The sequence below is a fragment of the Desmodus rotundus genome, chromosome 6, assembly GCF_022682495.2.
Source record: "Desmodus rotundus isolate HL8 chromosome 6, HLdesRot8A.1, whole genome shotgun sequence".
NCBI classification, from domain to species: Eukaryota; Metazoa; Chordata; class Mammalia; order Chiroptera; family Phyllostomidae; genus Desmodus; species Desmodus rotundus.
The window spans coordinates 133660254-133732342 of record NC_071392.1 but is presented as its reverse complement, the minus strand read 5'-3'; the positions used below and the strand labels follow the sequence as shown (position 1 = coordinate 133732342).

The following is a 72089-nucleotide window of genomic DNA, read 5'->3' as shown; positions in this document are numbered from 1 at the left end:
GGAATGTCTCTTGTGTGGATTATGTGAGACCTCCTATTATAGTTGAGTCTTCACTGCTGTTATCCCATTTGTACATGGGATTGACCCTGAGACTGGCTGACTGTGAGGATCAACCTTGACCATAGTGTACAAGCTGCTGTGCATGTGCTAATCACACAAAGCATAATTTGCCTCAGCAGGGTCTGGTGCCTGCCAAGACCTCCTTTTGGATATTGCACTTGTGGAGCTAATTGGATTCTGCTCTGATATTTTCTGAAGCTGGCCACTGGGTGTGTTGGTTCTGGGGCCTCTTGGGAGGGACTCTGTTGCAGGTCAATGTCAGATGTTATGACTGGTCCTGAGCAACCTGTTTGCAGCTACTGAGCAATCCACAGTTTGTGACTGCCTGTGCTGGGCCTGAGTGTATGTGGGAAAGGCTAGGTTGCACATCAAAGCCAGCTTCCACCAGCACCAAGCTTGGGGGTAGGCCAGCAAAAGGCCAAGCCACCCTGAGATCTTCCTCCATCTGCCTCCACCTGCCAACTGCCTATGAGGCTCAGTCACTGAAAGATCCTCTGGCAGTACCAGGGTTGCATGAAGTAGGTTCTCAGTGAGTCACCAGGTAGGAGTGAATGGTGTTCACCAGACTGATACAGGTTCAATCTCAGTTTTTGTGCTGGGATGTTTCCAATTAGCACAAGTCCCAGTGTACATCAAGGCTAGCTGCCACCCACTGGGTGTCTGTAGACCTGATAGTGTGGACTTGCGTGGAGTTATCAGGGGAGGCCAGCAGAATTCATGAGGCCCAAATTGACTAAGTGAGTGGAGGACTCTGCACTGCTCAGTTGTGCTAGGGAAATATTGTGCCAGTTTTAGAGCCACACAATTAGCTGCAGCTCTTCGGAATGTGGGGCTAGTTGATATCCCATGACAGGTGGTTCTGGTCAGTCTCTTAGGAAGGTAGGGATATGGCCCACAATCCAGGACCACACAACTCATTCTCTGAGAACTCCTGAGCCTGATGGACCTCTATATCCTAAGCCCAGGCAGCTGACTCCTCTACAGGTTGTGTGTTCTGAAAAGTGGGGTGAGAGTCAAGAGGGTAGGGCATTGCGTTCTCAAAGGCTGATGTCATATGGAGGATGTACTTGACACAAGGAAGATAGCATTTGTGGGTGGTGTGGAAGAGGGACTCAGCAAAGTGACCCTGTCAGCTATCTTTTCTGTTCTCTTCCCAGAGCCACACAACCCACACAATTCCAGTCCTCTCCCAGCAACTATTCTACCTCTCTCCCTATGCCACAGCCTAAGGTTAGTGAGTGTGAAGGAGATTTTCTGTGTTGTCTTTTTTGGGTTTTGTCTGGGTTTCTGTCAGACTTTTGTATTTCCCTGGTAGACAGACTTCCCAGTGATTTACACAGCTAGGGAGCTCTGCATGGTGTTGAGATCCTATGCTCAATGGGGACTTTTGCATATCCCTCTGGATTCTCAGCCACCACACATGGGTGTGCGGCCAGACCTTTTTGCATCTCAGCCCTTCCTACCAGGCTCTTTGTAGTTTCTTCTGTAAATCCATGGTTAAAAGACTTCTGCTTAGGCAGTCTTCAGTTGGTTAGTCAGGTTGATTTTTCTATATTTTAGTTGAAATTCCAGTTTGGTCCTGGGAAGAAGTGAATGTAACTTCCACCTACTCCAGGGCCATCTCGGATTTCCTGCATTTTTCTATATAATATTTTTAAATTTTTTTCCTTTTTAAATATATTTTATTGATTATGCTATTACAGTTGTCCCATTTTTTTCTCCCCTTTATTTCCCTCCATCCTGAACACCCCTCCCACCAGCATTCCCCTCCCTTAGTTCATGTCTATGGGTCTTACATATAAGTTCTTTGGCTTCTACATTTCCTATACTATTCTTAACCTCCCCCTGTCTATTTTGTACCTACCATTTATGCTTCTTATTCCCTGTACCTTTCACCCATTTACCCCTCTCCCATTCCCCACTGATAACCCTCCATGTGATCTCCATTTCTGTGATTGTGTTCCTGTTCTACTTGTTTGTTTAGTTTGTTTTTGTTTTTTAGGTTCAGTCATCGAGAGTTGTGAGTTTGTTGTAATTTTATTGTTCATAGTTTTGATCATCTTCTTTTTCTTAGGTAAGTCCCTTTAACATTTCACATAATAAGGGCTTGGTGATGATGAATTCCTTTAACTTGTCCTTATCTGGGAAGGACTTTATTTGCACTTCCATTCTAAATGATAGCTTTGCTGGATACAGTAATCTTGGATGTAGGTCCTTGCCTTTCATGACTTGGAATACTTTTTTCCAGCCCCTTCTTGCCTGCAAGGTTTCTTTTGAGAAATCAGCTGATAGTCTTATAGGAACTCCTTTGTAGGTAACTGTCTCCTTTTGCTGCTTTTAAGATTCTCTCCTTATCTTTAAACTTGGGTAATCTAATTTTGATGTGCCTTAGTGTGTCCTTCTTTGGGTCCAACTTCTTCGGGACCCTCTAAGCTTCCTGGACTTCCTGGAAGTCTATTTCCTTTGCCAGATTGGGGAAGTTCTTTTTCATTATTTTTTCAAACAAGTTTTCAATTTGTTGCTCTCCCTCTTTTCCTTCTGGCTCCCTGATAATTCAGATGTTGGAACGTTTAAAATTGTCCCAGAGGTTTCTAAGCCTCTCCTCATTTTTTTGAATTCTTGTTTCTTCATTATGTTCTGGTTAAATGTTTCTTTCTTCCTTCTGCTCCAAACTGTTGATTTGAGTCCCAGTTTCCTTTCGATAACTGTTGATTCCCTGTGTATTTTCCTTTTCATAGCCTTCACTTATTCATCTATCCTGTGGCAGTATTCAACCATTTCTGTGAGCATCCTGATTACCAGTGTTTTGAAGTGTGCATCTGATAGGCTGGCTATCTCTTTGTCACCTAGTTGTATTTTTTCCAGAGCTTTGATCTGTTCTTTCATTTGGGCCATTTTTTTTTTTTGTCTTGGCAGACCTGTTATGAAGTGAGGGATGGACCCTTAGGTATTCACCAGGGCAGGGCAACCCACATTACTGCCATGTGGTGCTGTGTGGGAGGGAGGGGTCTAAGCAGGAACAATGCCACTTGCTCAGCTCTCCTCCCGGCTTTCAGTCACTTTCTCTGCTATCCACAAGAAAATTGGGCCCTGCTGGTGTTGATTCACAGGTGGGTGGGTTTGTGTATATTCTAGGACCATGTGGGTCTCTCCAATGAACTCTCCTGTGAGGCTGGGATTTTCTCCTGCAACTGCAACCCTCACAGGATTTTTTCAGTCAGAGATTTTGAGGCTTTATTTCCCCATGCTGGAACCCTGGGTTGCGCAGTCTGTCTCACTTCCCCCATTGTTCCTCCCAGTTTATCTGTACACAAATGTGGGACAACCCACTCTGCCAGCCCCCACCTTGCCAGGTCTGCCTGCTGCTGCTTTGTCCCACATCCTCTTCACCCTGGCTGCCTGTCTCCCCACCTCCTACTGGTCTGGATGAATGTTTCTTCTTTAACTCCTTGCTTGTGGGAATTCCCTACAGTTCGATTTTCTGGCAGTTCTTTTTGCTTTCTGTTTTTAAATTTGTTCTTGTCTTTCTTTTGGTTGTGTGCAGAGGCACAGTGTATCTACCTATGCCTCCATCTTGTCAGGAAGTCTGTTCTATATGATGTTTTTTTAATGAACAGTTTTCTTAATGAAAATATTTTTTGAATTTTGATCATTAAAAACATGAAAGCAAAGACAAAATTGTTAATGGAACATTTAGAAAATTAAGTTGAGGAAATAGACTAGAAACTAGATCAAGAAAACTCAAAATAATAGAAAAAAGTTAGAGGACAAGTTCAGATTCAATACTCATATAACACAATTCTGTAATCAAAGGGAAAAATATTAATGTAATTTAAGAAAATCAGTTTCAGAACTGAGGAAGGAATTATCAAATTGAACATTTAATTATAAGTCCAATGTTATTTTATCACAGTGAAAATATGAGGGACAAACTGAAGCTACTAGAGAATTAAAAATAGGTCTCATAGAAATGACTGGGAATCAAAATAGCTTTAGAAGCAAATATCAGAAGCAAAATGACAATGGAATAATGCTTTTAAAATTTTAAAGGAAAGGGATTTCCAACCTCAAATTCTTTATAACAGTGAAACTACCAAGTATGAAGGTAGACTAATGACACAGATAAAGAAAATTTGCCTTCCATATAGCCTTTCTCATAAAGCTACTGGAAGACATCCTCAACTAAAATTAGGAAGTAAACCAAGAAAGAGAACAACATGGCATACTGAAAACAAGGGAGCCCATAATAAGAGAGATGAAGGAAATCTTCAGAAACATGCAAAGATCCCAGAATGATAATCATGCACCAAACACAGAGGAAAACTAGAATAGATAGATCAGAATGACTCAAGAGTCAACTTGGCAACAGCAACATTATCAAGATATTCACTGCCACTGTATTTATTTTTTTAATGTGAAGACAGAGCATCTAGGTGGGCCTGGCCACATTCATATATGCCCTTTGTTCATAATGACCATGTGCTGAAGAAACTTCTGCTCTTTATGCTCTGCATCCTGGATTGGCTGAGGACACTCATTTCACCTTTCAAAAGTCTTCTGCTAGATAGAACCTACTTCTGAAAGACTGATGTATAAATGGTAAGTTTATAAACAGAAAACACAGAGTGTGTTATGATCACTAACCACATTCTGGCTATGAATCCAGGGCTGGTCATATTGAAGTCATTCAAAAAAAATTTTTTCAGGAACTACACAGGACCAAGGAATATAATCAACTACACCATGAAGATTGACTCAGCAAAATGCAGACTATGTGATGCCATAATAGCCAATCAACCTACTTTCTTCAACAAATAAATTGGAAAAGTAGAAAAAATGAGAGTGAAAGACTTACAGAATAAAAAAGACCTAAAAGTCATAACAAACAAATGCAATGTATGCACATTTTTATTTCTTTATTTAAATAAACAAACTAAAATATTATGACATTTATAACAATTGGAAATTTGAACACCAAATGGTTATTTGATGATATTAAGGAATAACTGATTTTTGTGTGCGATGTGGTAAATTTGAAGGTCAGAGTCCGTGTTTAATTTATTTCAATTTTGCCTTTAATGTCTCAAAAAAGATACCTCACAATCTTTTTTATATCCAGATGAAAGAAGTACAGCAATGGCTGGATGAAGCCATTAAACATATTTTCAATTACATCCTTCAATTTTCAAAATATTTAAACTCTTATTTTCCTATATCAGTCTTGCACAATAATTGAAAAATGTCATATCTTTATATTTTTGAAAATTTTCTCAGAATGAAGACAATTTTTGTGTTTAGAAGATGTCAGAAATTCTGTTTGTGAGGGTGTAAATATGAGTGTTTGGGGCAATAACTATGTATGATGATAAAAACATTTCCAAACATATACTTTTCAAAGAGCTCCATCATAGCATCTGATTTTTTTTTAAAGCAGTTATTCGTTTTCTTTCCTTGTTAGGTAAAGGGGATTCTTTTATTTTTTACCCTAAAGGAACAGATTGTGTGTTTATTTATTTGAAAAATATGTCTGAGGTCACATACTAGTGACAGCTACTTCTTGTCACAGAAAGGTCCACAAGTCTGGAAACCTTTTAGTTTCCTTGTGTTTTTAGGTACATTATCCCTCTGTGTGGTTTGAAGGATTTTTATGGTCATTTCCATGCTCACTACAAAAATGTGGTCAAGGTTCAACCCTACTTTTGAAGTCTTCTATTTATAAATTTAACATCATAAAAGACATCCTGTTGCATTGTTTTATTATTTTTTTTGCTTCAACACGATGCTGCACTAGCTTGCTAAGAATGACACACTACATGCATTTTATGTGTTGTGCTTTCCTTGTAAACTTTATCAGAATTCTTTTCTAAAAAATTCAGTAATTCAGCCATTCCATTAGTGATTACATTTACAGTTTTCCTCACTAAATATTATTTTTAGTCTCTTACTATAGAGAATATGATCATTTAGTGGCTCATAAAAATGACCTTTAGTGTGTTTCATTATTAATATTGAATCTAGCAAACCCTACAAAGTAATACATGTAGGAAATATCTATACTTTCATTCAACTCAAAGACAAATTTTTGAGGCATAATTTATTCTAAAGTAAATGTCTTTAAGTCTTCAGCATTGTTTACTATGTATTTCTAATAGTGCTGTTAATAAACCAAGGCATTTTTACTTGCTTCCATATCATTCTCTATAATTGCAGTCATTTTTATTGTGGCATAAAGAAAAGGGTTTACTCAACGATAAGTAGCCTTTTGTTTTTCCTTATTTAAAAACATCAAAATTTTTCATTAAGCTGAGTGAAACTTTCATAACATACTGGGATGAATATCTCACAACTTTAAACACTGCTATAAAAGTTGCAGACACTTGCTTTGATATGCTGAATGCTCACTGTGTACGTCTTGGTTTTCACCATGGTTTTACAGGACCATTAGCTATTTTCAAACCACAACATAAACATAGAGTTAGATTCATTGTCAATGATAATGATTGTATATTTTTATTTCCAGTAGACTTCTTTATTATTTTAATATTTTTGGATGAATTCTTATACTCATTGAATCACTATGTTAACCTTGTAATGAAGCTAATGAGGGATAATGGAATTGAAAGGGTCAGTTCTGCCATTTTGGGGGTTTCTTTCTCCTTGTGATATTAGGATTATCTTTAATTCATGATTCTTGGCTAGGATATTTGAAGCTACTTTCCCAAATTGGGAGTGTTAATTTAGTTAAAGCTAGATTTATATGATCTATATATTCATTTAATAGCATTCACAAAAGTGCCCTTTTTTATTACAGTAGCTGTACAGCCACCAAGCAAGGGTGTTGCTGTCAGCTCTTTGGAGTGGTGAGATTCCCACTTTACCTGGGGTACTTCAGGCATCAAGAATGTAAAACTCTGACACACATGAAAAAAAGGGCACTAGTGTTAATGTGTGATTTCAATAAATCTGAATCATTTTGCCATTTTTATATAAAAACTTATAAATAAAAGTGCTATCTTTTCTTTGTGCCATGGATTGTCATGCATTCCCCATTTTGGAGACCCTGGCTTAAGGTTGTGTGTGTATGTGTGTGTCAAGAGAAATAAATCAATATCAATAGACTGCTTCTAGTGCCAAACACTGTGCTATGTGAGTTAACTATGTTACAATGGGTCACATCAGTTGGTGTTAATCATGGCTTCCACCAAGCTAACCATTTTGCACATATACCCTGCAAAACCCCTATGAGTTAGGTATCATTTCTTGCCTGTTATATAGGTGAGAAATGCTAGGTGTTTCCTTGGTTCACCTGGAGACTTGCTATGGGGGGGAAGGATGGCGTTCAGTACCTAGAAATTCACAAGCTTGCTTACTCCCTCTTCAGAACCAGCATCAACATCTTTGCTTTTGATCCTTCTGATTTTTAACTATTAAAAATATTTTTTGTTTTTAAATAATACTTTTTAAAATAATGAGCATCCATACATAATATCAAATAGCTCACTTGTTACCTGTGTCCAAGATGTTAAGGTTAAAGGGGTAGGAGGAACCCAGCTCTCTTCAGCATAGTTATATTATTAGTGTCCAGCAGAGAATCTGGCAGAGAACTCCTGCAAATCTTTGTTGAATGAATGCATGAATTTAACTGCAAATTTTACTTTGTTGAATGATTGAATTACAAAGACAGTAACAGAAGACTAGAATATATGGTAAGTTTTGTCTTTACTGTGTCTCTTTTATAAGCATCCTCTAAAACTTGTTTCTCAAAAGAAAACTTTATATGACCTTTAAAATGACAGTAATTATTCCTTATATTTGACTAATTTACTAATGCTGTCTTGAGGAAGTCTACCCTTTATAACTTAGCAGGTGATCATAGTACCAACTGAAGCATCAAGCTTTACAATCCTAGATACATTAAACTTCAGCTTTAGGTTAAGTATCAAATATATGTACATGAGGAAACAGTTGGCTAACTATTGAGAATCCTGAATATCTTTCTAAGGGTATTTATTATAGAATTTAATGGACTTTTGAGTGTGTTTCTGAGATCATCTGCAGAAATGTCCTCAAACTTTTCTTTTTTAAAAAGAGATTAATTTATTTATTTTAGAGAGAGAGGGGAAGGGAGGGAGAAAGAGAGGGAGCAAAACATCAATGAGATACATCCATCAGTTGCCTGTCACACGCCCCAAGTGGGGACCTGGCCCACGGCCCAGGCATTTGCAGCAACTGGGAATCAAACCAGTGGCCTTTAGGTTCACAGGTCGGTGCTGGATCTACTGAGCCACACCAGCCAGAGCAAACTTTTCTGAATTAGGATTCAGCTAATTTTTCTTTCTTTACTCTAAACCTTAGCATTGTTGGCTCATTCCTACAGTTTTTCTACCTGTCAGCCTGAGGCACTGTTGAGGATATGTTAACTTTAGCAGTTGTTGCATGATTTTCAGCCCAACTGAGTTGGCTCAACTGATTGAAACTCGCTCAAGAAGTTTTATAGATAGCAAAAGTTTTCAAAGGGTTCCTTTCAAAGTGACTTATGACCTCAAGAATTACTTTGTGATGTATACACCCTCTTGTTCCCTAAATTCTCTTTGTTTTCCAAATGAGTTCCTGTATGATGCCACCACATGGAATCACAGAGGGCTCCATTTCACAATCCTTCAAGCTGCATAACCTATTTATTTATAAATTAGATGGATCCCTGGAGAGATTTTTTCCTCATCTAGCCTAGATTTATATGACATACAAGCTATATCTAAATCTAAAACTAAGTAAGCTGATAACAAGCAAAAAAGATCTTTTTGGTGTAGCATCTTCAAAGATGGAGAATGTCTATGCAACTTGGCAACAAATGTGTTAAAATCAATTGGACTGGATTAAGGGTCTCCTGGCCAGGAATATCTGCCAGCAAGAATCTTGCCTTTGTCTCAGCATGACCCCAACAGGCAGATGGGGCTCACAATTTTCTTTGAAATATCTTGGCTTGGTCATAGGATTTGGTGATTAAAAGGAAAAGAGGCACATGAAGATTTCTCCACTCTGCAACACCCTAAACAAGTAATAATTTTTGCAGGGTGATCTTTGGCTTTTGCAACATGTGAGATTAAATTAACCATTCTAATAAAGTTCCTTCTCTCCTGAGAACAAGCAATTCATTCAAGCACAGTTTATCTGCTTCCAGCTTTGGCCTTTGCATTTCTGCATCAACATTTTCCCATTCTCTCCATCCCTCCCTCAATCTCTGGGGTGATAGAGGAGGGACCATAAATTATGGTCAAGGTCCCACATGTTGTTCTGTTATAATCTGAATGGTTTAGCTAGTAGGCCCATGATGAGCAGGAGAAAATTGGAATTATGAGTTTTGAGAGTGAAGCAAATGCTGTGGATATGCTGTCCATATTCTCTTATACATACCCCTGAGGTGGCCTGCAGACAGTTCCCTCACACACTGAGCTTCCTTCATAATGTATGAGGCAGACCACAAGTGCCAGGTAGTTAACATCCCAGGAGTGACCCTCACCAATGAGGGGTAAGAATTAGTGAAAAAACATTCCAATGTCCTGACCTTTCAGAGGGACAATTATCCACAGACTCTCAGACAGTCCTGGGGGAATTAAGCCCAAGGTGCCACTGTGGTAAAATGCTCACTAATACACATTAGCTTCCTTCCTATCTGACTTTTATCACTTCCATACAGGGTTTTCTGGAATCAGCTCCCAAACAAACCACCTGAATTCAAATCCTATCTCAGGCTCCTTTTGGGGGAAACTCAAACTAAGGCAGCCTATACCATTGGCCAAAACTGCCAAGTGCATGCCCAAAAAGCAGTGGGCAAGAAAGGTAGCTTTGTCTATAGTATCCACTTGTGTGCTTGGGGTTGGTTACCAACACCCTTCACATTTTGATTTGGTTCTTGCCCCTTGTTGACAACCACCACAGTCAGAGCAGGACAGTCTCTTGGTAGATTCCTGAGTACAGCAGAGGCTGAGATCCAGGCTTGCCTGGCTCTGTCCACCAACCCTGAGTTAAGGGATGGGGCTGGGGCACCAGACAAAGGGGAATTTTTTGCTAATTGGTATATCCAGTGGGGACACCAGTCACTTCTCCATAGAGGCAATTTTTGTAATTTGCCCAAAGATTCTTTAATTTTAGATGTCTTAGCCAGTGGAGGAACTCCAGTTGGGTGCCAACTGTGGCTTCTTCTCTGGTTGATATTTTCTTGATGAAATCGCTATATGCTTTCTCAGGACAAGGTCTTTAGGCAACCTGAGGCCCTTTTCATGGAGGATTTTGCTTTCCAGGAATCACTGCCTCCTTAGAAGCTTGTTAGCCAAAAAGTCATTAAAAAAAAGCTTTGTGGGACTAAGGTTACTTCTCACTATCAAAACATAAAAACAGTTTTAATATCGACTAGGTGTTTGTTTGATTCCAATTGAATTGATTTGCATAACCTCATTTATATGTTATTAGAAACAATTCCTATAAACCGCGTTTGCAATTTCTACTAAAACTAAACATATATATACCAGCAATTTCACTCTTAGGCATAAATTCAAGAGCAATGATTAGATATTTTTTCCGCAAAAAATACATATTAAACCTCACACTTCTCCATTTCAAAATTTCCTACAAAGCAACAGGTATCAGGACAGTGTGGTACTGGCAAGGATTGATCTATAGTTCAATGAAATAGAATTGAGAATTTTCTCAATTCTATGCTCCACTGATTTTCGGCAAGGGTGCCAATACCATCCAATAAGGAAAGTATAGTCTTTTCAACAAACGATGTATGGGCAATTGGATAATCACATTCAAAAGATGGAAGTTAGACCTTTACATTATACCATATACAAAAATTAACTCAAAATGGATCAAAGTCCTAACTGTAAGAGGTAAAACTATAAAGCTCTTAGAAGAAAACATAAGGGTAAATCTACATGACCTTGCTGTAGATTTTTCTGTAGATTTTTTAGATATAACACAAAAGCACAAACATCAAAATAAAAAGAATAGGTAAATTGGGCTTCATCAAAATTAAAAACTATTGTTCCTCAAAGGATGTTATGAAGAAGGTGAGAAGACACCTCACAGAATGAGAGAAAATAATTGCAAATCACATATGTGATAAGGGACTTGTATCTAGAATATTAAAACACTCATATAACTCAGTAATAAAAATTAAACAATTCAGTTAAAAAATAAGAATGTCCAATATACACATGAAAATATGCTTGATAACAAAACCATAGTGAGCTACCACTTTACACCCTCTAGGAGAACTAGAATAAAAAAAGACAAACAAGGACAAGTGTTGGTGAGGATGTAAATCTACTTTGGAAAATAGCCTGGCACTTCCTGAAAAAGTTAACATAGCGTTACCATATAACCAGCAATTCTACTCTTTAAATATATACCCAAGAGAAATGAAACCATATGACCACACAAAAACTTATATATAGATGTTTGTAGCAGCACTATTCGTAATAGCAAAAAATGTAAACAACCTAAAAATCCATCAACTCGTGAATGGCTAAATAAAATGTGGTATATCCATACAATGAAAAGTTATTTGGTCAAAAAAGGAGTGAAGTATTGATATATGCCATGACATGGAGGAACCTTGAAAATATTAGGCTAAGTAACAGAAGTCAGTCATCAAAAACCACATATATAATTCCATTTATATGAAATGTCCAGAAAAGGCAAAACCATAGAGACAAGTAGATTAGCAGTTGCTGAAGGCTGAGAGGGGAATAGAAGAGTGGTAGCTAAAGAGTATAAGATTTATTTTAGAGGTGATGAAAATGTTCTAAAATTGACTGTGGTGATGGTTGCACATACCTATGAATATACTCAAAACCATTGATTTTGCATACTTTAATGGGTGAATTGTGTGGTGTATGAACTATAATATATCTCAAAAAAGCTGCTTAAAAAGGTATGTATAGCAGCTTTACTTACAATGGTCTAAAATCAGAAACAAACCAACTGCTTATCAATAGTAGAATAGATAAATAAATTGTGCCATATCATTCAGTGGAATACTACTCATCAGTAAGAATGAATGTTCCATGCCGCAGCACAAACAGATCCCCTAGAAATTATGTTGGGAGAAGAAAGCCACACACAGAGTGCACATACTATGTATATTTATTTACATGAATATACTGATGCACCATCCAGATTCTCTGAAACTTTAGGACTAAAGCATTCATTGCCCCCGAGGGTTGGGAGTGTTCAAAGCTTATAGCTGAGCCTCTCTCTCCTCTGCTGTTGCCCTGGCTAAAGAGAGCCATCTTGCCCAATATCACAACATATTTCTGGAGGCAGTCCAACATCTCACCATTGGTCAATATGGGGTGTAAAATTTGCTCCCTGGCTCCAACATAGGGCCATTCTGCAGGACCATCCCCACCCCAGAGGTCCCTGTGGAACTGCCTGAGAACTTGTGAATGTATCCCAGTCTAGCTTTTCCCCAATTCTTTCACCCTCACAGGTACCAATACCAAGAATGCTTCTTAAAAATCTTCGTGAGTGCAAATCTCTATTTCAACCTTGCCTCCTGGGGAAATTGACATAACAATGAAGTTTAAGTTCAAACAAAACTAGCCCTGGCTGGTGTGGCTCAGTGGATTGAGAGATGGCCTGCCAACCAAGTGTTGCCAGTTTGATTCCCAGTCAGGGCACATGCCTGGGTTGCAGGCCAGGTCCCCAGTAGGGGGTGTGTAAGAGTGACCACACACTGAGGTTTCTCTCCCTTTCTTTCTCCTTCCCTTCCCCTCTGTCTAAAAATAAATAAATAAAATCTTTAAAGCTAAATAAATAAATAAATAATATTTAAAAAACACTAATTGATGATATAGCATTCAAAGCAGTAATTATATTATGTTGAGACAGGGTGAGGGTATGTGCTGTTATTTTCTGAGTAGGGGCATGAGCAAAAGTTACGGGATCTGGAAATATTCTCTATCCTGATCTAGGTGGTGCTTACATAGATGTATATTTATGTAAAAAAAAGTCAGTGAGCTTATACCTCAGACTGGTGCACTTTATTAACTTTTTTGAATGTTTGTTACATAACTCTCTTTAGTGTTTGAGACCTATGGAAATGATTACACCCTTGTTCTTTGACACGGGTGTCAAAGAAATAAGCTAATGGATCCAGGTACCATGCTCCTTCTTTTCCTCTAGGGGGCCTCACAGCCTGGTGTGTCCCTCAACTGCTCTGAGCTACAGTTGTTGTTGATGACGTCCTCTACATCCCTAGGGCTGGGTGGGCCATTGCACTGTGTTCACACTGCAGACAGGTCTGAGACCCAAGTCTGTGAGCTCTGCCCGAGGTCTAATTTGCTCATCTGTGAAATGAGGGAGTCAAATACAATGACTTCTTTCTTTGATATATCTTCATTGTCCTTTTTGCAAAAACATTACATATTTGTTACAAAAAAATCCTTCAAAAGTATAGGAAGCATAAAGAAGTGAATAAAGAATCTGGCCTCCCAGGCATGTGGGCCATCAACACTTTGGTAAACATCCTTCCTGATACTTCCTTTGTGGATTGCATACTCCCTGTGCCCTCCTCAAAGCTCCTTGCCCACCTTTGAAGTCAAGTTGTTGACACAGCCATCAGCTGTGTCAATATAAGCCCAGCTCATAATCCTCTGGTGAGGTAACTTCCCTTTTGGCAGAGTGCAATTCTCTAGAGTAGGAGGCAGTGGAAAACTGTTAGCCACCACCACTAGGGGATGGTATGTGGCCTGGTAAAGTGGAACTGGATGGGGTACCAGCAGCATGTATATAATGTATAGAATCATACATACATAGAATATTACCTTACTGAGGTATGTGCTCATTTATAGAATATTATTTCACTGAGAATTATAGTATAATTCTCTTTATGATATATACAGATTATCAGTTTCAACCCACACCTTTGCTATTTATTCAGTGGGGCAGCCCTGCCCATTACATTTCCAAATACTCTAATGAAGATGTATTAGAATAAATTTCAATTAAGTGACAGCAAAATCAGCACTTAAGACATAATGCACCATTAGGCACATCATAGTGACTAACAGTTCTTAATGAGCCACAGTCTTTCACATTTTTAAATAAAGGAAACCAAAAGGCTACTTGCCAAAAGGGTAAAACCTTTTCTTTATGCCACAGTAAAAAAACAAATGGTTGCAATAATATAGAAAAAATAATGTGGCAACAAGTTGAAATGCCTTCTTTTATTAGCAACACTATTGGGAATGCATAGTAAATAATGCTGAAGGTTTATGTCCCTTGAGGCACATTGGAGTGGAGTGCTACCCTATAGGGGGCACACTGGTGGGCATTAACATATTTGCCACACCAGTCCTTCAGGAAGCCCACAGGGTTTCCGATAACCTGGTACTACAGCTCTTTTGGGAAGTCTGGGGAATACCTTTTCTTTGCTTTTTCACCTCTGGGCATCCCTGGGGTCACTACTGGTTTCCTCCGAATAATCTACCTCCCCTGCCTTGATTTCTCTCCAACACATGCAACACAGCTCATCTGCATTTTTGTGAGTGAACTGGAGGTATGACTTGTCACTTCATCTGTTCTCAGTTCTGGTAGTTGAAGAGCAGGAGCTGCTGAGAGAAACAACTGCAAGACCTCCTCCCCCATCCTACTTCTCTTAGCCTTTCTGAGACAGCTATCTGTGCAGAGGGAGGAAGAGTTGTGCCAGCCTCATGAATTGTTTATGAGACTTCAACAAGCTAATGCATGGAGGGCTCCCAGAATGATGTGTAGTTTGCTGAAGGGTCTTAATAAATGTTTGCTGTTATTGGTATAAGGTCAACTAACCATTGTACTTTCCTGCCTCTCAACAAGTTCCATGATAAAGATGGATTTTTTTCTTTTGTTTATGTCTGTACTGAATTAAAAGTACTTGGTTTGATAAAGGCAACTATGGTGAGTGATGGACCAAGTCTATCCTGGTGCTTATACAGCTGAATAATAGGAGGCAGGTGGGACACAGGCAAGCTTAAGGCAAGCAGTATGGGTTTTAGATCTGGACAGAGATCAGTTGGAATTCTAGGTAACTCACCATTAGTAAAATGGGAAAGCAATACTTCCATCATGGGGATTAAATGAAGTAGAGCCTGGTGGTTGAGAGTGTAGCAGATTTTAGGGCCAGATTGCCTGGCTGTAGTTCCACCACTTACCAGTTGTATAACTGTAGAAGAACTGCTTAACCTCTTTGTGCTTCACTCTTTTCTTCCTATAAACTAGGATAATGGTAACATCTACTTTGTAGTAGATTTAATGAGTTTACATCCATGCTAAGCATTTATCTATGGTAAACACTTTCTTAAGCATGAAACTCTTTGTAAATATTATATAACTACTATATTGCCATTAATGTAAGAATTGTTAGCATAAAAATGAAGATAAGTAGTGAGGAGACATATTTTTAATTTAATTTAGTATGATATAAAATGTTAGTTGTTTTTATTTGCTCCAAATTTGAAATAATGCAAGTCTCCATGAAATAAAAAAGAATCCAGAATTGTGTAATTTCAAAGTTGACAGGTGGAGGGAATTGCATACTAGTTTATTCTGTTGCCATATGGCTGTTAATCAGAAATACTCACTTTCTTTGGGATTAATGTTGAATTATGCAGGCTTTGCATTAAGCAGTTTCTTCGTGAACAATACCTTGCACAAAACAAGGCTCTTAAAGGCTTTCTGTCACAGAGGAGGCACTTGATGGATGGCAGTTACTACGAAGGTGTAGGCTTCAGTCAGGTACCAAGGAAATTACTCGAGTTCTCATGAGCTTGGCTGTACCTGAGTCATCCACCTGGTAATGGGGACAATCTAGGAATAGAAAGGTAGGAGATATCATTTTCTGTATATTATTGCTTAGCATGGAGGTTCTTTCTCTGCAAGTCTCTCACCTGCTTCAGTTGCTGTGCATTCTTCCTATGTTTTTGCTGTATGGGTTGCTTCTCTGACTGTATTCCAAATGCTGTGACTTTGGGGTGTACCTTTTCTCCTGTACTTGTTGCATTGTCTAATAGCATTAGGCATACAATTAATATGCAATTCATTCTTATTGATAAATATTTTTAAAAATTTGGGTTAAGAGCCCTGACTGGTGTGGCTCAGCTGGTTGGGTGTCATCCTGCAAAGTGAAAGATTGCCAGTTTGATTCCCAGTCAGAGCACATACCTGGGTTGCATGTTTGGTTGAGGCATGTATGAGAGCAACCAGTTGATGTTTCTCTCTCACATTAATATTTCTCTCCCTTTCTTTCTTCATCCCTTCCCCTCTCTCTAAAACTAAATTAAAAAAATCTTTTTAAAAATTTGGAGCAAGAAAGGTGAAAGGGTATATTCGACAAAATTACCCATTCAAAACATTATTTGTAAATTTGTGTGGATGTTATACCTTCACACAAAGTGGCAAGGATCTAGAAGAGCATGTGGCACAGCCAATAGTGAAGTGGACCTTTGGAAAATGAAATCCTGCTACATGTGTGTTTGTGTTAGTAAATGCTACCATTTTTCAATACCTAAAAAATAATACCCACAGAAGAGAAAATGAACACAGATCAGCACAAATGCATTAATTAATAAAATATACAGAATGTCCAAGTTTGGAAACTGTCTGAGGCTGTTTACTCACAGCCTCTGGCCTCAGCTGTCAGTGGAGCTATTATATTTCTCAGCCAGCTAGAATGTGTGTGTGTGCACACATGTGTGTACACATATGGGCATTCTTAGATGAGACAGTTTTGGCTAATGATTATCAGCAACTGCGGAAATGAAATAAATCACTGATATAATAAAACCTCTAATTGCTTGGCAATAGTGTTTAGGCCTCATTAAGCAGATTTGTAACAGCTTCAAGAGAAATAAACTCCTGTTTCATTAGATAACAAGGCAAGAAATAGGTTATTTCCTTTTTGAAAGGTATGAATGCTTCCAACTGCCTGATATATTTGCCCAGTAGATTAATTTCTGTCATCTCAGTTAATTGAATTTTATCCCTTCCTCTTAAAATGCTTTCCTTCAAATAAGGTTACAAAGTTCAGAAAAGTCATATTTTAAATCACAGCCATAAAAGGCAGAAATCAACCTTATCTAGACAGTACTCCAGGAGGAAATAAACCTTTAGAAGATCACCCTTTTGCTATACAATTGGGTGACTTGGCATTCAAATAATATTTTGTGGAATATATTTTTGCAATATAACACTCAATTTAGATTTTAAAAGAAAACTAAAAATTATTTATGGTTCCATCTATATTCTCTCTATGGTAATCCATCAAAGCTTTCATTGTTGATACGTTTTTATTTTAATGAAAAAGGACAAAAATTGCCCTGACTGGTGAGGTTCAGTGGGTTGGGAATCATGCCACAAACCAAAAGGTTGCCAGTTCAATTCCCAGTCAGGGCACATGCCTGGTTGTGGGCTACATCCCTGATTGGGGGCATGAAAAAGGCAACTGATCAACGTTTCTCTCTATATATTCTCCTCTAAGAATAAATAATATCTTTAAGTAATAAAATAAAAGGGCAAAAATCAGAACTCAACTTTGGTTCCAATAAAAATTTGGCTTGCATTATGTCTATGACATATTTCAAGCCTCTCATTTTTTTGTAAACTCTTCTGTCTCTCCAGGTTATGCACACCACCCTCACACACACACACGCATGCGCGCACACACACACACACACACACACCCTTCACACTATATGGTCAGGTATAATGTGGTGCATAAATAAGCTCATCTTTTCCTTTTAAATGCCAAAAAGTGAACCAAATCAATGTAGCAAAAAATATTCATGCCGCATGCCTGAATTTCTAAGGCTTAAATGTGAGGCATGAGAACATACCCGCTAACAATGGCTACCAATGGCTAATGGCTCAAATTTAAAAGCACATAGTTTGATTCTGGCCAAATAGCTCAATTGGTTAGAACATTGTCCTGATACGCCAAGGTTGTGAGTTTGATCCTTAGTCAGGGTACATACAAGAGTCAACCAATGAATGCATCAGTAAGTGGAACAACAAACTGATGTTTCTCTCTCTCTGTCTCCTCTTATTAACAAAAATAAAAAATAAAAAACAGAACCTAGCATCCATGTCTTTACAGGGGCCTCCCGGGCAAATTGCACTTTAGGAAGAAGCCTGCACTGAACTGCCTGCCTGTACTGTGTTCCTGCCACCTGAGCCAGACCTTATAAAGGAGTTCCTAGGATCCCCATCCCATCTGGGATGCACAGTTGTATCCCCATCAGCTTCTTCACTGACCAATCAGAGCAGCTCCATTCTGATCAATCAGGACCAATCATACTGTGAGGATTTGAGTCCTCATTTGCTTGAGGATAGACCAATCATAGACCATGTATATACAAGTCAGCTTCCCTTAGGATCTGAGAGTATGTTCCTTTTCTACCCAAAACTGAAGACCATTTCTCTGGCTGGAGCTGAAATACTGAAGATGTCCCCAGGGATACTTCCCCCAAGAGCTGCCCAACAGTAGTGCTGTTTTCAGAGCTGTGTTATAACCACAGCTGTGCTGTATCACAGTTGAGCTGTTTACACTGAATAGAAGTTTCCTTCTTTGCTGCACCCCAAATTGGGGATTCCTGTTGGTGTTGAACTGATACCAACAACTGGCCTTTGGCTGACAGTATTCTTAACCATAAGGTTTACCACTCTCATTCGTTCACTACTGACTTTTAAATCTCTTAGGCAAAAGAAAAATGGCTTTTTAACAGTCTTTGCCTGCCTTGAGTATGTCCTCTAGTGAGTTTTACTGAAAGCCCCTTGGCTCCAGATTCTCAGAATGTTGGGACCATGAATAAGAGAAGCAGGAAGAAGTCAGCACCTTGGGAGTCCTCCAGCACGCTTTGACTTTTTGAGGTCAAATAATGTCTCATGGAGTTGCAGGTACCTACTTTTCTCCATCTCTCAGGGCAAAAACCTGGAAGGATCTAGGAAAAAAATATTCTATCATCAGTGGTTGTAATTGTAAGCCCTTGGCCAAAATAATGTTTTTAGAATGACACCTCTATGAGACGAAGTGATTATCAAATTTGAAGCCAAGAATATCCTTGTGGAGACATACATAATGGAACAACTGTCAGTGGGCACCCACATTCCCATCCCCTGGCTCTCACTTCTGTACTTGCCAGTGCCTGAGTCAGGCAGAGAATCTGCACAGCTAAGGCAAAGAACAGGCCAAAAGTGTCCAGACATTAATGCTGTGGGATGTACCTTCAACCACTGACAGGCAGGAGTTGGTGGTTACAGAGCCCAGCTTTCTTAGCTCTGGGTGAGAAAACTCTAAACCATGTTCAGCATAGCCATCCAGATGTCCCCAGTGGGATAGAGTACCAGGCCAACAGTGTTAACATGCTCATTGGTATACCTCAGATTGGCTTCCTTCTCTTCCCTGTCTCATTTCCCCATTTCCCCACCATCTTTCCAGGAATCACCTCCCAAATAACCTACTTACACCCAAATTCTTGTCTGAGGATCTGTTTTGGGCGAACCCAGGCTGATTCCATCTCTGAGAACTGTGAAGTCTAGTATTTGGTGCTTTTATTGAACAAAGATGGGGCCAGTCCACATGGCATAAATTAGGGTTGGCTATGCAATTCCTGGTCTTTCATTTCCATTGTGCACTACTTCCATCTGGTTCTTCTGTATGCTCTGAGTTCATACTCTGAGTCAGACGACACTGTGCTTGTTTCTAGGCTCACCCATGTAAAGTTGGCTAAACATGGGCAACTTACCTATTCTCTCTAGTACCCATTTCTTCACCTGGGACTAGAGATTAAAGTAGTTCTTTCATCAGGGGATTGTTGTAAGGAAAGAATGAAAAAATGTTTTTCAAAAGCTTAGTGTAGTGCCCAGCACACAGAAAGTGCTTAATGAATGTTAAGTATCATTACTATTCTAATTATGTTATTGTTATTAATACACCTCACTTACTACCTAGAATGCATTTCTTCACATAATTTAGAAGTTTACCATATATTTTATGGCTCAGTCTTAAGATACACATACCATAAAGAATTTCAATTAGCAATAAAATTTAGGTTAGAATATTTTTGTGGCATAAAATATCTAAATTGTGGAGCCTGGCACTTGCAGATCCTAAACTATACAGTGAAAAGACCCTGCCACTTAAACTGAGAATGTTTTATTCAGTAATTTCTCTAGATTTTCTTGGCAGAGTTGCAATTTCATCTTCTCAAACATTTTTAATTATGTTTATAATTTGAAAAAATTACCTTAAAAATAGTTTTTGAACTACAACTTCTCTCTTTTCTATATCCAAATTATGCTTTCATGTGATATTTATCCTGAGGGCAACTGTGCCAAAAAGTGACAAGGAAATGATATCTTTAGGTGGAGCATTTACTATGCTGATTTTACTGTTATTGAGGTGGGATGAGATAAAAAAATAAAAGCAGAACTATTGTTTTGGTTTTTAAAAATTTTTATTGTTATTCAATTACAGTTGTCTGCCTTTTCTCCCCATCCCTCCACCCCACTCCAGCAGAAAGCACCTCCCTCCCCCTCTTCCACCCTCCCCCTGGATTTTGTCCATGTGTCCTTTATAGTAGTTCCTGTAACCCCTCTCCCCACTGTCCCCTCCCCACTCCCCTCTGGCTATCATTAGATTGTTCTTAACTTCAATGTCTCTGGTTATATTTTGTTTGCTTTTCTCTTTTGTTGATTATGTTCCAGTTAAAGGTGAGATCATATGGTATTTGTCCCTCACCACCTGGCTTATTTCACTTAGCATAATGCTCTCCAGTTCCATCCATGCTGTTGCAAAGTGTATAAGCTCTTTCTTTCTCTCTGCTGAGTAGAATTCCATTGTGTAAATATACCATAGTTTTTGGATCCACTCATTTGCTGATGGGCACTTAGGTTGCTTCCAGTACTTGGCTATTGTAAATTGTGCTGCTATGAACATTGGGGTGCATAGGTTCTTTTGGATTGGAGTTTCAAGGTTCTTAGGGTATAATCCCAGCAACGGAATTGCTGGGTGAAAGGCCACTTCCATTTTTAGTTTTCTGAAGAAATTCCATACTGTTTTCCACAGTGGCCTCACCAGTCTGCATTCCCACCAACAGTGCACTAGGGTTCCCTTTTCTCTGCATCCTCTCCAACATTTGTTTGTGGATTCCTTTATGTTGGCCACTCTGACTGGTGTGAGATGGTACCTCATTGGGGTTTCAATTTGCATCTCTCTGATGGCTAGTGATGCTGAGCATCTTTTCATATGTCTCTGGGCCCTCTGTATGTCTTCCTTGGAGAAGTGTCTGTTCCAGTCCTTTGTCCATTGTTTGTCTTCCTGGAGTGGAGTCTCGTGAGTTCTTTATATATTTTGGAGATCAGACCCTTGTCTGAGGTATCATTGGCAAATATGTTTTCCCATACTGTTGGTTCTCTTTGTAATTTGGTGTGATTTTCTTTAGCCCTGCAGAAGCGTTTTATTTTGATGAGGTCCCATTTGTTTATTCTTTCCTTTATGTCCCTTGCTTTAGGGGATGTGTCTGTGAGGATGTTGCTGTGTGGAATGTCTGAGATTTTCCTGCCAATGTTTTCCTCGAGGACTTTTATGGTGTTATGACTTATATTTAAGTTGTTCATTCATCTTGAGTTTACTTTTGTTTATGGCGTAAGTTGGTGATCAAGTTTCATTTTTTTGAACGTAGCTGTCCAGATCTCCCAACACCATCTGTTGAAGAGGCTGTTTTTGCTCCATTTTATGCTCCTGCCTCCTTTGTCAAATATTAATTGACCGTAAAGACTTGAGTTTATTTCTGGGCTCTCTGTTCTGTTCCATTGGTCTATGGGCCTGTTCTTATGTCAGTACCAGGCTGTTTTGATTACAGTGGCCTTGTAATATGGTTTGATATCAGGTATTGTGATCCCTCCTGCTTTGTTCTTCTTTCTCAAAATTGCTGCAGGTATTCGGGGTCGTTTATGGTTCCATATGAATTTCTGAACTCTTTGTGTATATCTGTGAAATCTGTCATGGGTACTCTAATGGAGATTGCATTAAATCTATAAATTGTTTTGGGTAGTATGTACATTTTTATGATGTTAATTATTTCAATCCTTTCAATCGATGAAATGGCATATGCTTCCATTTGTTTGTGTCTTCCGTAATTTCTTTCATCAATGTTGTGTAGTTTTGTCAGTACAGGACTTTTATCTACTTGGTTAGGTTGATACCTAGGTACTTTGTTTTTCTTTTGTGCTATATCAAATGCAATTTTTTTTCTGATTTCTCTTTGTGCAGTTTTATTGTTGGTATACAGGAATGCCTTTGATTTCTGAGTATTGACTTTGCATCCAGCTGTTTTGCTAAATTCATTTATTAGGTCGAGTAGTTTTTTGGTGGAGTCTATAGGATTTTCCATGTACACTATCATGTCATCTGCAAACAGTGACAGTTTTGTTTCCTCCTTTCCAATTTGGATGCCTTTTATTTCTTTTTCTATTCTGATTGCTGTGGCTAGGACTTCCAGTACTATGCTGAATAGGAGTGGTGAGAGAGGGCATCCTTGTCTTGTTCCTGATCTCAGTGGGAAAGCTCTAACTTTTTGTCCATTGAGTATGATGTTGGCTGTAGGTCTCTCATATATGGCCTTTATTATGTTGAGGAATGCTCCCTTTATTCCCACTTTGCTCGGTGTTTTTATCACAAATGGGTGCTATATCTTCTCAAATGCTTTTTCTGCATCTATTGATATGATCATGTGATTTTTGTCTTTGCTGTTGTTGATGTGATGTATTATGTTTCTTGATTGGCGAATATTGTACCATCCTTGCATCCCTGGGATGAATCCCACTTGGTCATGGTGGATGATCTTTTCAATGTATTGCTGGATGTGGTTTACCAATATTTTGTTGAGAATTTTAGCGTCTGTGTTCATCAGCGACATTGGCCTGAAGTTTTCTTTCTTTCTGTGTCGTTATCTGGTTTTGGCGATTAGGATGATGCTGGCTTCATAAAAAGAGTTTGGGAGTCTTCCATCAGTTTGGATTTTTTGAATAGTCTGTGAAGGATGGGGGTTTGCTCTTCCTTGAATGCTTTGTAGAATTCTACTGTGAAACCATCTGGTCCAGGGCTTTTGTGTGTTGGCAGTTTTTTGATTACTGCTTCAATTTCATCAGGTGTCATTGGTCTGTTCAGGCTTTCTGCTTCTTCATTGAGTTTCAGAAGATTATTTTTTTTCTAGAAATGTGTCCATTTCACCTAGGTTTTCAAATTTCTTCATAGTTCTTCGAAGAACTGATACAGTTCTTCATAGTAATATCTTACAATCCTTTGTATTTCTGTGGTATCAGTTGTAATCTTTCCTCTTTCATTTCTACTTGTGTTTATTTGGGTCTTCTCTCTTTTTCTTGATGAGCCTGCATAAAGGCTTGTTGATTTTGTTTACCTTTTCAAAGAACCAGCTCCTGGATTCATTGATCCTTAGAATTGTGCTTTTAGTCTCTATGTCATTTAACTCTGCTCTGATCTTGTTATTTCCTTCCTTCTACTTTCTCTGGGCTGTCTTTGTTGTTGTTGCTCGAGTTCTTGTAGGCGTAGGGTTAAGTTGTCTTTTTGAAATGTTTCTATCTTTTTAAGGTAGGCCTGTATTGCTATGAACGTCCCTCTCAGGACTGCCTATGCTGTGTCCCATAGGTTTTGGGTTGGTGTGAGTTCATTTTTGTTTGTTCCCTGAAAGTTTTAGGTTTCTTCCATAATCTTGTTCTTGACCCATTCTTTGGTTAATAGAATGTTATTCAGTCTCCATGATTTTGAGTGTTTTGGGTTTTTTCCTTTGGGGTTGCTTTCTAGTTTCAGCCCCTTGTAGTCAGAGAAAGTGCTTGATATGATTTCAATTTTCTTGAATTTTTTGAGGCTTGCTTTGTGTCCTATCATGTGGTCTATGTTTGAAAAAGTTCCATGTACACTTGAAAAGAATGTGTATTTTGCTTCCTTGGGATGAAAAGGTCTATATATATCAGTTAAATCCATTTCATCTAGGGTTTTGTTCAGTGACACAATATCCTTGTTTATATTTTGTTTGGAAGATCTGTCCATTTTTGACAGTGGGGTGTTAACGTCCCCTACTATAACAGTGTTGCTGTCAATATCTTTCTTGAAGTCCTCCAAGATTTTCTTTATGTATTTGGGTGCTCCTATGTAGGGTGCATTTATATTTACAATGTTTATGTGTTCTTGGTGTACTCTTCCTTTGAGTATTATGAAGTGACCTTGTGGGTCTCTCTTTATGGCCCTTCTTTTGAAATCTATTTTTCTGGTATGAGTATTGCTATCCCTGCTTTTTTTTCCTGTGCATTTGCCTTGAAAATTTGTTTCCATCCCTTCACTTTCAGTCTGTGTAGGTCTTTTGTCCTGAGGTGGGTCTCGTGTAGGCAGCATATGCGTAGGGCAAGCTTTCTTATCCATTCAGCTATTCTATATCTTTTGATTGGAACATTTAATCCATTTACGTTTAAGGTTATTATCGATAGATAGTTATTCATTGCCATTTTTGCATACCTGTGTTCCTCTTTCTTTCTCTTTTCCTTCCTTTCCTTAAAGCAGTCCCTTTAGCATCTCTTGCAGAGCTGGGTTGGTGGAAGTGTATTCTTTTAGACTTCTTCTGTCTGGGAAACTCTTTATTTGGCCTTCTATCTGGATTGAGAGCCTTGCTGGGTAAAGTAGTCCTGGTTGCAGGCCTCTGGTTCTCATTACTTGGAATATTTTTTGCCATTCTCTTCTGGCTTGGAGTGTTTCCATTTAGAAGTTAGCTGCTAACCTTATTGGGGCTCCCTTGTATGTTACTTCCTGTTTCTCCCTTGCTGCCTTTAAGATCCTCTCTTTCCCTTGGAATTTTGCCATTTTAATTATGATGTGTCTTGCAGTGGGCCTCTTTGGGTTCCTCTTGCTTGGGACTCTCTGTGTTTCCTGGATTTGGGTGACTTTTTTTCTCATCAGATTAGGGAAATTTTCCATCATTACTTTTTCAAACCCATTTTATATCCCTTGCTCTTCCTCTTCTCCTTCTGGTATCCCCATTATATCCATATTATTATGTTTCATGTTGTCCTGAATTTCCCTTAATCCCTCTTCATTCTTTCTGAGCCTCTTTTCCTTTTCTTGCTCCTTGTGGTTGTTTTTTTCTACTTTGTCCTCCAGCTCGCTGATCCGATCCTCTGCTTCATCAAGTCTGCTTTTCATTCCTTCCACTGTGTTCTTCAGTTCAGAAATTGTATTCTTCATTTCTTCTTGGCCCTTGTTGATAGCTTCTATTTCCTTTTTCATGTCGATATAGTTTGTAGTGAGTTCATTGTAGTTTCCCTGTAGTTTCTGGTAGTTCTCTGTGAGCTCAGTGAGCTTCCTGATAACCATTGCTTTGAACTCAGTATCTCATAGTTGACTTGCCTCTTTTTCAGTTAGCATTCTTTCTGAGGCTTCCTCCTTTCCTTCCATTTGGGGATTGTTTCTTTATCTTCCCATTGGTTTTGAGACTCTTCTTGTTAGCCTCTGCTTCTTGAATTGATCTGTTCTGACTCCCTGGCTTTATAGCATGAACTTCTGTGGTAGAATGCCAGTGGGATTGCATGGTGCAATCTCCTTATTCTCCTGAGCTCACTGGTCTTGAGCTGACGTTTATAGGTCTATCTGTGCCTAACTCTGTTTTTTTCAGAGCTCTAGGTTTTATTGTCTCATCTGTGGGTAAAGGAGAAAGAAAAAAATAGACAGAGTAGGGAAGGAAAAAGGGAATAGAAAAGGAATGGAAGGAGGGAATGAAGGAAGGACAGAAGGAGGAAGTAATTAAAAAGATCAGAGCAAAGATAAGAATAAAGAATTTTAACAAAAAATAAAATAATAAATAAAAGAAGGCAGGAGGAAGGAATAAAAAAGGAAGAAGGACAGAATGGAAGTATGAATGTAGGGGGAAAGGAGAAAAGAATAGAAAAATAGAAAAAAGAAGAAAAAGAAAAAAAGTCTTCTGCTGGCTTTAAACCAGTCAGATGAGTTCTGCTTCTCTTCCTGTCTGTGAAATGCGAGAATTGGAGGGAGTTGGTGGAGGGATTGATTTCACTTTTCTCCCTTCCTGAGCCACACTCTTCCCTGTTTTCCAGCCTCCAATACAGTTCCTTAGGGTCCTTCGGCTCCCCCCTAGGCCTTTATTCCCACCAGTGTGCTGGTCTTGAGGTGCACCAATTAGGGGCAACTCACACTCCACCTTCTTGCTCTTTGCTGTCTTAGATGCTAGGGGCTCTTGTTGCCAGGGTAGTTTAGCCTTCTACTGAGTCAAGTCTTTCCGGAGATTGCAGTCTCCTATAGCCCTGCAGCTCCCTTCTGCTGTACATTCTGCCTTCCTCCTAGAGAGCGAGTAGGCCCTGCAGGGCTTTGTGGGCAGGGTCTAGGTGGGAGTTGTTCAGTCACTCGTGCTTCAGGTGTGGTTGCCCCCAGGCATCCAGGCAGTTGATTGGGTTGAGCAGTGGATTTCCAGCTTTGGGCTTTTGCTCTGGGGCAGCCAGCCGCTGATTCGGGCACACACCCACTCGAAGTATCATGTGTGGGCGCCCATTCTGGGTTTCAGGTGTGGGCGCCCAGGCTGCTGATCGAGGTGCGTGCCCACCCAGGCGCTTTGTGTCTGTGCGCCAGGCAGCCAGCCGATGATCCGGATGCACACTGATGCCTGGCGTTGGGCCTGTGCGCCCAGGGCAGCCACCACTGATCAGGTTGCTGATCAGGCAGCCCACCTCCGGTTTCAGTTGTGGGCGTCCAGGCCACTGATTGGGGTATGTGCCCACTGGGGCATTTTGGGCCTGTGTGCCCAGGCATCTGGGCCGCTAATCAGGGTGCGTGCTCACCAGGGGTTTCAGTTGTGGGCGCCCCCCGTCTGCTCATCTGGGTGTGCACCAACCTGGTTTAAGGTGTGTGCTGGGGCTGCTTATCCCGCATTCACAGTCCAGGGGCTGAGGGGGTAGGGGCACAAGAGGCCATGGCTGATGCGGAGAGTTCTCTAAATAGCTGCTGAGTACCTCTATTTTCTTTTTCTTTTCGAGAAATTCTTCCTGTTCAGGCACCCCTGGTTCAAACAAGCACCTGGCCTCTCACACAGCCCTGGCTCTCTCCCAAGAATATTGTAGCAGACACTGTGCCCCAGCCAGGGGCTTCAGCCGCCCTGGTCCTCCCGCTGGTCCCAGGGACCTTATTGTCCTTAAGCACTCTTCTTACCATCTGATCTTTCAATGTCCTCTATCTTTGGTCTCCGATCTTCATATATGCTGGAATATTGTTGGCTGTTCGCTCTGTTCCTCAGATCAGCTAGGTGTTTCACTGGTGCCAAGGGGAAGTGGACTCTGCTCCCACCTATCTCGCTGCCATCTTCTCCGTATTATTGTTGGTACTCTTAAGAGAGCTACCTATCCCTTCCCTTTGGCCTTTGAAAAAATGGTCAGCTGTGGACACAAATAGATGCAGGAATAGGGAGAGGTGGCATTGGGAATTTGGGAAGGAAAATGGGGTGCAGAAAAGGAAATGAGGTGAATCATGTGGACAGGAAAGGTGAAAGGTAGGTGCATGCTGGGACATGTTACAGCTCAGCCAGACACCTGGTAAGTCATGGGATTAGGATGGCACCTTTTTTAATAAGTTCTCTCTCTCCACCCCCCCCACTCACTCTCTTTCTGTATCTGTCTCTCTTTCTGTCTCTCTCTCTCTCTAGCTCTCTCTTTGTTTCTCTTTTTGTGATTAAGGCTTCACTGGAGATCAGGTAAGGCTGGGGCATAGACTACACTGGGAGAGGGGGGCCTGTACACCAGCCAAATACTAATGCTGGGGAGCTCAGAGCTGAACTCTGTAGATGAGGGGAGCAGTCTGGCTCCTCAAAGCAGAAGTACCCACTGAAGGGAAGGATGGTTTGGTTGGCTTTAGTGCATGAGGGATGGCATGAGTTAGGGTTAGGAATTTTTCTGAAGAAAAGTGAAAAGCTGAAGGCTTGATGAAAAGGGTGTTGGGAGAGAGAAAAGAGGAGGCCAATAGATCTTTTGGGAGGGGAGAAAGGAAGAAACGGAACAAAAAAGACGGCTGGTTGTGAGGGTACCGGGAGGTCTGACTGTTCTCCAGGGCCCTGGAAGATCAGGAGCACCTATGTCTGCTCCCTACCATCTCCTGGCCATACAGGCTCTACTTGTTGCTCCAAAATACCTGGGGGGATATGCTGGACATCATGTAGGCAGGGATCTTCTTTGGGCCCTCAAAGTGGGCGATGAAGTCCTTAATGTTTGGGAGTGCATCCAGGCATGTAGGCTTAAATATATGAGACAGGTCAAGCATGTCATAAGCCAGAAAACCCACAAAGGTGAGTTCGACCCTTGCAAACCAAGTCCTCTTCTTCAGAAACTGTGAAAATAGCTTCATCTATTCAGGGAGTCCTTCCAAGTGCTCAGGTTTCAGTTTCTCAAAAGCCAGAACTATAGCAAACATTGGCTAGGTAAATGCAGATGTCCATAACCCCATTATACTTTAGTGTCCTGCTGCCTATACTCAAGCCACCCCAGCAGACCCAAACTCTGATTTTCAGCTCCACACCTTAGTGAGGCCACTATATTTTTGGTGTCCAGTTTTCTGTAAGGTGCTCTGGAAAGTGCCTTCAGGTAGATAACCAGGGCAATCATCTTGAGTGTTTCCTTTCCCTTTCTCTGGGACCATAGTCTTGTACTGCATTCCGGTTGCTGAAAATAAGGTGTTTTTATTTTCCAGTTTTATAGTGGTTTACTAGGGGGGGGGTGTCATAATCTGGAATTTGGTGCTCCATGCTGACAAAAAGCAGAGGTTGTCTTCCTGTTTGTTTTTCTGATGCTTTTAGATTCAGATAGTCAATTGCCTCTTCCAACCTCTTCGCACCCACTCATGTGTTGACTCAAGCAGGCTGGAGGGTATTACAGTGAGGGTTCTTGGAGGAGAAGCCATTCTGTGCTGATAATGGGAGCACGAGAGGAAGTTGTGCCCTACCAGTGGAGGGTAAGCATTTGTTGGGTTTGGCTGCTCAAATTATTTTGTCCTTTCACTTGACAAGATGCAGTCCATCTTTTTTTGTTGTTGTTGTTTCATTTTGTTTTGTTTTCTAAGGAAATAGGATAGAGCTAGGAAGAGTAGAAGGAGGTCTGAGGACTAGATCCAGTTCCATCCCTTAGAATCTGTGGCAATGTACCAACAATTAGGACTCTCTGAACTTCCATCTCTCACGTGTAAAATAGGGGAAATGATCCCATTGTCACACAGGAGCAGTGAATTCATGGATGTGACTTCATCTTGTTAAATATGAAACTTAAAGAGTTATACACATAAAGAGCCTTCCTCTCAAGGAAGTGAGGTGAGGCATACAATGTGATTTGCCCAGTGTCCCAGCATCCACTTAGAGAAATCCCAAATTGCTGAAAGAAGCAACCAAAGGAAAAAATAAGGAAAAGACTCCTCCTTTCCCCCACCAAGGCCTAATTGGTCCATTTGTCCCTTAGAAGGTAAAATCAAGCCTATCCTCTTGCAGGCAGGGGGTGTATTGCTGGAGCTTCTTGATCCAGAAAATAAACAGGCAAGCCTGAGTCCTGCAGGTCATCTGGTGAGGCTTCCCAAGGTCTTCCTGGCCTGTTTCTGTGCCACAGGGCAGCTGGCCACTCAGAACTTAGGCTGGTTGGCTTTGGGGCTCTGCACAACTGGTAAGCCTTTTTCTCTGTGAGGGTTTTGACTTCTCTCTCATCAGCCCACAGACTCCCATATAAGGTCAGATGTATAATCACCTGGGAGTCAGAGTTTGGTAATCTCCCTAGACCCTGAGCCTGAACAGTGAGGACCACCAGGGATAAGTTTCAGTTTGGCCACTAGGGCTGACCCCAAAGGCCTTGTCCGCAAGATCAAGCCATATATGCTTGTTAATCCAACATTTGGATCACAGGGTGGAGAATTATTCAGATCCTGGCTAATGACACAGCTTAACTCCCTTCCCAAATGATAATTTTGAGATTTGATGGCAGAGGGAATTTAATTATTAAGAGATGGTGGTGGGGAGGCAGAAAACAAACAGATTTTGGAAAACAAACACATTTAATTTGCACATGGAGTTTTTGAGAGCATAATGAGCTAATTTTGACATCACCCCATTCCCTACCACCATTCAAAGATTCAACTAGAAATAGTGGAGTGGGGTGAGAGAGGACAGACTTATTAATGGAACTTCTGACTGTAATTTGGGATTTTGCAGCTTTTTAATTAACCTTTCTTGAACCCAAGTAATATGCATACCTGACTCCCAGTTGTATTTTTTTCTTGTTTTAAAAGTGAGATTTAAACCTAACTTTTACATAACTAAGCACCCTTCCCAATGTTTGTAACACAACCCTGGGCAGCTGTCTTTGCAAATTAAAAGGATAATCAGTATTTGAAGAGGACAAATAATTGAGTCAGGTTTTCAGATCTGGTAATATTAATTATGTAATCACTCTCTGGATCTCCACTCATCCATTTGCAAATTATTGTCAACTGGGTGAAAGTTCTACATTCCAGAAAAAGCATTTTCCCTGCTACTTGATTTAACAGACATAGGTAAACTGTCCAAAAATCAGTTAGTATTTCCCCCCCCAAGCACCAGCTTTGTGAGAATGTTCTGCATCATCCACATAAATATCTGAGAGTAAACACATACTGTGGTCTTCGTATTTCCTGAAATCACAAGAAAACAAGCTTTGAGTTACTTGCTGGACATGTCTCTCTCTTTAAAGCCTAGAATTTCTACTTAATTATAGCAAACACCATTCCATTGAGAGAAAGAGAGCTTCTCTCTCATCAGATAGAGACTTGCACTTCGCAGAGCAGTCAAGCTGTCAGTGAAGGCTCACAACCAGGCCATACAGAACTTCCTAATAATCTCAGATGGCTCTGGGGTGGGAAGACTTTAACCACTTTGAGAAACAAGTTCCATTTTCTGCTTTGGTGAGTAATAATTGTCCACCAGGCACATTAGAATAAATTGTAAGTAGGTATGATGTTGTTATAAAGTTTCCAACTATTAGAGAAGTTTTTACCTGAGCACTTTTCTCCTGGGCCCCTCCAGGAATTACTCCTCTAGGAATGATCCTAGAGAGTAATATACCTTGAAGTATGTGCAGCCCTCTCACTTGGTGTTCTCCATCTCTGCACAAGTTTGTGCAGATAATTTCAGGGGCTTTGTCTTGAAATGACAAAAGGGAAAAATATTTGAAGGCAGATAGTGACACCACCACACCAAATTCTAGAGAAGCAGAGGAACAGTGAGAAAAGACATCTTTGCCAACACTCCACGAGCAGATAAAGAACCCACTGGATCTCACACAGGACCATGGGTGACAGGTAGCAAGGAATCCAGAAGTGCTGGTCAGCCAGAGATCTGTTGGTTGCAAGTGATAGGAACATAACTGAAACTGATGTGAAGTATAGGACACATTGATGTCTCGTATAGTGGGGAGGGCCTAGGGACACAGTATGACATATTCTCTGTTGGTCTTTGTTCTCTCAGTCTCTTTCAATGTCAAACTGGAAGGAAACACAGCTGCTAAGAGGTTCCTGGTCCAACCACCTATCTGTCCTCAGCTCCAGTCTGAAAAATTCCAGAATAAGATTCCAGTTGGTCTGATTAGGCCACTTGCTTGTTTGATGGACCAATCAACTGTGCTTGGGAGGGGGTGACTAGGATTGTCAGTCCAAGAGAATTCCATGTGTAGCAAGAGGGTGAGTGCTCAGTGTTTTTCAAGTCTCTGCTTGGTAATATTTATTGATATTAATTGGCCAAAGCAAGTCAATCAAAGCAATGTCCATATTTCAATATCTCAGATTCTGTTCCCAAGTGCACTGCCAAAGGGCAATGTGGGTGTCATAAGGGACGAGTTTGTGCCCATTTGCTGTCTGCCTCAGTGTGCTCGTAGTTATACATTGTTTCTCAACTGACCAACTTTTCGAAGCAATAGAATAAAGAGAAGTGATTACATTTATTTGTATAAAATTATTTACTTGAAGCCTTGAAATTATAAATTCATAAATAGGTTGTTAGGATTTTGAGGCCTAAGTGAAGGTGAATATATATGTTAAAAAGATTTTAATGAGTGGTTTTGGATATTATAGCCTCTATAAATACATCACTGATTCTAAAAATGTATGCTAATTGGACGAGAATACATTTTTCAATATTCATCTGCATGTGTGTGCATACACATATGCACATTTGGTCAAAATATATCTGTGACTTCATAAGGGTTTTCTAACTTTCCTGAACATAGGTGGTCATGATGCATATTCAACTACTCCTTTCATGTTCAGCTTTCCCCAGATTTTCATTTGACTTTTAATTCAGTAACTGGAGTAACTGATTTGGGTATTAAAATACATATTCTTTTTTTGTTTCAAAAATAAGAGTAATATTTGGATTCCAACCTGATAAGGACCCTTTCCTCACCTGAAGTTAGGACCCACCATTCTCCACTGAGGAGAGTAGTTTGCTAGGCATTTCCTTTTTGTGTTTACCTTGGCTGGGACTGTGTGAAGTATTCACACTTCACATGCTTTGCTCATCACTTGTGACAAATCAATGGGCTTCTTATTCTGTCAATGAACAAACTGGAGCCTGAAAAACTCATTTGGAAGCAAGGTCATTCAGTGTTTGTGAGCACTGCTTCCCTCACTTAGGTATGCCCTGTTTTCCCTCTGATTGCTCCTAAAAATGATTTGATGAAAGAATAAGGGGTAAAAGACTTAAATATAAGTCATGACACCATAAAATTTCTAGAGGAGAACATAGGCAGGAAAATTTCAGATATCCCATGCAGCAATATTTTCATTGATATGTCCCCTAGAGCATGGGACATAAAGGAAAGAATAAACAAATGGGACCTCATCAAAATAAAAAGATTCTGCATGGCTAAAGAAAACATCAGCAAAATAAAAAGGAAACAAATGATATGGGAAAATAGATTTGCCAATGATACCTCAGACAAGGGTTTGATCTCCAAAATATATAAAGAACTCACATGATTCCACTCCAGGAAGACAAACAATCCAATTAAAAAAATGAGAAAGGACCTGAACAGATACTTCTCCAAGGAGGACATACAGAGGACCCAGAGACATATGAAAGGATGCTCAGCATCACTAGCCATCAGAGAAATGCAAATGAAAACCACAATGAAATACTACTTCACACTAGTCAGAGTGGCCAGCATTAACAAATCAACAAACAACAAGGGCTAGCGAGGTTGTGGAGAAAAGGGAACCCTAGTACACTGTTGGTGGGAATGTAGACTGGTGAAGCCACTGTGGAAAACAGCATGAACTTTCCTCAGAAAACTAAAAATGGAACTGCCTTTTGACCCAGCAATTCCATTGCTGGGATTATACCCTAAGAATCCTGAAACACCAACTTAAAGGGACCTATGCACCCCAATGCTCATAGCAGCACAATTTACCATAGCAGTGCTGGAAGCAGCCTAGGTGCCCTAAGTGATAAATGAGTGGATCAAAAAACTGTGGTACATTTACACAATGGAATACTAGGCAGCAGAGAGAAAGAAGGAGCTCCTGCCCTTTGTGACAGCATGGATGGATCTGGAGAGCATTACGCTAAGTGCAGTAAGCTAGGTGGTGAAAGACAAATACCATATGATCACACTTATAAGTGGAACCTAATTAATAAAACAAACAAGTGAGCAAAATATAACCAGAAACATTGAAATAAAGAACAAACTGACAGTAACCAGAGGGGTGGGGGGAGGGGAATAATGGTAGAAAGAAGGGGAAGGGTCATCAAGGAGCTTGTACAAAGGACCCATGGACAAAGACAGTGCTGGTGGGTGGAGGATTGAATATGGCAGGTGGGGGATGGGTAGGGCAGGTGACAGTAATGGGGGGAAAATGGGGACGACTGTAATTGAACAAAATAAAAAAATAATCGACAGATTTCAACAAATGTGTGGCCAGTAACATTCAACAGAAAAAGCTCTTTATGATGCCATATGGAGACTCTGAATAAAAACAACTTTTTCCCTTTCTTCCCGATTAAGCACAAATATTTTTCTTTTAAGTTGCTTCTTGAAACATAGCAATGTTCTGGTTCTTCCTCATGGTGGGAGAAATTGTTTCTGTCTATTTGCATTTACCCAAAACTGGAGCATATAGTTTTTAAATGAGCTGTCCCCATACAACTCTTAAGAATCTACACTTTCCACCTGCCAGCAGTGGCATCTGTGTGCAGAAAAGAATGATACCCTGATGGTATCGTCATCCAGCTTTGAGTTCAAAGTCTGGGTCAGAATCCATTCTGGCTTCCCAGCCTCAGCAGTTAGGATCACAGTGCAGGAGGACCCAGGACACCTGCACAGAATGACATAGCTACTCCATAATAAGCCAGTTTGGGCTATGCCTTGTGCAGGATTCTACCTAGTTCTGGACAGATGGCACTTGGTGAGAGCCCTGCCTATATACTTGAGGACTCACTTGTGAAGTAAGGAAAAGGCTGAAGCTATTAACAGTCTGGGTAAATGTGAACCGCAGAGCCTTCCACTGTCCTAGCAGAAATGCTGGTGAGCTGTAGACTGCAGTCCATGACAGACAGCTCCTTATTTCTAAGTAGTTAATGTTTCTTAGCAAGCACTTCTTAAAGAAATTGGTATGTAATGACAGCACTCACTGGAAAACAGGCCGATTAGAAAATGCACTAACTTATCTGCTATTCATTTGAAAAGTAAATGGATGCACAGCAAGGTGAGAGTTCACTATCAATTCAAATATTTTCCTGTAACAGGCTCTAGCACTCCTGTTTTAATTCAAGCAGAAATACAAGTATGAATAATCAAAGTAGATGACGCTCATCAAGAACCTTTGTGCCTTGCACCATTGCAAATGGTCATTGAAGCTTAATGGCAAAAATTTACATTCTTCCTTTAATTTGTATTCTGTTCCTTCCTTCTGAATGATATGATTGTGGCTTGCTGCTGCCAGCTATATTATTTTGATGCAAATGCTGTTTGTTATGTGCCTGAGTCCAATTTCCTGGCTTTTTCTGAGAAAGAGTGACTGCAAAAATAGTTCAGAATCAGAGTGATTTTGAAGAGCTTATAATTACTGTTCCTAATGAGTGAAACAATACAATTGATGAGCGCCATTGTTTGGAGACACCTTGATGGCCCTAGGTTAATAGATGCCCACCAAAGAAAATAAATCAACAGAAAAGTCACTGTGTATTTGGTTCCCTCTCCCTGGCCCCAAAGTTAGGTTTAATTCTGGTCGCTGTTGACAAAAGAATTAAAAAATTTGTAATCCAAGCAAAACTCCCTTTCCTTTGCCATGCTCACTGGGGAGGAATGCTTTATTGAGATACAGGGGTTTGCTGACCAAAGACTGCAAACATCAGGCCCCAAGGGCCATCCAGGAACGTAATGTATGCACAAACTAATTTATGATTCTGTGACTAATTTACATTTCTTGTGCTTAGAGTTGCCTGGCTAATTACAGGGATGTTTTCTTAACTTTAGTAATTATGCTCTGTGCTTTCACCAGGCGACAGAACAAATGAATACGGGCGGATTGAGCAGTACTTGGAGACTGAGCATCCAGGCGAGAGGGGACCACTCGCCCGTGCTGGGTGCCGCAGGGCCAGCATCCCTGATCAGAAGCCTCTCCAGCTTTGACCAGGCTCACAGGCTGCATTCGGAAGCATCTGGAGACATATTTGATGGTACGCCCCGTAATTAGAGGAACTGGCTTAATTAGGAGAAGTTTGTGGGCAGAGGAAAGCCAGCGAGTGTGCACTGGGATCTGAAGGTTTGCAGCCTCCTCCCAGGAGGCCAAAGCACAAAGCTTTGCCCGCTGAGTACACGGCTGCAGCGGCTGTAAAAGCAGCCCCTTGGGTTCTGAGTCCATGGTGGAGATTCAGAGGCCTGCCCCTTGTAGCAGCCTTGCCAGAACAACAGCAGTCATGCTCATCTGGCTGCCACATTTACCCTCCCCCGAAATAAATGAGGCAAACTGGAGGATAACTCAGATGTGCTCACCCTGCTGAGGCTGGCTCTTGGAGGTATTTTTTGAAATTGGGAGGAGAGTGGGGATCATGGATCACGGTATTTTTCTCATATTAGGGCCCCCTCCCCAGCGTATAATTCAATGTCCCAAGCAAACACTTAGCTTTTTAGGAACCAAAGTCTTAATTGGTTAATCCTATCAGAGAGTTCAAGCAAACTTAGAAGCACCCACCCTGACAACTATAATTATATAGTTCAATGTATTCAATATAGTTCGATATATTCAATATAGTTCAATAGTTCAGAGCGTTCAAGCAAACTTAGAAGCACTCACCCTGACCAATATAATTAGGCTGCTCAGGATGGCAGAGGAATGATGTGGGTCTGGGGCAGTAGACACAGAACATACATCTGGGAGACCTCTACCTACGATTAAATGAAACTTGTCCAAAATCAGGAACCACAGTGGTCAGAAGGAGAAAGGAGAAATAACAGTCACCAATGCATCACTAACTCACCATATTCATTTACTCTGCTCATGTCCTGGGGACATCTCTCTTTCCTTCCCCATCAGGAAGCAGTATGGAAGAAGCTGAAAGTATGTGTGAGTGTGTGTATATCAGTTATTTTCTTCTCAGCTCAGCAATTTTTGCTTTCTGGGACATCAAGGCTACTTATTTTTGACGTACCAGAAAATGCAAAAATTTCCAACACTGTGTTCCCACTTTACCATATTAAAATGGTTTGCTCTGCCTTACAGAGATGAGGTGATTTATACATCAGGTCATCCAAGATATAAAAAAAAATCTGTTCTCTAAATATCTCATTACATATAAACATTTGATGAAATGTACTTCAAGCCACTCGTAATATCAATTTTAAACTAAGCCAGCCAGGTAACCTGCATCAAAGCATGCCATGCTGAGGACAACACTGCTGAATTTTTAATGTACCGTTGAAAAACATTAACAAGCTTTATTTTGAAATTCTACAAACAGATTTCAAATGTATTTGAAAACACTTCTTCACAATGGTGAAATCTTCATCAGAGTTACAACTAAATTCCTTTTTAAAGTTTGGCTTTCCAGTAGGAATTAACATTTCAGAAGATATCATCTTCTATTAAAATGAAGAAGTAATTAATAGAGGGAATGCAAGAGAATGGTGGAAATATTGACAACAGCCCACACATTACAGGACATTTATGTGGTAAATATTCCTGCTCCTCAATCAACTGACAAAGAAGAGGCACCAGCAAAACCCAAATATTGGTAGAATTAGCTCATGCCGTGCTGAGAATCTCAGTCAGCCATGACAGAATGAAGGTTCATTCTTTTCTGTTAGGTGCGTGTCCTCTTAGAATAGCCCTTACTGAAAAAAAAGTCCTCCTTTCAACCAGTCAAGTGAGGCTGATGTGCTTGCTCAGGTGATGTGGAAGAAAAGCAACAAGAAATGTAATTATTTTGACATATTCTTTTTAAAAAGGTTATTATTCCTATTTAATGCAAAGTGGTTTAGACTGCCACACTAAAGAGGAATCCACTGTCCTTGGTCTTTAAACTGTGAACACTGAAGATTCAATGCCAGACACAATCAGCAGCCAGCAGTCACTGATAGTTTGATGACAACCTGCAGGGAGGAATCATGTCAGAACTGTAAGAAACACATTTTCCCCTTCCTTCCAGCCTTCTCTGTGCCCTACATTTTACTCCATTTTACAAGGAAAAGCTCATTTATTCCATTTACAAGGAAAACCTTCTGAGAAGGATAAAACAATTAGGGGGGGGGAGTCTGTCCCTTATCATCTATCGTTTTCTTTTCAAATGACATTTATTTATTCTAAAACTCCCTAGCGTGAGACCTTGACTGTGTGATTGCTCTGAAACAAGTTCTTTGAATCATCAGAATGCTGCCCTTCCTTTTGTAAGTCCCTTTTAATCATTGTGTGTGAACAATTGCTGGTTCAGGGGAAAGTGTGCCTATCTCTGTCCCCATCCCATTTTGTCTTGAAGATGGTTTGATGGTTGGGAATGGACACCTCTGAACCCCCAAACTCTGCTCCCTTTCAACCCACCATGTAGATACAAAGGAGGCCCAAATGTTCCACCACAAAATGTCATTTGTAAGTCAGAGATCAAAGGCCCTCTAAAAACTCACTGGCCTTAAGGTCCTGTGGCATCCAGGGGAAGCAAAGGATCAAAGTCATAAACAGAGGCCATGTCACTGGTGAGTAATTTACATGCACAGTAGGCCAGAGGGAGTTAGTACATAAAGGTCCTTTTGATGAGGAAAAAAACTGCTGCCTTTACAGCAAACATTGACTTTGGGAGAAGACTGTGAAAGGAGACCTTTCCTGGGGAGGGTTTCAGCTTTGCTCCAACCATGACTATGGTGCTCTAGGAGCCACATGTGCCCAAGGGAAGGTCATGCAGGATACAGAGGGTTTTTAAACACACACTTGTTCATACACTGCATAAGTGGTGAACAGGCTCAGACTCCTTATTGGAGTTAAGAACTCCAGCCAGAAGCCTGCATGGAAAGAACATGTCCTAGTTTTTCTTATTGTGAACACTGCTTTTCCCTACTGTGTCCACACTCTTCTTGAGGAGTGAGAATAAAGTTATCTGAAATTAAAGATAAGCTTAACCCTCCATCAAATCAAGAGAATCACACTAGATTTCCTGCAGAGCAGTAATTATATTTGGAATAAAGTACTTTTAGGTATATGTTTATCTGGATTAAGTGAGGCCCCTGGTTTTCTACTAAATGGAAATATCTCCTCTCTTTTCAGAACATAGGCACAAGAACTGGCTTTTGAAAGCAGTCAAATTTACGTTGTGAAAAGAAAAAGAAAAACAGAAAGAAATAAAGATGCACTTAACATTTGATTTAAGACCCAGCATGTTATTCTCTCTGTCTTAATTTTAGATGCTGACATTATTAATGCATTTTAAATAATTAGACTGTTAATCACTTCCTTAAAATAATTTCATCAATCAGCTACAATAAAACAGATTTCTTTCGAAGACCCCTTACTTAAATGAGCTCAGTGCTACTTTCTGTATCATACAGGTCAATTTAATTCAGCTTGGCTGTTTCTGCCCAGCTGAACAATTACTTTTTAGTCTCTGGAGAGTGTGGTGAATGTAGCCAAGAATACCCATCTAGAGATGGCCTTGGACATTCTGCTCATAAAAACTTGACATCTGAAGTCCCACTCTATTAATCTCTTGTCAAAGAGTTAGTCAAGATATCTGAAAAAAGTCAGTGTCATATAAATCATTATTAATGATTCAATAATGAGTGAGATTAAAAATGGAAGAATGAAACATTTTAAGAATGGCAGCAGAGCACCTGGTTTACAAGTAGTCCCTCTCACAATGGCTGCCCTTCTCCATCAGCAGCCTGCTTTTTTCTCTGTAGTTCCAGACCAGCATAACTACCCTTGCACTTGATCATTTAAGTGACACCACACAGGTGGTCTGTAACTCTGTATCTCTCTATCAAGGCCTCTGACTGCACCTTGACTTCTTTCTTCTGTCTTACTAACATGGCCCCGCCACTTGCTTTTGTTGAAACATGTCGTAGTTTTTGGTCCCAAGAAGCAGACCCTCCAACAAGGTTTTGAGTGCAAACAATTTATTTGAGGGATGACTCAAGAAAGTACAATCAGAGAAGAATAGAAATGAGACCAACATGTTTGCATTAATGAGCAGGTTAGATGTGTGGGCAACTGGAGCTCAATCCTGCTGAAGACCTGTAGGAGTGGATGTGGAACACGTCACAGAGTTGTCCTACCTAAGAGGCAAGGAAGTTGGAATATGTATCTACCAACTATTGTTAGTCGTTTGTTGAAGGACTAAGTATATCCTTGCAGCCAGAGAAAGCACCCTCTGAAGTTGCTGATTTGCATAGGAATGGTGAGTGCCAAGAGGAAAGGAAGGAATGCTTTCTATTTCTGTCAGATGAGGTACCTGAAATCACCCAGATGGTGCCAACATGTCCATCTTAAAGCCTTGCCTCCACATCCATGAGTCTTTTTTTCCTTTTTGCTTAATTCCTCCACCCCCTAACCTACTCCTAGCCTTAGCAGTCATCTGCTCCCTATCTATGAGTTTGTCTCTAATTTCCTTGTTAGTTCAGTTTGTTCACTAGATTCCACAGAGGATTGAAATCATATGGTATTTGTCTGTCTCTGACTGGCTTATTTCACTTACCATAACATTCTCCAGGTTCATTCATACTGTCGCAAAGGGTAAAATCTTCTTCTTTTTAATGGCTTAGTAGTATTCCATAGTGTAAATATCCCATAGTTGTTTTAGTCACTCATCTACTAATGGATACTTGGGCTGCTTCCATATTTTGGCAACAACAATGTGGTGACTATGGGGGGGTATAAGGGGAATAAATGGTAATGGAAAAATATAATAAATTTTTTTTAAATATTGACAAAATGGTGGGATACAGAGTCAATATTCAGAAAACAAAGGCATTGTTGTACACCAACAATGAAATAATAGGAACAAAAATTAGAAAATATTTCATTTATTATAGCAAGAAGAAAAATAAAGTACCTAGGAATAAACCTAACCAAGGATGTGAAGGACCTGTACCCGAAAACTACACAACATTGAAGAAATAAATTAAGAAAGGCACAAATAAATGGAAGTATGTCCCATGCTCATGGATCTGAAGAATTAACATCATCAAAATGTCCACACTACCCAGAGCAATTTATAGATACAATGCAATCCCTATCAAAATACCAATGACATATTTCACAGATATAGAAAGCGAATATTTCAAAAATTTATGTGGAATCATAAACAATGCTGAACAACCACAACAATTTTGAGAAAAAAGAACAAAGTAGGAAGGATCACAATACCTGACATCAAACTATACTCTAAAGCCACTGTAATCAAAACAGCCTGGTACTGGCATAAGAACAGGCCCATAGACCAATGGAACAGAGAGCCCAGAAATGAACCCATGTTTCTATGGTCAATTAATATTTGGCAAGGGGGCAAGAGCATAAAATGGAGTAAAAATAGTCTCTTCAACAAGTGGTGTTGTGAGAACTGGACTGGTACATGCAAAAAATGAAACTAGACCACCAACTTACACCATACACAAAAATAAATTCAAAGTGGATAAAAGACTTAACTATAAGTCATGGCACCATGAAATTCTTAGAGGAGAACATAGGCAGGAAAATTTCAGATATCCCATGCAGCAATATTTTCATTGATATGTCCCCTAGAGCATGGGACATAAAGGAAAGAATAAACAAATGGGACCTCATCAAAATAAAAAGCTTCTGCATGGCTAAAGAAAACATCAGCAAAATAAAAAGGAAACAAATGATATGGGAAAATAGATTTGCCAATGATACCTCAGACAAGGGTTTGATCTCCAAAATATATAAAGAACTCACATGATTCCACTCCAGGAAGACAAACAATCCAATTAAAAAAATGAGAAAGGACCTGAACAGATACTTCTCCAAGGAGGACATACAGAGGACCCAGAGACATATGAAAGGATGCTCAGCATCACTAGCCATCAGAGAAATGCAAATGAAAACCACAATGAAATACTACTTCACACTAGTCAGAGTGGCCAGCATTAACAAATCAACAAACAACAAGTGCTAGCGAGGTTGTGGAGAAAAGGGAACCCTAGTACACTGTTGGTGGGAATGTAGACTGGTGAAGCCACTGTGGAAAACAGCATGAACTTTCCTCAGAAAACTAAAAATGGAACTGCCCTTTGACCCAGCAATTCTATTGCTGGAATTACACCTTAAGAATCCTGAAACACCAACTCAAAAGAACCTATGCACTCTCTGTTCATAGCAGCATTATTTACAATAGCCAAGTGCTAGAAGCAACCTAAGTGCCCATCATTAAATGAGTGGATCAAAAAACTGTGGTACATATACACAATGGAATACTACACAGCAGACAGAAAGAAGGAATTCCTATCCTTTGCAACCATATGGATGGAACTGGAGAATATATTAATGAAATAAACCAGGTGGTGAAAGACAAGTACCATATGACCTCACCTATAAGTGGAACCTAATTAATAAAACAAACAAGTGAGCAAAATATAACCAGAAACATTGAAATAAAGAACAAACTAACAGTGATTAGGGGGGATGGGAGAGAGGGATAATGGGGGAAAGAAGGGAACATGTACAAGAGACCCATGGACAAGGACAATGGGGAGGAAATTGTCTTTGGGAGTGGGGACTGGACAGGGCAGGGGAAAGCAATGGGGGGGGGAAATGGGGACAACTGTAACTGAACAACAGTAAAAAAAAATTTTTAAAGAAATTAGGATATGAAAAAGAAACAAAAAAATAGCTAGTGTGATATCATCTCTGTAGCATATATGGCAATAAAACAATTTTCACACAAGTGAATGAATGAATGAATTAATAAATATAGGCTTTGTTCCAAGCCTGATTTTGTAGCTAACCTGGTTTGTATGCATAACCTGGAATTTTTGCACTCTCATTCAGCCTATGTTATATGAAAAGGACCAAAGGATGCCTTGGGGTGCTGCAAGCTCCAGTGGGGGTCTATGGTGGTCTTCCTCATCTTTAATGTACTATTCCAAGGACTTCTACCCAGAGTTGCCCTTCAGAGTGATTGCCCCACAATCACTGTTGGGCCAGGTCCTCAACCTCATGCTCATCCCCTGCTCTAAAATATAGTTTGTTGGATCAGTGTGGCCACCAGATCTTAGGCAACCAATCAGAAAGTCAATTAGAAACATCATGTGTCTTGATTTGAAAAGACAAACTGAGCCAGTCAGAATGCCTCTTTCAAAGATATGAGTGAAGAAGCAGGAAAAATGTGCCCATAAATGGTGGGAACAGCAACTGAAAGTCATAAGGTGGAACTTTCACTGTAAAGAGCAAGAGAATTAAGGTCAATGAGGCAGAGATATTTATCTGATTGATACAATGCAGCACCCTCAGGGCCAATAACAGTGCCTAGCATGTAGTAGGTACTCAGTAAACATTTGTTGAATAAATGAATGAATCAATTGTGCAAGCTTAAGTAATGGGCAAGTAGCAATAGTGAGTCACCAAGGAAACCTGTTGAAGAAAGAATAGTCAGAAGTGCAAGTGCAACTCACTCGTGGACAGCTCTATAATGAAGATAAAAATAGTTAATTCATCATATAAATGACCTTAGATTGCAACATCATGTTAATAAGTACTAGTGTTACTCATTGTAACAGATAAGGAAGTAGAAGAATGGAGAGAATAAGTGCCTTTCCCAAGATGACATAGCCAGTACCAGGTGGAGCCAGGGTTTCAACCAGGCTGTGCTCAGGAAAGTCTGCTCTCAGTGCTGTTTTATATCTGTTGATGCCTCCCTTCTTCCAGAACAGGTCTCAAAGTCATTGGGCTATAAAGCCCAATACTATTTCCATCTCTGGCCTTATATTTCTATTTGACTGCATCCCTCCACTGCTTATTCTTACAAAAATTTGCCATTTAACTGGAGATAGCCTTGGTAGGTCCCACTTATTGCAAGAGCAAAATTAAAACAGAAAAACAAATAGAGCAGTGAACATGTAGTCCCTAAAACTATCTTCCAAGTGTTTGTCTGTGGTCTTTCTTTGGCCCTTTGAGCATAATTCCCAAATGGTTGGTCCTACTATCAGAAGGAATTTGCTGAATAAATTCTGAGACAGTCACCAGAAACTAAGTCACTCATCTACGTTATGTAAGCTGGTTATCTACTGCATTACAAACCTCTCCAAGTCTGAGTGGCTCAAGACAATGAACACATTTATTTTGCTCATGTGTCTACAGATTGGGCAGGCTTAGCAAGTGATATAGGCTGAATAGTGTTCCCCAAATAAATTTATATTGAAGTTGTAACCCAAGTGCCTCAGAAAGTGACTATATTTGGATAGGGTCTTTACAAAGGTGATTAAGTTAAAACAAACTCATTAGGGTAAGCCCTAATCCAATATGACTGGTGTCCTTATAAGATGAGGACAATCATCTCAGGCAAAGGTGAAAGGCTTGATACAGGTCTTTTCTTCTAGCCTTCAGAAAGAACCAGTACTCAGTTGACACCTTAATCTTAGACCTCCAACCTCCGGAACTGTGAGAAATTAAACTTCTGTGGTTTAAGCCCCCCAGTCTATGGTACTTTGTTATGACCACCTACCAGACTAATACAGCAGGGGTTGCTCATCCATGCTTTCTGTGGTGTTTAAATGGGCAGCTTGAAGGCTGGGGGTTAGATTCATCCAAAGCCTCCTCACTCATATGTCTGATGGTTGATGTTGGCTCTTGGCTGAACCTCAGAAGAGCTGCCAGCTGGAACACCTCCACACGGCCTCTCTGCATGCTCTCGCAATGTGGTATATAAGTTCTGACGCTATAACCAGCTAGGTAGAAGCTGTACCTTTTATGACCTAGCTCAGGAGTCACTCAGGGACATTTCTGCCAAATATTATCCATTAGAAGTGAATCATAAAGGTTGGTTTATATTCGATAGAATGGTAAATTAGATTCCATATCTTTTGATGGGATGAGTAAATAAAATTGCAGCCATGTTTTAAAATTACCAAACTATGCAAACCTTATTTAAGCAAGGGCCTCAGTAGACCAGGAGTCACACCAGCTTGGACTCCTACCATAATTCTTTCTACTTTATTCATATGAATACAGTTTGCAGGAATGACACACTTGAAATCTGTGCATCAGAGGGGTCATTATGTATGGTCAGAATAATCCAGTGAACTGGACATGGTCTCATATTTAAAGCTAACACAAACTACCTTAAACACAAAAACTTCAGCACTTTCAATTCAATAAATAGTGATTACCCCAACCTGCTCTGTTGTAAAGTGCATCCCCACATGATGTTTGGAGCAAAGGGTCACAGGACATTTAGCTAGTCAAAACCTAGCAGTGCCCTGACCCCACCACATAACATTGGTGGTTTATTTCTGCTGTCACTACTTGGTAATTAAACCAAAGATCAGATTTCAGGGGGAAGATGGAGGTGAGATAGGGGGAACCAGAGTCCACTTCCCCTCAGGCACCAGTGAAACGCCTAGCTGATCTAGGGAACAGAGCGAACAGCCAACAATATTCCAGTATATATGAAGAACGGAGACTAAAGATAGAAGACATTGAAAGATCAGAGGGTAAGAAGAGTGCTTAAGGAAAATAAGATCCCTGGGACCAGTGTGGGGACCACGGCAGCTGAAGCCCCCAGCCTGGGCACAGGGACTGCTGCAGGATTCTTGGGAGAGAGCCAAGCTGGGCTGTGTGAGAGGCCAGGTGCTTGTTTGGACCAGAGGGGCTTGAATAGGAGGAATTTTTCGAAAGGAAAAGGGAAAATACTGGAATTCAGCAGCTGTTGATAGAACTCTCCACACCAGCCATGGCCTCTTGCGCCCCTACCCCCTCAGCCCCTGGACTGTAAACACTGGATAAGCAGCCCCAGCACACACCTGAAGCCTGGTTGGTGCACACCCAGATCAGTGGACTGGGTGCCCACACCTGAAACCCCCGCTGGGCAAGCAGCCCAGCTGCCTGGGTACACAGGCCCAAAGCGCCTGGGTGGGTGCGTACCCCAATAAGTGGCCTGGGGGCCCACACCTGAAACCCCGGATGGGTGCACACTCTGATCACTGGCCCAGCTGCCCAGGCGTATAGACCTAAAGCCCAGGATCAGTGCGCAACCCGATCAACCGCCTGGCTGCCTGCCAGTGACCACACCTGAAGCACCAGGACTGAACATCTCTCGCCTAGCCTGTGCGCACAGAGCCCTGCATGGCCTACTCGCTCTCTAGGATGAAGGCACAATGCCCAGCAGAGGGGAGCTGCAGGGTTAGGGGAGACTGCAGTCCCCGGAAAGACTTGACCCAGTGGGGGGATGAACTACCCTGAAGGAGCACCAAGAGCCCCTAGCATCTTAGACAGCAAACAGCAAGAAGGTGGAGTGTCAGTTGCCCCTAATTGGTGCCCCTCAAGGACAGCACAACTAGTGGATTAAAGGCCTAGGGGGGAGCAGAAGGACCCAGAGGAACTGGACTAGAGGCTGGACAACAGCAAAGGGTGTGGCTAAGGAAGGGAGAAAAGTGAAACCAACCCTTCCACCCACCCACTCCCTTTTCACACACAGGAAGACCAGCAGAACTGATCTGACTGGTTTAAAGCCAGCAGAAGACTTTTTATTTCCTTTCCCCTTAATTCCTTCTTCCTTTCTGTCCTTCTTTCTTTCTTTAAACTTTCTTCCATACTTCCTTTACTTTTTTATTCCTTCTTCCTGCCTTCTTTTATTTTTTTATTTTAATTTTTGTAAAAATTCCTTCAAATTATTGTTCCTCTGATCTTTTTTTATTCCTTTTGCTTTCCTTCCTCCCTTCCTTTTCCCCTTCCCTCCTTCTTTCCTTCCTTCTTTTCCTTTCTTATTCCTCTTTCCTTCCTTCACGTTCGCTTTTTATTTTTACTTCTTCTTTTTCCTTTTCCCACAGGTGAGACAATAAAACCTAGAGCTCTCAAAAGACCAGAGATAGACCCTGTTAGACCCATAAAATCAGCTCAAGACCAGTGAGCACAGGAGATTAAGGAGACAGCACCACTGAATCCCACTGGCATTCTGCCATAGAAGTTCATACAATAAACCCAGGGAGTCAGAACAGATCAATTCAAGAAGAGTCTCACAAACAATGGGAAGACGAAGAAACAATCCCCAAATGGAAGGAAAGGAGGAAGCCTCAGAAAGAATGCTAAATGTAATAGAGGCAAGTCAACTATCAGATACTGAGTTCAAAGCAATGGTGATCAGGAAGCTCACTGAGCTCACAAAGAACTACGAGAAAATAAAGGGAAACTACAATGAACTCACTACAAACTATATCAACATGAAAAAGGAAATAGAAACTATCAACAAGGGCCAAGAGGAAACGAAGAATACAATTTCTGAATTGAAGAACACAGTAGAAGGAATCAACAGCAGACCTGATGAAGCAGAGGATCGGATGAGCGAGCTGGAAGATGAAGTAGAAAAAAACACCCAGAAGGAGCAAGAAAAAGAAAAGAGGCTCAGAAAGAATGAAGAGAGATTAAGGGAAATGCAGGACAACATGAAATATAATAATATCTGTATAATAGGGATACCAAAAGGAGAAGAAGAAGAACAAGGGATTGAAAATGGGTTTGAAAAAGTAATGATGGAAAATTTTCCTAATCTGAAGAGAGAAAAAGTCAAACAAATCCAGGAATCACAGAGAGTCCCAATCAAGAGAAACCCAAACAGACCCACTGCAAGACACATCATAATTAAAATGGCAAAATTCCAAGGGAAAGAGAGGATCTTAAAGGCAGCAAGGGAGGAACAGGAAGTAACATACAAGGGAGCCCCAATAAGGTTAGCAGCTAACTTCTCAATGGAAACGCTCCAAGACAGAACAGATTGGCAAAAAATATTCCAAGTAATGAGAACCAGAGGTCTGCAACCAAGGGTACTTTACCCAGCAAGGCTCTCAATCAAGATAGAAGGCCAAATAAAGGGCTTCCCAGACAAAAGAAGTCTAGAAGAATACACCTCCACCAAACAATATCTACAAGAGATGTTTAAGGGACTGCTTTAAGGAAAGGAAGGAAAAGAGAAAGAGACAGGAACACAGGTAGGAAAAAATGGCAAAGAATTACTACCTATCGATAATAGCCTTAAACGTAATCGGTTAAATGCTCCAATCAAAAGACATAGAATAGCTGAATGGATAAGAAAACCTGACCCACACATATGCTGCCTACAAGAGACCCACCTCAGGACAAAAGACCTACACAGACTGAAAGTGAAGACTGGAAACAAATTTTCCAACAAATGGATGGGAAAAAAAAGCAGGGATAGCAATACTCATATCATACAAAATAGACTTCAAAAGAAGGGCTATAAAGAGAGACCCAGAAGGTCACTTCATAATACTCAAGGGAAGAATCCACCAAGAAGACATAAACATTGTAAATATAAATGCACCCAACATAGGAGCACCCAAATACATAAAGAAAATCTTGGAGGACTTCAAGAAAGATATTGACAGCAACACAATTATAGTAAGGGACTTTAACACACCACTGTCAAAAATGGACAGGTCTTCCAAACAAAATATCAACAAGGATATTGTGTCACTTAAGAATACCCTAGAGAAAATGGACTTAACTGATATATATAGAGCTTTTCATCCCAAGGAAGCAAAATACACATTCTTTTCACGTGCATATGGAACATTTTCAAAGATAGACCACATGATAGGACACAAAGCAAGCCTGAACAAATTCAAGAAATTTGAAATCGTATCAAGCATTTTCTCTGACCACAAGGGACTGAAACTAGAAACCAACGCCAAAGTATAAAGCCCAAAACACTCAAAATCGTGGAGACTGAATAACATGCTATTAACCAAAGAATGGATCAAGAACAAGATTAGGGAAGAAATCTAAAACTTTCAGGAAACAAACAAAAATGAACTCACACCAACCCAAAACCTATGAGACAGAGCAAAGGCAGTACTGAGAGGGAAGTTCATAGCAATACAGGCCTACCTTAAAAAGATAGAAACATTTCAAAAAGACAACTTAACCCTACGCCTACAAGAACTGGAGGAACAACAACAAAGACAGCCCAGAGCAAGCAGAAGGAAGGAAATAACCAAGATCAGAGAAGAGTTAAATGACATAGAGACTGAAAGCACAATTCTAAGGATCAGTGAATCCAGGAGTTGGTTCTTTGAAAAGATAAACAAAATCGACAAACCTTTAAGTAGTCTCATCAAGAAAAAAAGAGAGAGGATCCAAATAAACACAATTAGAAATGAAAGAGGAGAGATTACAACTGATACCACAGAAATACAAAGGATTGTAAGAAATTACTACGAAGAACTGTATGCCAAGATATGTGAAAATCTAGGTGAAATGGACACATTTAGGAAAAATATAATCTTCCAAAACTGAATGAAGAAGCAGAAAACCTGAACAGACCAATAACAGCAGAAAAAATTGAAGGAGTAATCATAAAAGTGCCAACACACAAAGGCTCCATACCAGGTGATTTCACAAGAGAATACTACAAAGCATTTATGGAAGAGCTAACCCCTATCCTTCATAGACTATTCAAAAAAATCCAGAATGATGGGTGACTCCCAAACTCTTTTTGTGAAGCCAGCATCATCCTAATCCCAAAACCAGATAAAGACACAACGAAGAAAGAAAACTTCAGGCCAATATCGCTGATGAACACAGACAAAAATTCTCAACAAAATATTGGCAAACCACATGCAGCAATACATTAAAAAGATCATCCACCGTGACCAAGTGGGATTCATCCCAGGGATGCAAGGATGGTACAATATTCGCCAATCAAGAAACATAATACATCACATAAACAACAGCAAAGACAAAAGTCACATGATCATATCAATAGATGCAAAAAAAGCATTTGAGAAGATATAGCACCCATTTGTGATAAAAACACCGAGTAAAGTGGGAATAAAGGGAGCATTCCTCAACATAATAAAGGCCATATATGAGAGACCTACAGCCACCATCATACTCAATGGACAAAAAGTTAGAGCTTTCCCACTGAGATCAGGAACAAGACAAGGATGCCCTCTCTCACCACTCCTATTCAGCATAGTACTGGAAGTCCTAGCCACAGCAATCAGAATAGAAAAAGAAATAAAAGGCATCCAAATTGGAAAGGAGGAAACAAAACTGTCACTGTTTGTAGATGACATGATAGTGTACATGGCAAATCCTGTAGACTCCACCAAAAAACTACTTGACCTAATAAATGAATTTAGCAAAACAGCTGGATACAAAGTCAATACTCAGAAATCAAAGGCATTCCTGTATACCAACAACAAAACTGTAGAAAGAGAAATCAGGAAAAAAAAATCCCATTTGATATAGCAACAAGAAAAATAAAGTACCTAGGAATAAACCTAACCAAGTGGGTAAAAGACCTGTACTCAGAAAACTACACAACACTGAAGAAAGAAATTAAGGAAGACATAAACAAATGGAAGCATGTACCATGCTCATGGATTGGAAGAATTAACATCACCAAAATGTCCATACTACCCAAAGCGATTTATAGATTCAATGCAATCCCTATTAGAGTACCCTTGGCATATTTCACAGATATAGAACAAACATTTCAGAAATTCATATGGAACCATAAATGACCCTGAATAGCTGCAGTAATTTTGGGAAAGAAGAACAAAGCAGTAGGGATCACAATACCTGTTATCAAACTGTATTACAAGGCTACTGTAATCAAAACAGCCTTGTACTGGCATAAAAACAGGCACATAGACCAACGGAACAAAACAGAGAGCCCAGAAATAAACTCAAGCCTTTATGGTCAATTAATATTTGACAAAGGAGGCAGGAGCATAAAATGGAGCAAAAATCACCTCTTCAAGAAATGGTGTTGGGAGATTTGGACACCTACGTGAAAAAAAATGAAACTTGATCAGCAACTTACCCCGTACACAAAAATAAACTCAAGATGGATAAAAGACTTAAATATAAGTCATAACACCATAAAAGTCCTCGAGGAAAACATTGGCATAAAAATCTCAGACATTCCATGCAGCAACATCCCACAGACACGCCCCCTAAAGCAAGGGACATAAAGGAAAGAATAAACAAATGGGACCTCATCAAAATAAAAAGCTTCTGCATGGCTAAAGAAAACATCAGCAAAATAAAAAGGAAACAAATGATATGGGAAAACATATTTGCTAATGATACCTCAGACAAGGGCCTGATCTCTAAAATATGTAAAGAACTCACATGACTCCCCTCCAGGAAGACAAACAAACCAATTGAAAAATCGGCAAAGGACTTGAACACACACTTCTCCAAGGAAGACATACAGAGGGCCCAGAGACATATGAGAAGATGCTCAGCATCACTAGCCATCAGAGAGATGGAAATTAAAACCACAATGAAGTACTGTCTCACACCAGTCAGAGTGGCCAACATAAACAAATCAATAAACAATGTTGGAGAGGATGTGTAGAAAAGGGAACCCTAGTATATTGTTGGTGGGACTGCAGAGTGGTGTGGCCACTGTGGACAACAGTATGGAATTCCTCAGAAAACTAAAAATGGAACTTCCTTGAGCCAGCAATTCCACTGCTGGGAGTATACCCTAAGAATCCTGAAATACCGATCCAAAAGAACCTATGCACCCCAATGTTCATAGCAGCACAATTTACAATAGCCAAGTACTGGAAGCAACCTAAGTGTCCATCGGCAAATGAGTGGATAAAAAAACTGGTACATTACACAATGGAATTCTATGCAGCAGAGAGAAAGGAGGAGCTCCTACCCTTTGCAACAGCATGGATGGAACTGGAGAGCATTATGCTAAGTGAAATAAGCCAGGTGGTGAGGGACAAATACCATATGATCTCACCTTTAACTGGAACACAAAAGAAAAAAGCAAACAAAATATAACCAGAAACATTTAAGTTAAGAACAATCTAACAGTAGCCAGAGGGGAGTGGGTAGGGTACAGTGGGGAGAGGAGATTACAGGAACTGGTATGCAGGACACATGGACAAAATGAAGGGGGAGGTTGGAGGTGGGAAGGGAGGTGAGTTAGGCTGGGGTGTGGTGGGGGGATAGGGAGAAAATGCAGAGAACTTTAACTGAAAAACAATAAAAATTAAAACAAAAACCCAAAGATCAATGTAGATGTTGCATTTCCCAGACCATAGGGATAATGATTAATGATAGTTTACTGATGCTTTATGTTTTGAACAAAAGTTTTTGAGTAGGAGAATACATGTCAGGGGCGGAGAACTAAAATCTGGTTGTTCAGGGAGATAAGCTTGGAAGACTTGGGTTATGTGCAACTTGCCACTGGAATAACTTCTCACAGCAACAGGGAAGCTTCTGCCTGAGAAAGGAAAAAGGGAGGCAGCAGCTAGTTCTGTATCTTTTCTCTAACTTTTCCTTACAAATAATCCAAGTTACCCAATTGGATGGTTGGAGGTTATTCCTTAAATGCTGTGTATATTTCCATCACCACCCCAAATTCTTCTTTTCTATGACAGGAAGACTGAAAGCAGCTATTCCCCAAGAGATGCCTCCTACTTATTCTTCCATTAGGGACACCTGCTCATGCCTGCAAATCACTGAGACACCCCATCACTCTAAGGAAGTATAAATATTAATGGGTGTGTGGCCCAGGCACTGAGGGCCACATCACACATTATAACAGAAAGGAGATGGCAGGATGGCCATAGAAAACATCATTAGTGAGGCACATGGTGTATGCATTAAGCAGTGTCTTCAACATAGAGATAAATGACTGGGGAATGTAAACTTGAGAAGTGAAAGGCATTCAACTGGCTTCAGACTCACAATTCTCGATTGCAAAAATTTCTTTTGCTCAGTCTAAGTCTTACCATTCTGATTAATGTAGTAATGGTGTAAAAATGGTGGCATCTTTGCTCTACCCCTCATTTGAAATTTATCTAAATTAACAAAAGGGAAAGAAGATAGAGGGAACACAATTCATCATTAATAAAGTAGGAACCTGCAACAGCATAACACCACAAACTACAAAAGATTCCTAGCAAATGCCAAGAAAGCTAGGCTTAGATGAGGGAGTAAGCCACCAGCTGACATGTGCTGCCAAAGTCTGATAAGAATATGTATATCCTCAAAACTCGTTGTCAACACCAAGAAGAACATATCCCAGGATTCTTAGAGAGTTGAAATCCAGTTTTGTGGGCAGCATAGGAGAGAGGTAGGAGAGATATATCTTTATCTCTATGAGCAGAACAAGTATCCACTGCTCATAGTGAGGTCAGGGATGGAAGGATACCTAAAAAAGAAATTGGTATGCTGGTAGTCTATTTCTGCTGTCTATGACCTGGCCTTCTGCTCAAAGAAAACTCCCAGAGAGGAAGTAAGGGGAATGTTGAGGGATAACAGCCAGAACCTGATCACAATCCAGAACGCATGTGACATAAAGAGCTTGCTGTGAATAGCACTGGTTGAAGAACACAAGATCTGAGAAAACATGTGCCCTTAAGGTAAGAATATTAAAGGCACGGGGGAAAAGACCTGGAAAATAAAGACAAAAATACAGAGATGGTAAGCTTGAGATCATTGCACAAAATGAAATAGAAAAGTAAATTATAAATAATGACTGCAAAGAAGTTGATAGATACAGGAGAAAAAGGAGACCCCTATATCCATAATTACAGTTTGTGAAGAAGAAAGCAGGAAGGTGGAATTAAATACTCAAGGATAAATAGAGAAAAACTTTACTAAAATAAGAAAATATTGATAGAGTAAAGTGTCCTAGAAAAAAATGATGTGTAATGATTGATACTAAGCTATGTCCTAGACAAGCTATTGAATTAAAGGTCAAAGAAAGAATCATAAGATATCCAAATAGAAATATTTGAGCATTCAACATATGTTTTGATAGGCTCCTATGTGCCAGACACTGTATTAGGCTTTGAGGATTCTGTAGTGAACAAGATATTAAAAGTTTCTCCCCTCATTGACTTTTCCAGTGTAGGATTTGGGGGTGTGAGGGTTGGAAAACAGAAAATAAGTAAACAAATTAGATATTTAATATAATCTTTAATTATATGACCTATCTATCTACCTATGTTTTGAATATTTGAGCTGCGTAAATGTATAGAGTACCTAGGATAGGGTTCAACAAATATTGAAAGTTGTGATTTCTAGGCAGAAAGATTTTGCTTGTTTGTACTTTTATGAATCATTTGAAAATTAACATGGGATTTAAAGGTCTAAATAAAAATATTATTCTAAAATTAAACAAATGCATAGTGTTGGCACCAGTTGACCTATGACTCCTTTCATCTATGATCCACTTTTGCTCCTCTGCTCCTCATGAAGTGCTCCATAGATGATTCAGTGTAGATGGTGGGTAATTTACATGTCTGCAGATCGTCTGGACTAAACTAGAGGTTAGGAAGTGAGTCTAATCATCTGATGGTGTTTTAAGGATCCTGGGAATAATATTCTCTCTTGCCCACAATAAGACCTTTCAGGCCAAGCTCTCTGTGACAAGGATAGGGCCAGAATTCAGAGATTTGGAACCACAATCCATTGATTACTCTGAGATCAGAAAACAATTACTGCTTACTTCGTGCCAGCCAGCAAGGAGGCCTTGCAGAAGATATTTTCATATTTCCTTAGAAGAATCACTGGCTTAGCTCTGATAGGAAAACACTAAATGTTTTATCTTTGGAAACTTGGTTTAAGGAGCAAGTGGCCAATTTGTTGAGTGCCTATGATGTTACAGGCACATCATTTTATTTCATCTTCAACAGAACCCTACAACATGCACAAACCACTTTGCAGGTGTGGAAACTGAAGTTCGGAGAGGGTAAGTCATCTAGGGTTCATAGCTATTGAATGGCAGAGCCAAGAGCCAAAACCAGATCTGTCTGGGAAACTAGTATGTCTTCTCAGTGAAGCCTTCCAGACAAAAAAGACTGTTCCCACAGAAATAAGAGTTTTCAGGGCATTCAACTCCTTCTGATTTTATAAGTCAAACTAATTTAAGAGTTACAGAAGTGTGAAGAGCAAAGACTTTGGTTGGTGTTTCCAGTATTCCCTATAAATATCAGTCAACAACTATTGTGACACAGGAACCAATGACTAAGGGGTTCCATTGCTTCACCCAGTTTGCCATGAGACAGGAAAATCTGCCTTGCACATCCTCATCTGTCTTTCTGCAGATGTCCAGATTCAAATGCTGCGTGGGATACTTAGGCAGCATTTGCAATAATAAAAATTGAAAATAAGCCTTAGTGTGCATCAGAGAGGGAATGGTTAAATAAACTACAGCCATGCCTATATAGTCATGGAAAAGAATAATATCAAGCCCTATGTCCTGGTATAGAATGATCTTCAGGACATATAGGGAAGTAAAAAAAATTTAAGTAAAAAAAATAAAAAGAAAATACAGACTAGTATATTTATATGCTCTTATTTATGTTTAAAAAGATATATTAGAATGGATGATATGACAGCCCTGTTTTTGTAGATCAAAAATGTTTCAACAGGGGTAATTTCATATGGTTCAATCTGCTATATATGTAACACACATGTTTGCTTGTATATGCATATAATACATAAATAACTACTAAAAGGAGATACATCCCAGGTGGGTGACTGAGGACTAGAAGTCTGAGGTAAGTAGGACTAGTAATTAATTGCCAAGAGCAAATATTATTTTTGTAAAATAAAAGTAGTAAAAAAGAAAAAGAAATATACTTGACACCTTCAATCAGGTGATAACTTTCCAATTTATGACAGATTCTTGATTCAAATATTTAAAAACTTGAGTCAGATTTTTCATTTCATTAAAGTCTGATGTGAGAAAAGGAGTATATTTATGCTTGTATTTTGAGAACACTTTAAGCAAAAAGGATTGTTTAACCAAAACTGGTCCAAATGCACTGGTGGGAACATGGCATGGATTGGAGATGGGAGAGATGTTTAAAAATGGAAGGGGAAAGCCAACTCTGCACTTTTTCTCTCTCCTTTCATTATTCCTTTCATGTGGTACAAACCTCTGATTGTTTTTTAGTTTAAGTGCATTTTATTTTTAGAAAACCTACATGCCTTGTTTTCCTTAAAAACAATGCCTCCATTCCAAATAAATCAAGGTCAAAATAAATGAAGAGCTCAAGATAACATCAGTCCCATTTGTTTTAGTCCTGATGTGTGGCTGACAAGCAGCAGCCAGTTACGATATAGATTGTCAAACTTGATAACATTTTTCCATTTCCAAACCATCCTTAAGGAGAATCATACATGGGTTAGCACTATGCTCATGATACTCCAACAGAGAAACCATGCCTTCTGGATGCATGTTTTTACCAGTGTGAAGACTTGGTAGTTTTTGAACTCAGCAAGAATGTGCTTGATTTGTTCTGCAGCCCCTGTCATAAAGGTTTTACTCTTTTTTGGTCTCTGGTTCTTCACATTTCCCTTTGATTGATTTCATGTAATCTTTGATGCTTCTTGTAGACTTCTTTTGTGAAGTTTGTTTCCTGCAAATGATGGTTCACGACGAATCAACACTAGTGATTACAGTGCTGTCACTATCTTTGCACTCTGGGCCTTCAGTAGAGCCATTTCCACCAATAAGTGAATCATCGGTGTTACTCTCTCTCCTACTGATCATCTTCCCCTCTACCTCCAGGCACAGCCCACCTGTGATCTCTCAGATCTCATAGATACCCAACATCTCATCATGGTTGATGAGCTCCCATAGATGATCATGATGGAGGCTGGAAGGAAGTGGGAACAGCACTGGTAGCAGAAACCTAGACCTTAGAGCAAGTGCTACAGTGCAGAGTAGTGCTTGGGGGTTGGGGAATGAGCAGGTGGAAAAAAACCTCTGATTTTCTTTTTTCTTTAAATTGATTTGAGAGAGAGAGACATCAATTTGTCCCACTTATTTATGCATCCATTGGTTGATTCTTACATATGCATCTATGTGGTGATGACCCCACAACTTTGGTGTACCAGAATGACATTCTATCCAACTTAGCTACCCAGCCATGGCAACCTCTGATTTTTTAAAGAGAAGAAGATATGATGCAAGATGGTCAGCAGAAGTGGTGACATAACCACAATGATCAAACAGACCTCCACATTGTTTGGTCAGAGAAAAAAATATGGTTTCGTTTCAGTGATTTCATTGGATCGTAAACATGGCCAATTATGCCTCAATTATATGTTATACAAATTCAGCTTTTGAAAATATTTGTGAATCAAAGAGGGACTGTGATACTTTAACTAAAGTGATCTCAGAAGAATATTTATCTTCATAGAGAATTCTAGCCTTAGAAAGAATATCTATGGTGGATTAATTACAGGAATGACCCTAACTTATTCATGTCTCCTTATTATGCCTTTGGGGGTTTTATCAGTGATTATAGGCTTGGTCATGTAACATGCTTTGGGCAATGGGACAGTAGCAAATGTAATGTAAGCAGAGACATGATAAGCACTTCTGCACCCGCCCTCCTCACACTGCTCTTGAGATACTGCTGAGCTGCCATGTTGAATAGACCTGGTGAAGGCTGACAGACCACATAGAGCTGAGACAAGTTATCTCAGCTGAACCATGTTACAACAGCCAGACCCCAGCAGACCTGGCAACTGACAGTAGACACATGAGTGTGCCCCAGCCAATATCAACTGCATCTAGTTCAAATAGACCAAAATCACCCAGGTTAGCCCACCACAAACTACCATTCGTTAGGATAGTGACTAAACAAATGATGGTTGTTTTAAGCCATTATATTTTTGACTAGTTTATTATGTAGCAATACGAGGAGGGACCCCCCAAAAAACCCAGAATTTATTTATAAAAAATTATGTATTCTTACATGTTTAAACTTCAGTCACTTTCAAAGTACTCTCCATTTGATGTAATACACCTATTGAGACATTTTTTCCACTGTTCAAAACAGTTTTTGAATTGTTTAATGCTTCTGCCATTTCTTTTGTTTTACCTCTTCCACATAAGCAAAATGTTTCCCTTTGAGGACTTTCTTCATCTGGAAGAAACAAACAAACAAAAAAGTTGCTTGAGGCAAGATCAGGTGAACAGGAAGGGTGGGGCATGGGGGTCATGCTAATTTTGGTCAAAAACTGCTGAATACTCATCACCATGAGAGTAGGTAAGTTTGTAAATCACCCATCATGAAATGGGCAAATATGTTGACAGTCTTCAAAAAGAATTCACTGAAGCCAAACACAGCCTCTCACAACAATGCCAGCTGGTACATTGATACAGATGGGTTCCTAGAACACTCACCTAGCAGGGGAAGCCTATACTACAAGGAGCCTGCCCTCCAGAAGACACTTCCAGTTTTGGGGGGTCCCCATCATATATATCTGCTACACCACCCTTGCTTTTTAATATCTTATATAAACATATCAAAAATAACAGATGTCTTTTTATCTCCTGGAAGTGACATTTCACTTAATCTAGTCAACTCTTGAACATCTGAATAAATGGAGGGTAGAGACATGTTGGAAAACCAAAATGCAGAGAGAACCAAGATGGAGGCGTAGGTAGACACACTGAGCCTCCTCACACAACCAAAAGAAGGACAACAATTTAAAAACAAAAAACAACCAGAACTGACAGAAAATCGAATGGCACGGAAGTCCGACAACCAAGGAGATAAAGAAGAAACATTCATCCAGATCAGTAGGAGGGGTGGAGACGGGCAGCCGGGGTGCACAGGACTTGGGGCAATGTGGCCAGATCCAGAGACTGGCAGAGAATGGGGCAGGCAGTCTGACTGCTAGCAGACCCTGCAGCCCCACATTAACGCATAGATAAACCAGGAGGAACAGCAGGGGAGTGAAACAGACCATGACACCCAGGGCTCCAGCCCAGGGAAATAAAGCCTCAAACCTCTGAGTGAAAACACCCGTGGGGGTTGAGGCGGCAGCAGGAGAAACTCAGGAGAGTTTCACAGGAGAAAGCCTCACAGGAGAGTTCATTGGAGAGACCCACAGGGGCCTAGAGTACGCACAAGCCCACGCACTCGGGAATCAGTGCTAGAGGGGTCCAGTTTTGTTGTGGGTATTGGAGGGAGTTACTAAAACCCGGCAGAGCAGTGGAGCAAGCGCCATTGCTCCCTCTCGGCCCCTCCCCCATGTACAGTGTCACAGCTCAGTGACCAGTGTTATCCTGCCCCAATAAACACCTAAAGCTCTGCCCCTTTACCTAACAGGCGCACTGAGACCCCCCCCCCCAAAAAAAATAAAAGGCCCAAATGAAAGAACAGATCAAAGCTCCAGAAATAAGCAGCGAACAGATAGCCAACCTATCAGATGCACAGTTAAAAACACTAGTAACTAGGATGCTCACAGAATTTGTTGAATTTGGTCACAAATTAGATAAAAAAATGAAGGCTATGTTAAGAGAAACAAAGGCAAATGTACAGGGAACCAATAGTGATGCGAAGGAAACTGGAACTCAAATCAATGGCGTGGACCAGAAGGAGGAAAGAAACATCCAACCAGAAAAGAATGAAGCAACAAGGATTCAGAAAAATGAGGAGAAGCTTAGGAACCTCCAGGACATCTTGAAACGTTCTAACATCCGAATTATAGGGGTGCTAGAAGGAGAAGAGGAAGATCAAAAAATTGAAGACTTATTTGAACAAATAATGAGGGAGAACTTCCCTAATCTGGCAAAGGAAATAGACTTCCAGGAAGTCCAGGAAGCCCAGAGAGTCCCAAAGAAGTTGGACCCAAGGAGGAACACACCAAGGCACATCATAATTATATTACCCAAGATTAAACAGAAGGTGAGAATCTTAGAAGCAGCAAGAAATAAGGACACAGTTACCTACAAAGGACTTCCCATAAGACTGTCAGCTGATTTCTCCAAAGAGACCTTACAGGCAAGAAGGGGCTGGCAAGAAGTATTCCAAGTCATGAAAGGCAAGGACCTCCATCCAAGATTACTGTATCCAGCAAAGCTATCATTTAGAATGGAAGGGAAGATAAAGTGCTTCTCAGATAAGGTCAAGTTGAAGGAGTTCATTATCACCAAGCCCTTATTGTATGAAATGTTAAAAGGACTTATCAAAGAAAAAGAAGGTAAAAAATATGAACAGTAAAAATGACAGCAAACTCACAGTTATTAACGACCACACCTAAAACAAAAACAAGAGCAAACTAGGCAAACAACTAGAACAGGAACAGAACCATAGAAATGGAGATCACATGAAGGGTTATCAATAGGGGAGTGGGAGGGGGAGATGGGGGGGAAAGGTACAGAGAATAGTAGCATAAATGGTAGGTAGAAAATAAACAGGGGGAGGGTAAGAATAGTATAGGAAATGTAGAAGCCAAAGAATTTATAAATATGACCCACGGACATGAACTATAGGGGGGGAATGTGGGAGGGAGGGGGTGGACGGGATGGAGTGGAGTGAAGGGGGAAATGGGACAACTGTAATAGCATGATCAATAAATATATTTAAAAAAAAGAAAACCAAAATGCACTGACAACCCCAAATTCTAAAATCTGTTGAAAAAGTTCTGGATATGGGTGGTGGTGATGGCTGCAAAACAATATGAATATATGTAATGCCACTGAACTGTATAATTAAAAATTATTTAAGTGGTAAAATTTATGTATATTTGACCACAATAAAGAAAACAAAAACAATTATCATCTGTTATTAGTTTCAACTTCATTCTTTATTATGGCCTCAATCAACTAAAAAAAAAAAAAAAGACTCCTGTAGGTCTGATTTTATCCATTGCTCCTCCTTTGCCATGCATGCTAATGAGCAGTGGAAAGGAAAAGGCAGTAGCTGTGAGGGTATGGGAGAAACAAGAAATCTGGATAATCAGTTTCTGGTTAATGAGTCAACTAGCACCAGGGGTCTACCATAGGTGAACACTTCTCTCTTCTTCAGTCTTTTGATCAGCCTGAATTATAATCAGCAAAGACATTCTGTGGCTCCTCAGTTATGCACATCCAATACTTCCTTTTTCTGTATACTCCATAGTAATATGTGACCAACTCTAATGAATAAATCTTGTTTTTGAAAACTAATATGTACTCTGCCTACTGCTAAAAATGAATTGTATATGGCAGAAAGTCTACTATGGTAGAGATAGGAAATGGATGTTTGTATCAGAAACTGGTGGTTATATGCTTCTAGCACCTGACATATTTTCTTGGCCTACCATGGAGAGTGCCTGAACATGCCAATGGGCAGCCTACAAGTGCTAAGGAGTAAGTTCCCCCAAGAGTGACTTATAATATATGAGGGACAGGATGTGGTAGACATAGACTCAAGTTCCTTGATCCTTAGTGGAACAGCTAGACATAGTTTGGAGGTTCTCAGTTGCCCTCAGTGATGCCTACCTGTTCATTACCACACATTCTGTCGGTTCTTCCTTCCTTGTTTCACTTCCCTGCCCCCTCACAGTGCTTCCTGGGATCACAAATAAGCCACTTGTATCCATTTCAATGTCTGCTTTTGGAAGGAGGGAACCCAAATACAACAGAGTTACCACAACTGGTATACAATAGACTTTCAGCTTCTTAGCAAGTAAGGCTAAGGAAAGCATAAACCCTACTCTTCAACAGAGCCAAGTTTGAACCATTAGTTATCAAAATGTCCTCCCTTTTCAATCAATCAACTTGGCATTATAAAAACTTCTCACTCCTCCTCTAGGTCACTGTCTGACAAAACCTATCCTTCTAATTGGGATGAGTCACCCCCCAGGGTTAGGGACCATCTAGGGCTCTGGAGGAATTTAATAAGGGTTATCAAGGATGAAAGAGTTAAGATGCATCCTAAAAGAATGGTACAGATAAACCTGATGAGATCACTGGGGAGTAGTGAAAGAGGGACCATAAGAGGAAGTTGCATGAGACAATGGTAAACAAGCTAGCTGGGCATGTGACAGATCTCCCTACCACAGGAAGAGACTGGGCAGGGAGAGGTGCAGATCTTCCAGTCTAGGATGGGATTGGCTGAGAAGCTGAATGCCTCTAGAGTGCATGGAATTATGGGCTGGAAGATTTAAACAGAAGGAGAGCAAATACTCACTCTCTTTCCCTCCCTTGGGGTTGCCTGGATGATCAAGTTACAGCTGCCTGCATTTACCAAAGGATGGTATTTTAAATGGGAGAAGGAACTCTGGGTGCAGCATATAGTTGCTCTGGCCTGACAGAGGGTTATTTTCTTTGGGTGTTTTAGAGGAGATGGTCTCTGAAGCAGAAGTCTGCCCTTCTTCCAAAATTGTGCAGCTTTTTTTAAATCTTATTTTAGCGTGTAAACTAATCTTATAGAAATAAGATGATTAAAAACTAAAAGGGGGGACCCTTTTAGTGGCAGAGGAGTTAGTGGAAGCTACATTAACATCTTCCCAGGACCAATCTGAAATTACAACTAAATTATAGAGTAATCATCCAGAATAACCAACTAAACACTAGCTGGAGACAAGCTTTGTAACCACAGACATACAGAAGAAACCACTTCACCACAACATGACTGGTAGGGAGTGTGGAGGAGTCAGAAGAAAGATGGTTGGGCTCCCATGGGTGGCAGCTGAAGTGCCGGAGGGATATCAGAGTCCAGGGAGATCCCCCTGAGAAGTGTGGGGTCTAAACCCCAAGCTAGGCTCCCCAGCATACAAAATGAGAGCTGGAAAGGAATCCAGATAACATCCAGCTGTGAAAAGCAACAGGGTGTCTGTCTGCCAGGGGGAGAGGGCTGCTTAAAGGGCTGAAACATAAAATTTCATTTACAGCCTCATATCCTGGGCACTGGCAAAAGGAGGGCAGACTGAACGAGAGCTGCTTGAGGAGAGTCTGGGATTGGGGGCTCTTGGAAGAAAACTGAAGGCGCATCTACCAGGATCCCTGTGCTGAGTCATTCTGCAAACTGCAGGAGCCGTAACTCTCAAGCAGAGCACTCCTCTCTGAATGGCATCATCCAGAGGGGAAGCATGCCCCGGCCTACAGGAATTATTCTGCCCCATCCTGTGGTGCTTAAGCCAGGCTGCTGATTACAGCTCGATTAGATTAACAACTAACTGGTTTAATAACTAATTAGTTCAACAACTAAAGTAGAAAATACAAAACAGCCAAAATGGGAAGACAAAGACACAGACCCCAAATGAAAGAACAAGTGAATTTTCCAGAACTATGTGAAATGGAGGCAAGAAATTTATCAGATAGAGAGTTTAGAGTAAAATTATAAGGATACTCAACAGCATGAAAAAGACATAGAAACCATAAAAAAGGACCAGTCAGAATTATAGAATGCAAAATCAGAAATAAATAATACATTGGAAGGAAAAACAGCAGGTTAGATGAAGCAGAGGACTGCATCAGTGATTTGGAAGACAAGGTAGAAAAAACACCCAAGCAGAGTAGCAAAAGGAAAAAAAATATTTTAAAAATATTTTATTTATTTATTTATTTTTAGACAGAGGGGAAGGAAGGTAGAAAGAGAGGGAAAGAAGCATCGATGTGTGGTTGCCTCTCACATGGCCCCCACTGGGGACCCGGCCTGCAACCCAGGCATGTGTCCTGACTGGGAATCAACTGGCAACCCTTTGGTTCGCAGCTCATGCTTAATCAATTGAGTTACACCAGCCAGGGAGGAAAAAATAATTTTTAAAAAATGAGGAGAACTTAAGAAACATCTTGGACAACATGAAGTGGAACAACATCCACATCATGGGACTACCAGAAGGGGAAGGTAGCCAGCAAGGAATCAAGAACTTATTAGAAGAAATAATGACAGAAAACTTTCCTATTCTGGTGAAGGAAAGAGTCACACAAGTCTAGGAATCTCAGGGAGTCCCAAGCAAGTTGGACCCAAGGAGGCCTACACAGAGACACATCATAATGAAAATGACAAGGCTTAAAGACAAGGAGAGAATCCTTAAAGCCACAAGAGAAAAGAAGGTAGTTATCTACAAGGGAGCACCAGTTAGACTGGCATCTGATTACTCAACAGAAACATTTCAGGCCAGAAGGGAGTGCCGTGAAATAGTCAAGGTGGTGAAAATCAAGTACCTACATCCAAGCCTACTTTATTTAGCAAGGCTATCACTTAAAATTGAAGGAGAAAGAAGGAATTTCCCAGTCAAGAAAAAGCTAAAGGACTTTCTTAACACCAAACTAATACTGCAACAAAGGTTAAAGGGATTGGAAGGAGAAGGAGAAGAAAGAAGAGGAAGGAGGAGAAGGAGAAGAAAGAATAAGAAGGAGGAGAAGGAGAAGAAAGAAGAAGAAGGAGGAGAAGGAGAAGAAAGAAGAAGAAGAAGAAGGAGGAGGAGGAGGAGGAGGAGGGGGAGGAGGAGGAGGAGGAGGAGGAGAGAAAGGAAAAAGAAAGAGGAAGAAGAAAAAGAGAGAAAGGGAAAAAAAATACAGGAAAACAGTCTAACAAGAAAATGGTTCTACACATGTATCAATCAATAACCACCTTAAATGTAAATGGCTTAAACCCTCCAACCAAAAGACATAGGGTAGATGACTGGATAAGAAAACAAGACCCTAATATATTGCTTCCAACAGACCCACCTCAGATATAAAGACACACACAGACTAAAAGTAAAGCATTAGCAAAAGATATTTTATGCAAATGGAAAAGAAGAAAAGCTGGGGTAGCAGCACTTATATCAGACAGAATAGACTTTGAAACCAAAGCTATACTAAGAAATGAAGAAGGACACTACATAATGATAAAGGGAACAATACAACAAGAAGATATAACTCTAGTAAACCTTTATACATCCAACATAGGAGTGCCTAAATATGTGAAGCAAACCCTGATGGACATAAAGGGAGAGATCAACAGAAATACAGTCATACTTGGGGATTTTAACAGCCCACTGACTTCAATGGATAGATCTCCCAGCCAGAAAATCAACGAGGAGACAGCAGTCTTAAATAACACACTAGATTAATTGGATTTAATTGATATCTTCAGAGCACTTCACCCTAAAGCAGCAGAATATTCATACTTTTCAAGTGCACATGGAATGTTTACTAGGATAGACCACGTTAGGCACAAAATAAGTCTATAAATTTAAGAAGATTGAAATCATATCAAGCATCTTCTCTGACCACAATGCTATAAAACTAGAGATCAATCACAAGAAGAACACTGAAAAACACACAAAGAGGAAGCTAAATAACTAGTTATTAAACAATGAATGGGTCAACAATGAGATCGAGTAAGAAATCAAAAGATATCTTGAAGCAAATGAAAACGAGGACACAACAATCCAAACTGTGTGGGACACAGGGAAAACAATCCTATGAGGGAAATTCACAGTATTACAGGCCTATCTCAAAAAAAACCCCAAGAAAAAGTTCAAATAAACAATCTATCTTTACATTTGCAGGAACTTGAAAAAGAACAAAAAGTCCAAAATGAGTAGAAGGAACAAAATAATAAAGATCAGAGCAGAAATAATTGAAATAGAGTCTAAAAAAATGATACAAGAGATCAAGGAATCCAGGAGCTGGTTCTTTAAAAATATAAACAAGATTGACAAACTTTTAACCAGACTCATCAAGAAAAAAAGGGAGAGGACCCAAATAAATAAAATCAGGAATGAAAGAGGAGAAATAATAACTGATACCTAAGAAATACAAAGGATGGTAAGAAAATAATATGAGCAATTATATGCCAACAAACTGGACAACCTGTACAAAATGGATAAATTCCTAGAAACATACAATCTTCCAAAGATAAATCAGCAAGAATCAGAGAATCTGAATAGACAGATTACAGCTAATGAAACTGAACAGTAATGAAAAGATTCCCAACAAAACAAAGCCCTGGAGCAGATGGCTTCACAGGTGAATTTTACCAAACATTCTAAGAAGAACTACCACCTATCCTTCTCAAACCATTTCATAACATTCAAGAGGAGGAAAGGCGCCCAAACTCATTTTACAAGGCCAGCATTATCCTAATCCCATAACCAGATAAAGATACTACTAAGAAAGAAAACTATAGACCAATATCTCTGATGAACAGAGTTGCTAAAATCCTCAACAAAACATTAGCAAATGGAATACAGCAATGCATCAAAAAGATCACACACCATTATCAAGTGGGCTTTATTCTAGGGATGCAAGATTAATACAACATTTGCAAATCAATAACTGTGATTCACTACATAAACAAATTGAAGGATAAGAACCACATGATTATATCAATAGATGCAGAAAAAGCTTTTGATATAATCCAGCACCATTTGTGATAAAAACTCTCAGCAAAGTGGGAATAGAGGCCACTAAACATAATAAAGGCCACGTATGACAAACCCACTGCCAGCATCATGCTCACCAGGCAAAAAGTACAAGTGTTCCCCTTAGGACTGGGAACAAGATAAGTATTTCCCTTTCACCTCTCGTATTCAACAAAGTACTGGAACTCCTAGCCACAGCAATCAGACAAGAAGAGGAAATAAAAGTCATCCTAATTGGAAGGGAAGTAGTAAAACTATCTTTATTTGCAGAAGACATGATTCTGTACATAGAGAATCCCCAAGATTCTACCAAGAAACTACTAGATTTGATAAATGAATTCAGCAAAGTAGTAGGATACAAAATTAATATCCAGAAATCAGTTGCATTTTTATATGCCAATAATGAACTAACAGAAAAAGAAATTAAAAACCAATCCCATTCAAAATTGCTTTAAAAAAATACCTAGGAATAAACCTAACCAAAGATGTAGAAGACTTGTACTTGGAAAATTATAAGACACTGAAGAAAGAAATTGAAGAAGATACAAATAAATGGAAGCACATACCATGTTCATGGATAGGAAGAATTAATATAAAAAAAAAGTCCATACTATCCAAAGCAATTTACATATTCAGTGTAATTCCTCTAAAAATTCCAATGATGTGTTTCACAGAACAAGAACAAATATATCAAAAATTTATATGGAACCACCAAACACCCCACATAGCAACAGCGATCCTGACAAGGGAAGAACGAAGTTGGAGGAATTACACTACCTAATGTCAAACTATACTACAAGGCTATAGTAATCAAACAGCCTGGTGCTAGCAGAAAAACAGACCTATAGATGAGCGGAACAGAATAGAGAGCCCAGAAATCAACCCACACCTTTATAATCAACTAATATTTGACAGAGGAAGCAAGCACATACAATGGGCTAAAGATAGTTTACTCAATAAATGGTGTTGGACAGATACCTGCAGAAAAATGAAACTAGATGACCTTACAACACACAAGAATAAATTCAAAATAAGTTGAAGACTTACACGTTAGGCCGGTAACCATAAAAATTGAGGAAGAAAACATAAGCAGCCAAATCTCAGACTTTACTCATAGAAATATTTTAATGGATATATCTCTCCAGGCAAGGGAAACAAAAGAAAAAGTAAACAAATGAGACTTCATCAAAGTAAAAGTTTTTGCACAGCAAAGGAATTCATCAATAGTATAAAAAGACAGCCTGCAGAATGGGAGAACACATTCTATGATACATCTGATAATGTGTTAATATCCAAAAATTGTGACGTATTTACAAAATTTTTAACACCAAAACAAACAGAAAACCCAATTAAAAAATGGGCAAAAGAGGACATACAAATGGCCAACAGACATATGAAAAGATGCTCAAAGTCACTAATCATCAGAGAAATGCAAATTAAAACCACAATGAGATACCATCTCACACCTGTCAGAATGGCTATCATCAATAAATCAACAAACAACAAGTGCTGGTGAGGTTGTGGACAAAGGGGAACCCTTTTGCACTGTTGTTGGGAATGCAGAGTTGTGTAGCCACTGGGGAAAGCAGTATGAAGATACCTCAAAAAATTAAAAATGGATCTGCCTTTTGACCCAGCAATCCGACTTCTTGGAATATATCCAAAGGAACTGAAAACATGAATTTCAAGCATTATTTTCAATCACCATGATATGGAAGCAGCCCAAGTGTCCATCAATAAATGAGTGGGTAAAACAACTATGGGACATTTACACAATGAAATTCTGTGAAGTAGTTAAAAAGAAGAAAATTTTACCCTTTGCAACAGTATGGATGGACCTGGAGAACATTACAGTAAGTTCAATAAACCAGTCAGAGAAAGACAAATACCATATGATTTCACTCATCTGTGGAATCTAGTGAACAAACTGAACTAACAAGCAAACTCATAGATAGATAGCAGATGACAGCTAGTGGGGGCAGCAGTAAGGGGGTGGATGGATTAAGCAGAAAGGAAAAAGGACTCATAGACATGGACAACAGTGTGGTGATTGCTGTCAGGAGAGAAGTATAAGGGGACTAAATGATAATGGAAAAAATACAATATTAAATAAATAAAAATTAAAAATTAACAGGGGGAATGATAGGAGAACTCAAGAGTTAAAGATTTTAGCCTTAATTGATAGGATTTAGTAACTAATGCAAGTGGAAAGCTGTAATTACCACCTGATTTGCCTTCTGTCTCCCTCCTTCTCCCAACCCCTACACCTGTGGAAAAATTGCCTTCCATGAAATGGATCTCTGGTGCCAAAAAGTTGGGGATCACTGGTGTATTCAATGACCATCCTCACCCTCTTTTTCATGGTGGTAGAGCCCACCCTGACTTTAGAAACTAAAATCATGAGATATTCACTCTCCCATCCTCCCTTGTAACTAGGTCACAACAAATGGGACCAAAGAATAGTCTGCAGAAGGGATTTTGGAAAGGTTTTTCATAAAAAGAAAAACTCAAAGCAAAATGCCCCTTCTTTTGCACCTTCAGATCTTGTGTGAGAATACACTGTCCAGATTTGTAGCAGTCACTGTGTTCACAGAGAAGCTGATTCAGGTCCCTGATCTCAATGAGCAGCTGAATTAACAAACCCCAGAATAACCTACCTCCAAACTTCATGTCAGTGAGAGCACAAAGTTCCACATTTCAGTTGGATATTTTGTTACATGTCGTCAAATAAATGTATTTGTGTATAGCAGTGATTTTCAATCTTTTTCATCTCATGATACACATAAGCTAATTACTAAAATTCTGCGGCACAGCAAAAAATATACTTTTTGCTGATATGACAAAAAAAATAAGTACAATTTTGATGGCTATTGTGGTATTGGTTGCTGTCATTTTTTCATTTGACAATCTAAAGGAAAATAGGTCAGTGCCCTGACTAAATAGTCAGGGATTACATGGTTTAAAAATTCCTGCGGCACATCGGTTGAAAATCATTACTGTATAGCAAACCATCCTAAAATTGTTACTGGAAAGAAAAAAACAAGCATTGATTTGGCTCACAAATCTGGTAGTTGATGTGGCTCAGCTGGGTGTTTCAGAGGGGGAGGTGAGTTAGGGGAGTCTTTCATATGTTGTAGTCAGATAGTGGCTGAGGCTAGGGTCATTTTGAAAGTGTTTTTACTTCTATGTCTGGCACCTGGGCTGAGAAGGCTCAACAGTTGGAGTTATAAGAGCTGGGGCTCTCTCACCAAGTTTACTATCTATCTATATCTAATTGTCTCAGGGTAGTGAGGTCAGACCTCAGATCCTTTGACAAGCAAAAGTGTTCTCTTAAAATGTGTTTCTAGATAACTGAAGTTCCATTGACAGGTAGAAAGCCTTTATTTTCGTCATAATAGAAATCTTTAAAAAATAATCTAGTTTTACATTTCCTTCTGGTTCTTTTAACCACCTGGAATCTGTTCTGTTTTCATTTGAGGCACTGTTCCTAAATTGTAAGCAGTTGTTCATTCAACAGCAAGGGAAATAGCCCCCTCCCCACCCCCACCCCAGGCTGCTTTGTTGACACGTCACCCAGGATACTCCTGCATTTTCACCCTGACCTAGTTCTTACCTCTCTTCTCAGTTTGGTGTCTGGATCTGTTTGGGTCCCAGCGTTTGGTACAGCCAATAACAGCACAGAACATGCTTTGATTACATGCTTCATGCATTAGTTGTCTATTGCCATGTAATACATTATTCCCAAACATAATGATTTAAACAGCAGATATTATCTCCCACAGTTTCTGAAGGCAAGGAATTTGGGAGAGGCTCAGATGGGTGGTTCTGGCTCAGGGTCCGTCTATGACATTGCTGTCAAAATGTTGGCTGCAGGCTTCTGAAGGCTTGATGGGGGCTGAGGGGTTGCTTCCAAGAGGGCTCAGTTCCTTGCCTTTCCACAAGGCTATCTAAGTTCCTCAAGATGGCAGTTGGCTTCCTCCAGAGGAAGTGGCTCGAGAGAGAGAAGCAGAAACCAATGTGATTTTTATAACCTAGCCAAGCAAAGGTGACATACCATCACTTCTTCCATATTCTTTTGGTCACACAGACCAACCATGATTTAGTATGGGAAGAAGCCACACAATGGCATGAAAACCAGGAGTGGAGGGAGGATCTTTGGGGGTCAATTTGGAGGCTGACAGCCACACTTTATAAAAGTCTAACATTCTGAGTTCTCTGTGATGTTTTGAGTTTTTGTTCTGATTTTTGAAAGGGACACTTATGTGTTTTTCTCCCTCTCACACTTTCACTTCTTGTTAACTTTGCTTCCACTCCCTCTGTTTGCATGCTTCTTAAAGGTATTCATAATAGAAGATGCTCCTGGCACTATGCCTGTACCCCCTGAGACACTTTTTTACCTTTAATGATGTGGGACCCCCTGGTTTTGGAGTGCTTTGAACACTTGCTCCAGGTTGAGATAAATCTGAGACATAACCTATGCTTCCAAGTCCTCTGCAGGTCAGGCTCCTGCTGTCCTGTGCGGGACTGTCTGAGGTCACACCTTTCCTTGGCTTTCTTTCTTTTCTTTTCCAACTTCTGAGCCTTTCAAGATTTTCCCTGGGAGAACATCCTTGAGGAAACACTTGCTTAAGAACTGTCATCTTTTATAGTAGTTCCTGAAAACCCCTCTCCCCACTATCCCCTCCCCACTCCCCTCTGGTTATTGTTAGACTGCTCTTAACTTCAATGTCTCTGGTTGTATTTTGTTTGTTTTTTTCTTTTGTTGATTATGTTCCAGTTAAAGGTGAGATCATATGGTACTTGTCCCTCACCACCTGGCTTATTTCACTTAGCATAATGCTCTCCAGTTCCATCCATGCTGTCACAAAGGGTAGAAGCTCCTTCTTTCTCTCTGCTGCGTAGAATTCCATTGTGTAAATGTACCAAGGGGGAGAGGGGGAGAAGGGGAGGGAGGTAGGTTTGGCTGGGGTGGAGTGGAGGGGTGGGGAGAAAATGCAGACAACTGTAATTGAACAACAATAAAGAAAATGTTTTTTTAAAAAAGAATTTTTGTCTTGGGGTCTACTTCTTGGGAACCCACCCTGAGAGCTATCATTTTTTTTTAAAGATATGCATGTGTTTGCTAACTCACTCAGAGAAGGGACAAGAGAGAATTTTATTTTAAGATTTCTCAAGATTTTAAAATCAGTAGCAAAATTCATTCAAAATAGATGCACCTAAGTTTGATATGATAAAATACTGAATACTGTGAACAAACAACAGAAAAATATGCTGTGCATTTATTTTTTCTGCTAAACCACTCTTTACTATCTGCTGTGCTTGAGCTCCCAGGATCCTGAGAGCCTAAAGAGGGCCAGAGAGCAACATCCCTGTGCTAACAACACAGTAGTAGGGTCATTAACTTTTGAAGGGCATATGCTAAATCTGCTTTGCAATAAGGATCTATTAAGCTCACTTCAAACCTTTCTCTAGGAGCTCTCTTGGCTGTTCCCAAGTCTCTGGACATATGAAAAGAGAGATCACAATTGCTGCCTCCCAAAATAGGCATGTGTTTGGTTGATGACGGTGGATCATCGATCATCTGACACATGTCAGTTATTAAGATAACAGCTTCTCAGATCCGAGGAACAGAGCAAACAGCCAATGGTATTCCAGCATATATGAAGATCTGAGACCAAAGATAGAGGACATTGAAAGATCAGAGGGTAAGAAGAGTGCTTAAGGACAATAAGGTACCTGGGAACAGCGGGAGGACCAGGGCGGCTGAAGCCCCCCAGCCGGGGCACAAGGACTGCTGCAGAATTCTTGGGAGAGAGCCAGGCTGGGCTGTGTGAGAGGCCAGGTGCTTGTTTAGACCAGGGGGGCCTGAATAAGAGGAATTTCTCGAAAAGAAAAAGAGAAAATAGAGGCACTCAGCAGCTGTTTAGAGAATTATCCCCAGCAGCCATGGCCTATTGCGCCCTCACCCCCTCAGCCGCTGGACTGTGAACACTGGATAAGCAGCCCCAGCACACACCTGAAGCCTGGTTGGTGCTCACCCAGATCAGCGGTCAGCTGTCTGGGCGCACAGGGCCAAAGCCCCTGGGTGGGTGCATACCCCAATAAGTGGCCTGTGAGC

General features: G+C 40.1%; 1 pseudogene; it reads right to left on the bottom strand.

The window, feature by feature from the left end:
- Positions 1-55955: 55955 nt before the first annotated feature.
- Positions 55956-61120, bottom strand: LOC112303631 (translationally-controlled tumor protein pseudogene; annotated as a pseudogene).
- Between the last annotated feature and the right edge of the window lie 10969 nt (positions 61121-72089).